The sequence below is a fragment of the Cariama cristata genome, unplaced genomic scaffold, assembly GCF_000690535.1.
Source record: "Cariama cristata isolate BGI_N322 unplaced genomic scaffold, ASM69053v1 scaffold3390, whole genome shotgun sequence".
NCBI classification, from domain to species: Eukaryota; Metazoa; Chordata; class Aves; order Cariamiformes; family Cariamidae; genus Cariama; species Cariama cristata.
In genome coordinates this window covers 107,191-174,320 of record NW_009596204.1, presented here as the reverse complement: position 1 = coordinate 174,320, position 67,130 = coordinate 107,191, and the positions used below count along the sequence as shown (strand labels likewise).

General features: G+C 37.0%; 1 protein-coding gene across 1 annotated transcript; it reads left to right on the top strand.

Moving 5' to 3' along the window:
- Positions 1-12,273: 12,273 nt before the first annotated feature.
- On the top strand, positions 12,274-40,620 carry CALCRL (calcitonin receptor-like). The gene is made up of 12 exons (XM_009704961.1): positions 12,274-12,367; positions 13,393-13,537; positions 15,030-15,140; positions 16,090-16,202; positions 19,334-19,425; positions 24,356-24,482; positions 25,949-26,102; positions 27,323-27,383; positions 27,506-27,572; positions 33,642-33,860; positions 34,220-34,261; positions 40,350-40,620. The coding sequence occupies exons 1-12, from the start codon at positions 12,317-12,319 to the stop codon at positions 40,569-40,571; spliced, it is 1,404 nt and encodes a 467-aa protein (XP_009703263.1). The 5' UTR covers positions 12,274-12,316; the 3' UTR covers positions 40,572-40,620.
- The last annotated feature ends 26,510 nt before the right edge of the window (positions 40,621-67,130 follow it).

The window sequence follows — 67,130 nt, the reverse complement described above, 5'->3', positions numbered from 1 at the left end:
AACTGGTCTGTAGAATTACAAACTCAATTGAATATGTTGTAACTTAATTTTGGTAGATGCTATCGTTATCAAATCTTACCACCAAATTCTATGTATTTTGTTTCTGCCAGGAATTTTTTAATGGAGTGTGAAATCAGTATGAGAATTCTGTGGGTTTTTTTTTTATCCAGGACAATAAATGCAGGATGTGAGTGTGCAGAAAATATGGACACCTATATTAAAGCCACCTAATATTTTCCATGTTTGCAGTGGAAATTCTCAGTTGCTTGCAATTTTGACAAGCTTTAACTGAGATTTTCCATTACATGTTTCTGCTTTTATATTAGTATTATTTTACATTTGGAGGGAAGATAATGTGCTTAAATGTGTAAATGACATATAAATAACATGTATACATAATTTATGACCAGAATATCTGTGCTTGATTCTCATGCCTCTGCTGTAGCTGTAGTGCTTGTAATGGTTTATTACATTTGGTATGTAATATTTCATCTTCATGAAGTACCTTGTCCAAATGGGACTTGAGTTTATCAAGGCAGTGATTTTTGTGTCCAATTTATGTAATATTTTTTATGTTCATAGTTAATATTTTTTTTTGGTTTTCATTCAGGTAAGTCAGGGTGGAATACTGCAAAAGGATATGGAAAAGTCTGTTTGTAATTAAAGGAACACTAATTGGACTTTAGGGACTGTGTGTAAGACACACTAGTCTTTCCCACGGCCACACCCTGAGCATATGATCTTTAACTGAATTCATGGAAACATTCGCACTGCTTCCTACAGATTGCAGCTGGCACTGTCTGTAAAACCTCTGCTTCACAAAGAGCAGAGGATTTTATGTGATAATGTGCAATGATACGTTTCATTCTGCTGCAGTGTTACTATACAGCTATGTGAAACAGTTGGAATGCATTGTAAAAAGACTGTAATATGCAATGTGGTTATGCAATAACATTGAAATGCTAGTAATAGTCATCCTTGCAGTTTTCATTCAGAGGATGTGAAATAGTGCAGTGCTTGACCATCAAATATGTGTGTGGCTTACAGATTGCATGCCAGCTAAATTGTTAGATGACCCACCAACTGCTTTTGCTATTTCAAACTTTTAAAATCTTTCCCAGCAATGCAAGCTCTGTCAGTAGAATTTTTCAATGGCACAGAATCACTTTTCTATTAACAGCATGAAATATAAGGCCAGTTAGATGTAGGCCCATCCAGTTTTCAGCAGCTGTTAAGCTCTGATATTTCAAAAAAAGAACTAAGACTTTGCAAGAGAAAATTGATGGACAAATCTGAAATTTTGAAAAGGATTAGTTCCTTACTTTCAGGTAAGGACTGATGTATACAATTTCAGGTGGAAGAAATTTTACCTAAGTGGTATTTCAGAGAAGACAAACAAATGTGTTATTTCAGTTAGTGCTGAAGATTTCTGTTTAGATATTCTCCATATTCAGACTAAAAGATTGTCCTCCTGTAAAAGAGAAATTATTCTTTTAAAAGTAAGTGCACAATGTCAAACATAACTGATAAAGGTCACCACATAAATGTGTGCTACTTGGCAGAATATGGCTTTAGCTGTCCAAACAGTCATCAGTGCCTTTTTGTGTGTTACATGCAATCCCCCAAAAGTTTGAGACTCTCGTGTTTACACTGATGCCAGTTGTTTTGTGTTCTCCATGTGCACTTTCAAATCAGAATGAGGAATGCATAGGAAAAATACTGTGAGAGGTTAGTGTAGTCGCTTGGTAGTAGTTTGTTTCGTGTTCAAAGGATCTTACTTCTCATTTAGTTAAACTGGTTAGTTAATTGCTATGATCCTGTAATTAATTTTTAAACCTACAGCAACGCTAGCAAAACAAGTGTTTCTTCACTCCTGGATGCTTCAGTCTGTGTCAGAGTTGTGCTTATGTCAGTACTCCTGTGGGTGTGGTAGGGTGTGGATGAAGCTGAAGAGCATTCCCATTTAGAAGACTGAAACATTGATGGTGATGTTTTCCTCAATTTGTCAACACTAATGTTAACTCAGGTTAATGGTAAATGATGTTAACGTTAAATATCACTGGCTGTAGGATTATCTTGGTACATGTCTTCACTTGAAGAAGATGTAGGTAGAGGATAGAAAAACCTTTTATCACTCTGCCTACTCTATGGCTACCTTAAGAGGATTTCTGCAGCTAGTCTGTGAGGAGAAGGAGAGCTATGTATAAAAAGGAAATATCTGGTTATAAATGTAAAGACAAAAGCTTTGACATTGTCGCGTTCTTAATCTGTCCTTTGAGTATGTGCATCCATTCTTTTGTGTCATTAGAAGTCATTCACAAGCCTTTGTTCTTCTTCAGTGTACTGAGTATAGGCCATTGGAAGTCAAGACCTGTGTTTGTGTGGATCTCAAGAAGATGTGCATATAGCGGTATGCAGCTATAGACTTTAAAAAAAATTATAGAAGGTGATTTCTTTCCATACTGTTGAGATTAACTTTAATTACTTCTGGGTTTTAACTTTGAGTCTCACAAACTCCTTTATGTCTAGCATACTCTGTGTGAGCCCAATTTAAAACATTTGCTGCTGAAATGCCATTGCAGGAATATAACAGATGAAAAAACATAGGAAAGATGGGAAATATCTGTAGCTAATTAAAAGCAAAGGAGACAAGCTTCAGACCGCCAGGATTCAAAAGGCTGGATTTGGCTGCTGCTTGTTCTTGGCTTTTGCTACAGGATGGATTAGTAGTTTTGATAATTTAGCACAGTATAACGTGTATTGTCTAATATTCAAAGAGTGAAATATTCCAGATCTTGCACTTTTGACTTTTGGCATGTGAAATTTTAAATTTAAGAGGAAATGTTTCTGAACTGTGGTGACTTAGGTTGACCTGGTAAAGGCTTTGAAGTAGCCGGTGGTTTATTTTGTTTTGCATAAGTATACTGAACTGATTTTTTCTAAAGCTGCCCTAAATTTACCTGAACTTTTTTGGAATAGTAAATGCATCAGAAATATCCCATGAGAGAAAATGTTGATATTTGGCACGAACTTCCCATCTTGAAATTTCATTCTCAGCAAGATCAAAATTATTGACAGTGAAAAGAAAACTTCTTTGGGGATATTTTAGTTCTTTACATTATGTTTTTTAAAAAAAAGTGAAGAAAGAAATCCAACACAAAATCAGAAGATCGTAGTGCTTCTGACCTTTCCATGGAGAGTTTATCTTTATCTGGTTCACCAGTTCACCAAGCCATTGACTACTGGTAAACCCAAAGTTAGGACACCTGTTCTGATGCAGTGGCTGCAGCAGCACTGTGTTTATGCTGGCATAGCAGTTCTCTTTCCTGACCACCTGCTCCCTTCCCATCCTGCTCTGAGTTGCTGGTGTAGCATGGTCCACCTAAAAATTAGTAATTTCATAAAAAATCATATTTTAATACTTTAGAAAAACTTATTTATGACTGAATGAGAGCATGTTTGTGTGTATCTGTGTGTAAATATTCACATTTCTAGATGTGAGTCTAGAAGAAACTGATGTAAAACTTGTGAATTTCATAGAATATGCTGAACTGCGTTGGGGCCAGTGAGAAAAAGCTTGGGTGGTGAGTTCTGAAAAAACCAAAAGTCCTGATGCGTTTTGGTTAACCCATTCTCCCATTCCTATTGCCTTGTTCTGACCTTGAGAAAAGTCTTTGAACTGTGGAAATACTGTTCTTGTAAAATTAGCATATGTCAGTGAAGAAATAACAAAAATCTTTTAAAACTCAGCCAGTTGAGAAAATAACTTCATGCTGTAAACATTTTCCCAAAGAAACCTTTGGATCTCTTTTGGGTCATTACTTGATAAACAGCATCAAAGAGAGTCACTCAAATACAAACACTGAGAGGGATACACAGACCAGCAGTTCACTCTCCGCAGCCTTTAAGCAGTGGTGTCTGGGAAAAAAAAACTTCAGACATCTGAGCAAAAATTTTTGTACAAATGTTAAAGTCTATTTGATGAATTCATGAATTCATATTGCTGTTGTTTTAATTCAAAGCAGTAATAGTTTTGCTTGAAGGTGAAGAAATCTTCTTTGGAGGAATATAGCATATTTTTCACATATATCATAGAATCATAGAATGTCTCAAGTTAAAAGGGACCTGTAAGCATCATCAAGTCCAGCTCCCTGCTCCTCACAGGACTACCTAAAACTAAATCACATGACTAAAAGCATCATCCATATATAGTTGTATCTTGATAACTATACTCCTCTGTTGTTTGGTGGGTTTTTTTTTGGTAGGTTACACTTTCATTATTAGTATCAGGAGATGCATGCTGAGGAAAGCATGATGGAAACCTTTTTTTGTTTTCTCTAAATTGGAGCATGTGGTTAGGGTCCTCTGTTCTCTCCTTTAGAGTCATAGCAAAGTAGTTGATGTCCGCTTTCAGTCAAGGGCTGCCACCACACCCTTCAGTGTTTCCTGAAGACTTCTGCTAAAATCTTTAAGACATTTGCTGTTTTTGATATGTATCTGGAGTGTAATAATAGAATTTGGGCTCAGGCAGGACAATTCAATAGCTGCAGTGGCATACTTGCGATGCTTTGCTGTACTGTGTAATTGGGTTTCGGGTCACATCAGTAACACATCTCTCTAAATTTTGGGGTTTGACCCATGAAGTTTTGCTGCATATATCTGTGGATATCTTGTAGCTATGGTGATGGATTTTAGACATCAAGGTACAGTTTGGATTAGGGCTATGGGGTGAAAAGCGTTAAGCTTGTAAAGTAAGCATAACAAGTGCTTACAGAATGGTAGTCAAATAGCACTCGCTGAAAAATCTGGAGGCATTAATAACTATTAACTGTTGGAATTCTCAATTGCATCTCTAAGAATAAGTTGTGTCAGTCTGTGGGTAAAGATTTGCTTTACCAGAATCTCAGTTGCCTTCATTTAACAACTAGTTCCTCAAGAGGGGAAGCATTTTGGGTGTTAGTATCAGTATATAAGACAGTGTAAAAACTACCGTCATTTAAAAAATGTAAGTAATGGGGGAAATACTATCCTGAGGTTTTTGTATTTTGATAAAATGTTTAAGGAAGTGTGTTACTGAGTAACTGATTTCTGCAGTAAAGGTTGTTTTATACTAGCTGCCAGCTCTTGTTCTCTCATTTCAGGTTAGAAATAAGAAAGTTATACTGTATTGCGCTATCAGACTCTGATAGATGTTTCTATGTAGAGGATACAATAATTAGTGCTTTAGGCAGAAAATACTATAACCAAGAAAACATTGTGAAATTATTTTGGAAGTGCTGACTATTGTGTCTCTCTCTTATCCTAAATAATTTTACTTTGCTTTGGTATTTTTAATTTTCATAAGATGCATTTATTTGTCACAGTTGGATATCCTGCCAAATTGTAACCATAAACCTAACTGAGTCCTTACCTATCTTCGACATGCAGTTGCAGCATTTCCTACTGCTAGCTTCTTATGTTCTTAAGTCAATAGAAAGTTCATCATATTTTAGAAGAAGGGGTAGAGCCTTCATAATTTATGTGAAAAGCGTTGAAAGCACAGAGGCCAAGAGAAGACCTGCCTATGTAAAAGCAAGGAGGAAATGCCCTTGCCTTTTTTTTTTTTTAATCAGTGGAAATCCTGTTTTAAAGTGCCAAAATTGGTGTCATGAACAAAGAGACAAAAATGTCTTAGCTCTGCAGTCTGCTGTGTGGAGAGGAGTAACATTGCCCAAGAGCAGAAATTGCAGAATATTCCAGGGGAAGAACCTTGCAGAGCCTTCTTCCTCCAAACTCTCATTTGGAGGGTTTTGTTGTGGCATTTCGCTTCTGGGTGTTGGTTGGTTGGTTGGTTTGGTTTTTAACTGGACCTCCATAGCCCATGTTTCTTCTCAGGATAATTTACAATGTCATTCAAACTTGTGAACAGAACAGAAAAAGAAGTGTTACGAAATAGTCAGGGTTCACCTCTCCCCGGAAAAACTAACACAACCATCACTCTATGATAAGTTCTTATGAATTTAGGTATTGTTAGAACTGGCCAAGAGTGTTGTCAATGACTGCTAGTAATTTCTGTTGGGTGCAGGAGACAAAACTTAGCTGAACAGTAGCCAAAAGTTATTAATGGGAAAAAGTACACAGGAGTAATTTAATCTGTGTAATCTTATCTACAGATGGTTCTGCGATCTCTGCAAGGCCTCTGGCAAGCAACTAGAGTGATGTAAAAACAAAAACAAAAAATCTGCATGCTCATAGAGACAATAAAGGATGTGAAACATCTTTGTGAACTAGGCCCAGTTTTCTACTTGCAATAACCCTGAGACCTTGAGACATGCATAGCATGTGTCCCAAGAAGTAAACAGTGAATCCTTTCTCATATGGAGCTGAACTACCACCTAATGCATGATGAAGTTGTTATAAAATAATAGAACTGTAAAATTGAGATATACCTCTCTGTTTCTTCTTTATTTATTTTAATTCTCAAGAAGACAGTAAATGTCATTGTGCCACAACTGCTTCCTAGGAAAAACTCCTGGAAAGAAAGGTAGGAGGAGGAATGTTTCAGCGCAGCGTTTTTTTAATAAAGTCTCTGTGACCAATGCTGCGGGTTCAGAGAATGAGATGTCTAAAGAAACTTGGCTGGTTTATAAACTTGGGGTTCATTTCCTATGGTACTTTTCCTGGTGGTTATACGAATATTGCAAATCTTTTCCTAATTACTGATTCACTTGTGGAGGCCTTCATGCACCCTGTAAGCCTCTTTGTTCTGCAGGGCAAGAAGGGGTCTTGGTTTATCCCCCTGTAAGCCACTGCATTTCTTAGACAAACTCTTCGCAGTGTTTTGTCTTTATGCTGCTGCTTCCGATCAGTTGGTGGTACACACAATGATCTATCATAGTTCTCCTAATGAGTTCAGAATAGTATTAGGAGCATTTTTTTTGGTTTTGTTGTTCTGTTTTTCCTGACATGTGCACCGTTTGATTTGAAGAGAGGAAGTCACACTGGAGGTTTGAAAGAATAACTGTAGTGAGGATAGGAATGCCTTCTTATGGCAGTTCTGTTAGCATCACAATTGAGTGGTGTCAGTGTTTTAAACCAGTATAGTAAGTCAAATTTTGTTTATTGTAAAATGCAGTGATGTACAGATCTGACACATTTGGGTGATATACCAGTTCCTTCAAGCGAAGGAGGTAGGGCTTGGTTTTTTTCCAATGTGTCACTAACTGAATGAAGAGAATAGTGCAATGAAATCTGTTGGAAGCTGTGAAGAGCTTATGTTTCTGTACTGTAAAAATTGTCTCAGGGAGGATCAAACTCTTTTGATCTCCTGTCTCACCTGTTGTAGGAATCTGTAACTGCTGATGTCTGGGTCTTAATTCAGAGTGGCAGTGAGTAGGGAATTCTAGTGTCATGAAACTGTGCTACCCAAGAGTTCATTAGATTTGTTCCATAACTTTTTTTTGAACCTTCTTAACTCTGTAATTATTAGAAGGATGGAGTAATTCCCACACATACAGCTGTGAGATGTTATGTGATACTATCAGAGCAGTTCGGTCCAAATCCTGGCAGAAGTTGTTCCCTCAGAAATGAGGGCATTTTACCTGATCAGGAAGATTTCCGAATTGCTCTGCAGTGCTTTCTAAGATAAGCAGGGAGATTTTGTAGTCCACTTTCAGGACTAAATGAATCTGATGTCTATTAACATTTGACTGGTACTGTCCACTTGCAAAGCCCTTTTAGCTGGAAGAGAATCTGCCCCTTTGTGGGCAGAGTATTTCCCAGAAAGTTTATGTGAGTGGTGATGTAAGTGAAGGCTCTATCTACAATTCCATTTGAGACTACTGGGTTTTTTTCTAATAATGTACTACAACAATTCAAATTAGGGACGCTTGGAAAGGGATGGGCATTTTCCAGCTTGTTGTTTTTGTCTGTGTCTTGGACTGAAACAACCAAACATTGCCTGGAGTTTTAAACATTTTGAGTTGTCTGCCTCCCTTTAAAAAGAACCAGAAATAACAAAATAGCATGTATAGCTATTTCTGAGAGAGATTGCAACAAAACAAAATCAGAGAGTGCTAGAAAAACAGCGGGGGCGGGTGGAGGAGTGGTCAAGAAAATGGCCATTCTGAACCCCATTTTCAGTCAGAGAGGAAGGCTGTACATCTGTATTTGCATATGTTCAACTTTAGTGTTGCAAGACTATAACACACTGCAAGATATGTCATTTATACTGAATGTGTTTTGGGGCTTGGGTTGTTTTTTTTTTCCCTTTTCCTGGGCAAATCAAAGATTATCAATTAGTGAAAAATGTTTCTGCATGTATATGAATGTACGAACAAAGACATAAGTAGACTCTCCCTCCAGTCCCGCTCCTACAGAATTGCATTCTGACTTAAAGTCAGACTTAATGGCAACTGCTTAAGGTAGAAGCTGACTGTGTTTTTTCTTTTGTACTAAATGTGGTCAGGTGATTGAATTTCAAAAAACGCTTTTTCTTGCTGACTTCTTTTTTTAACCCTTTTGCTGTATCATTGAAATGGGAAGTGTCTGGAGCTCAGCAAGGATGACATTTATTCTTGGGAGGATGGGAAAAGGTTAAAAGTAGAAACAGCTGATGAGGCAGGATGGCTCTGTAGAGAAAGCAGGAGGAAGAGAAACGTGAACATCTGTTAAAGCTATACCGGTGACTATTTTGGCTAAGTTCAGCTTGCAGTTCCTTTTCAATTCCTCCTTTGGTAGATGTCACTGCTATCAGTGACAAACACAATACAGGCCTTTGGAGTATCATTAATTTGGGTAACAGAGAATGTAACAAAGAGGGAAAAATAGGCAGTTGCTTTTTTTTTTTTTTTTTAACTTATCCCAGTCTTCAGTACAACATGTACTAAAAATAAAAATAAGATCTTGAAGATCTGATTTGCTATTGCAATTCCCCATTCTCTTCCCACTGATGTTCCCTTTTACTGGGAAAATACTTAAGCCAGAGGACTGCTAGTAGTGGTAGTGTTGTGTCCACTGACTTACAGTTTCATTCAATACCTATCATGTAAATCACCATCCTGCTGGCTTTTGTTCGAATCCCCACTGTCACAGAGTGGAGTCAGGGGATTCTGTCTAAGCTTCCATCTTTTCCCTCAAGTTAACGTTCAATACACTCAAATTAATCTCGGTTCAATACAGTTGTCCTCTCTTCCCCACAGTAGAATTGTCAAAGATGTTTAATAGCTGAAGAAAAACTTGAGAAGCGTTATTATTTAAAGGAATCTAAGAATGGCTCTCTTGTTTTTGATTTCTTTTCCTTGTGCATCTAACACCTCCCAGCTCTGAGAAGGAGAGAATCTTCTGAGAATTATATTTGATTTTCACCTCAACAGATGATTAATAAAAGAAGCCTGACTTTCTAAGCAGTACTGGCTTGCTACCTCAATCAATGGGCTACACTGCTGTTCATTGTTATGAAAGTTTTTAATCTTCTTGTGAAATTTCTTGTCCAAACTAACTTGAATAAATGCTGAATGAATGAATTCATGTAGTGATGAAGAAATGCTTTCCTGAAGTCCAAATAGGCATCTAGAATGACCTTCATCCTGCATTTTGTAATTAAGTCCAAAAGTAGTGATATTTAGAAAAAGGATTTTTTTTCTCTCTATGTAAGTTTTTTGCAGTTAGTGACTGTGAGAAATGACTGGAAAGCATAGAATGAATTATAGACTTTACTTAATCTTTTATTTCCTGGGAAGAATTAATAATTTAGCAGTGGATGCTGGAATAGTTGATAGGAAATGTGTACAAAACCACTGGATATGAAAGGATTTAAACCATTAAAGGAACTGAGCTAAGGGGTGACATTTGACATTGTGAAATAGAAATAATCACGGATTGTGAAACAACGCAGATAAATTCTGCCTTTGTTTATAAAATATTATATCTTTTAGATAAATAAAAATCAGCAAGGCTAAGTGAGGGCACTATCTGAATATGCATTTTAAATTTGCCATCCAACATTTGTTTGAGCATAAGGATTTTTGGAACTATTACAGAGAAAATTATTTTGAACTCATAGATATGTACATGGGAAAGCATACACTAAATTATGGTTGCTATGTTCTATTTGATTGGTCTCTTTGCTTGTCCTGTGCACATCATTTATGGGTTTTAACCCCGTGCAGATGTACTTTGGAGAGAGAAGATTACTCAATTACTTTATAATCAAGTAGTTAATTCCAATGTCCTTAGAAGGCCAGTGGTATTTTTCGCTTCCTAGGTAAACAGACACAACTATAAATGAATGAAGTTGTGATAGATTTGATTTAATCTCCCTTGCCCCCAATTATCATGCAGTATTGAAATCATATTGTGTCTTTACTAATTTAGATATCTCCATTTGTATATGAATTTCAGTCAATCTTTAGTTCACTACACATCAATAATTGCATTTTTTTCTTTCATTAATATACAGTGGTTTTTACAATTATCTATTCACTGTAGTTCTCATCTTACGTAGATTTTCCACAGAAGTATTAGCTCAAACTGAAAATATTTTTTGTGTATGCTAATTGGTCTTCCTGTCAGTGTTTTAAGAGCCTTTAGAACAGCATATTTGAATTTCAGTGTCTCGCTGAATTACCTGTGCAATTTCCAGCAATCAGTGTTAGAGGATTGCATGGCAGTGGTAAAAATAGAGGGAAGATTACTGATACAATTTTAGTCTGCGTTAAACAGCACAACAGTAACTGATTTTACAACTCATTTCTTGTATTTGCATCAAGCTGTACAATAAACAGCAGTGATCTCATATTTTGTAGTCAGCTATATACTACAAAATGTGGTTTATTGTATTATAGTTGTGTTAAGAGGACCCAGTCTTGGTGTAAAAGCAAAAAAGAGGTAAATATAGAATGCTTGCTCTTTGTGACTAAGATTGCTGGGCTTTTTTAAAGGATGGGCTTTTTGTAAAATTACCTCTGCTGACCAATGGACTGTTAGTTGTTTGTCATCCACCAGTCTCTCATAGGACACAACTGCTGGATAAGAAAAACTCCCAAAGACAAGAGTAGCTGTGGTCCAAGGGACAATGTGGCTCAGGTCAGGAGACAGGTTTGCATGTAGGTACTTGAATCCCAGCAGCCCTCTTGGTTCGGTAGCAGCAGGATCTTTGAGCTAGGCATATGATGCAGCTTTGGCGTACGCGAGTTTTATATCTTAAGTAGCAGCGTATTATTTGTAGTGAATTAATCTGTGCAAGGGAGCTAAACTCACTCAGATGTGGTCCCCTTTATTTTGGCTGATAATAGCTTCATTAATGCTAGTACAGCGAGATACATAGATTTTGAAAGGTGGTTGAGTTGTAATAACTTAATCTAAATGTGGAGATGTCATTTGCAACCATGCCAGTGGAAGAGAAGCTCTTATCTCAATTCTAGGCTCAGCTTTGTGATCTTCTTGGGATACTTCAGGACACAGTGAAATATTGCATGAGAAATCTCTTAAATGTTTCCCTTTCTTTTGAGGGAGTTGTCACAGCAGGGTTATGCTTAGTGGGTGATGGTCTAGGTGTTTAATAAATAATTTTGTATATTTCATGTTTAAGTGCATTTTACAGTTCAAGAATCAATTCCAAGAATAGTCCACACTGTAAGACGGTTATAACTGGTTGGGGTAGTTCTGTTTTGTTCAAACTACAGATACAGTAATTAGTTTATAGCTACTGCAGATAGAGAAACTATTTACAGCTCACAATTGATTCTTGCATTACCATTGTCATCCTCACATAGTTGTAACTTCAAGTGGCTACTTACTAGATCAGTTCTTCCAGAAATGGTAAGATCAAAAATCAGCTGGTATGAAGAGAACAGGAAATAATTTTGTGTGTGTTTGTGGAAGTCTGTCTGCTTTAGAGGAAACTGAACTACGGTTTGCTATGGTTGCCCAAAGGCAGAGATGTGAAGGACTCAACTCGTACCTCAGGGCTAATCGCTACGTATCTGTTAGAGTTGATATCAGCAACCTGGCTGAAACAAACCCTCTGGAGAATGCTGTTAGTTCAGGCGATGGAGGCAGCAGTGCAGGAAAAACCCTGCTGCTGGAATTTACTGCTGGTGAATTGATGCATTTTTTTTCACATCATACTGTACATCTCCATGTATATCGCATGACATCACTATGCGTGAATAAAAATTGAGAGGACCTCTATTGATTTGTTTTAACTAAGAAAGAAAATATGAATTCTTCTCTTGGTTTTGGCTTTCATGAATTACTAAATGTCTTTCTACTTGTTTTCGATTTCAGTTCGAGTTCATTCAACTACGATATAAAGTTCACTGCATTGGATATAAAAATGACCAAAAACTGGATCACATTTTTGCTGTTCTTCTTATCAGTTACTATGGTGAGTCTTATGAATTTTTTTAATCAGTTGCAGATTTAACAGGTGTGTACATAATACCATAGAAATTGTTAATACCGAAATGCAAAACCAACTTATCTTGTGTCCAAATGTAGTTTCTGCACAGCACGATCTTTATCTACCTTCTATTGTCGTTTTAAATCCTGTGGTAAAGGAACAGAAATGGTATTTACTTCTGCTGTTATATGCTTTGCTAGCAGAGAACTCTGCAGTAACAGTTGACAAGTAACATACAAGCAGTATTATGCAGACCCCAGCAAGACTGGAAGAGGCATCTAACTCAGATTCAGAGGACATCCTCAGAACTTTTAATCTGACCCCTTGTATGACAGTGGTACAGTATTTTAATCTGCAGCTTTGTTTTTTCATGAAGTTTAGTAACTTCCCATAAAATACTTAACTACTTTCAAAAATGTACTTAAAAGGTTCAGGTTTTGATCAAGATCCACTTTAAGTGTGTGGGGGGGTTATTATTAATACCTATAAAAGTGGGTGTCATGTCTTTTGAGTACCTTTTTGTGTTCTAAGGGTTGACTTTGTGGTTCACAAGACTGTAGAGAAACCAAATAGCTCTAAAGAAGCCAAAAGCCTCAGTAGACACAGTATATGGAAAGTTTCTTTTCGTAAAGGATCATTCTGGGCCTGATTCAAATGCCTTTTAGACTCATGCAACTTAGATATATTTTACTGGATTTTGCAAAAGCTGTTTATGTGCTTCTGACTGACTGCGTGCTTTCTAGGCATTTTTTTCATTAGTATTTACAAATCTTGCAGATTGTTACTGCCCCATGGTCATTCAGGAGATATTTGTCAAGATTCAGTAGTAAGAAGAATTGCTGAATTAACCAGAAAAACACAAAATCATATTGTCAGTATTAAGATTTGAAGATCATTTTCCTTCAGTAAAACACTATTTAAAATATAGTATTTAAAAGATTGACATTTAAGAAGTTTATATTGGCATTTGTACATGACTTGCTAAAGAAAAAATATCTTTTTACTCTTAGTTTTTTGCCACTGCTATACCATCTGAAGGGCATCAGAATATGACGGAGGACTTCACTCAACTGAGTGTTACAAGGAATAAAATTATGACAGCGCAGTATGAATGCTACCAGAAAATTATGCAAGATCCTATTCATAGGAAAGAAGGTACAGATTATTTTCTCATAAGGTTTTGCAAAGGCAAATGGTCAACGGATATAATTACAGTAATTCAGGATCCTTTAGTTATAATAATTTCTTGTCTTGGTAGCAATTGTTTTTCAGGCTGTAACTGTATTTGTACAATTTTTAAGAAACATCACTTTGGGATTCCTGAAGATAAAGTAATATGTTATATTACCTACCCATAGCATCACTTCTTATATAACACAAAACTTTTATTTCTGATAAGAATAGAAAATGTTAATTTAGCTAGAGATCCAGATTTTAAAATCATAACTGATTCATCTTACTACTTTATTTTGTTTCTTGCTTTTATAGTACCTCTGTCTCCCTGGTCACATCTGCCTTTAAAAGTTGAAAGTGTCTTGATGCACTTAATTTCCCTGCTCTGAGGATTGTGTTAGTGTCATTAATGCTTTTTCTGATAATTCGTTCAGAGCTAACCTCAGTAACTTTACCTGTTGCTGTATTGACTGTTTCTGACTTTACAACTTCTGGAAATATTGAATGGCTTTTGAGGCAAGAGTAGGTAACTGCATTTTTTTACAATGAGTTTTTTCCTCTTCTGAAATGATTCTTTGGAGGAACTGAATGTCTGGATGTTAGAAATGGACATGGGTATGACAGTGTAAGCTTATGTCCAGCCTGCGGCATCACAGCTTCAGAAGGATCTGGACAAATTGGAAAATCTTCAGATGAGAAGAGGAGGGATTACATGATGTTTGAAAAACGCAGCCTTTGAGATGGGGGGTCATTATTAAGTCTTAAAAAGAGAACTTGAAGGAAGATAGTAAAAACATCTTCAAATTTGTAGAAAGGTTCAGTCTTTTGGGAAAGGATTTATTTGCAAAACCCTAGCTCGTTCTCCAGGGAGGTTTATTTTAGATGTTAAAATTTGTGTGATCGCAATGAGTCATAGACACAGGCTCTTGAGGGATACTGTGAATTCCCTATCCCTGGAGCATTTCACCCTGGAGAAGTGACTGCTGCAGGCTCAGCTCTGCCTGAGGCAGAGGAACTGTGACTGCCTCCCAGCCAGGCTTTCTGATGGCTTCTAGGATGTCAATGTGTTTACAATGAGCTAGTAAACACATGTATGGGCTTCATATACATCCGAAATATAAATGAATTCAGTAAAATGGTCTTTGAGAGTTTAAGGCTCTTTGTTAACGTGCATTATTTCGTCTGAATTGATTTAGGTTTTTTTGCCTAGATTGAGATCTGAGCTTTGTAAATTGTAGATGTAGACCATTTCGAGGTGAATGATGATGGGTTTTAAAATGTGTTTGAAGAAATGTGCATGTAAGTAACTATATTAAGTGGAGTTTTAATTAACTACTGCTAAATCTTATGTTTCTCTTTTTTTCTCATTGCTGCAAGTGAGAAACTTACCTTATGCAGTCCTACATCTTACTTATGAAAGACTATTATGAAAGAAGGGTTGTTATTTTATTACCAGGTCTCTACTCGTTTGCAGGTCCTTACTGTAACAGGACATGGGATGGTTGGTTGTGCTGGAGTGATGTTGCTGCCGGAACTGTGTCAGTACAGCGTTGCCCTGACTACTTTCAGGATTTTAACCCATCAGGTAAGTGTGCATGGACTTCTACATCAACATATTTCTTAATAAAATGGGGGTTTGGGTGCTTGATGCCTCCTGTCTACCCCAGTTGTCACTAACGTTCCAGAATTTCAGTAACTCCAAACATATTATTTGCATTTTCCCTTTATCACATAGAAAACTGACAAGTTACTTATGTTCTGTTCTTAAATGTGTCCTTTAGGGATTCTGTAGGCTAGGAAATAGAAATTGAATTTAGATCACAGTTTTTCCTCTTGGAGATGAGGTTTTCTCTCTGACAGATAAGCAGAAATACGACTTATTCTTTTACCTCAATTTAGCAGTTGAAGTCGACAAGAGTTTCTCCCACAAGTGAATCTTTTCCTGTTTCTGTAGGCTTAACGTTGCATCTGTGAGCATGTGCAAAATGTCGTAGACTTCCACTCTTGCCTCTTTCTGCTGCATTTGGTATTTCCCAGGATCCTTTCATGCCTCTTTCTATCTGGCGATAGAAATAATTATACGGTCCCAGAAATTTTCCAGTTTGGTTCTTGAGTAGTTTCTCTATTGATGTTTTCCTGCCTGTCCAATCCTAATTTACAGTGGTAGGATGTCAGACTTCAGTTTAGATCTTGGATGTCAAACAAGCCATTTAAATATTCTTGTCACTTCATCTGGTAGTTCTCTAACAGTTAGTTTGATATATTTTGATACTTACTGGATTGGAGGAGGGAAATCTGTTTGTTTTCTTAAGAAAAACACATAATCAGTTGCGCTTGCCAAGCAAAAGCAACAGCCTCTAGTTTCTGAGAATTCATAGTAGCAAGCAATGTGTCTCTATTCATATTAATAAAGCTGTCATTTGTTTGCCAATCTTTCTTCATTAAATACTAAGCATCAAGAAGTAGAACTTCAGTGCTGACTGTGATCTTCTTTTTTTCTTTTTTGTTTTTCTTTCCATCTACTTTGACTGTAGAAAAAGTTACGAAGATCTGCGATCCAAGTGGGAATTGGTTTAGACACCCAGAAAGCAACAGGACGTGGACAAACTATACCCAGTGTAATATCTATACGCACGAAAAAGTGAAGGTAGGAAAGGAATGAATACATGTTACCAGTGTCAAGAAACTGATCTGAAAAATTTCACAGGTTTCAAAACTTGAATGGCAGCAGAGTTGATGCAACATCAAAATGCAAAAAGAAGAAAGCATGTTGAATATAAAGAATGAGTTGTGCCAAACAGTCTCAAAAAAACGCAACTCACCTGCTTCGTCTTTTACAGCTGATTTCTACTGCTTGAATAATATGTTCATATTTTTGCTTATGGGTATTTTAAATGTGTAGGTATTAGTACTTGTTTAGGTTATCCACAGTCATCTACTAGTATCTAAGGCAAAGTTTAAGCCTTATAAGAGCAGAACTTTACGTTTTGCTCTATAATTTTGAAGTAGGGTCCAAGTTCAGCAGAACTGCAGGAGGTTTGCATGTCTCTGGAAGAAGTGCTAAGTGCATGGGTTTGTCCAATTAACTTGTAGTGACAGTTCTTTCAGCAGGTACACAACGAAATTTTTGCTTGGGATTAATACATCTTTAAGGCAGCTTTAAGTAGAGTTCAGATGTTTTGGGTTTGTGTCATTTTTTTTTCCCCAATGTGAAAACCAGAGCTAATTTTTTTTTTTTTTTTTTTTTTTTTTTTTACAGAAGTGTAGGCAAGTTGAGGCCAAAGGGAAGTAAATGATGAAAAGTGTTAGATAGGATTTGTTTTTTCTTGTGATCCTTTTCCTTTGTATATCTTGTGTCCTGGCTCCCAAGTGCCATTTCAAATTTCTGGGATATTAAACTGCTCACATGAATGGAAAACCTGTACTTCGAGTTTAAGTGAAATTTTGCAAGCATCCAAAATTGTCTCAGACCAGGCAGAAAAATGCTTTGAGAGTTGTTTTCTATATATCAAAGGTAGACTCTCTGTACACACATACCCATGTGGGTATATGTATAGATGCTATTTTTAAAGACTTCAAGGTTTACCTTGAAGATGCCCACCTATTGTCAGATTTAGAAAAATAAAGAACAAAATAAAAAAAAAAAAATCTGGTAAAACTCCAAATGCTCTTTCTGAGATATTCTATGTGAGGATATAATGGGCAAGATTGCTTATTTTGCACCCCCTTCAACTGTATGTCCACTAATATTCTTTATGTTTGTGAAACATTCAGTCATGGGAAGAAGAAGTATTTTGAAACTATAAATACCCAAGAACTAGGAATGTATAATGCAGGTCAGGATAGACTGTAAAATAATTTGGACCTTATGGAAAAGAGCTCAATAATAGCAGATTATGTCAAGAATACCAACATCTAGTAGAGATCCTAACTGCCTGCATCATTGCTGTCAAGAATGCTTTAGCATATTTACCTAGAAACCGAATTGAGAAAAGGTGGTAATAGATGATAATAAGGCACTTTTGTATTGATTTTTCTCAAACCATGAGACATTGAATATGCTAATGGCAGTTTAATTCTGTGAGCAGAGACGCTACAATTCATTGATCCTTGCTAATATTTGTCTGGAAACTGGGAGAATATTATTCACACAGGAGTAGATCCATGCAGGTCCTTCTTTATGAGTAATGAGCTAGTTTCCCTCAGGTTGTTTTGCCAGCATATTGTAACTCTGTCACATCAGAAGCTATTGTTTAAATGGAATAACAGCACCAAAGAAAGCTTTACTGCTTGCTACGGTTCTGTGTGTTGTTATATTAGACAACATTATCTTTTCACTTTGCTCAGAAGGCAGGGTAGATAATGCACAATAAATGTGCCTGTTGTTCTCTGTTCAGTTCTTATTCTTATTGCCCTCATCAGCAGTCCCTACTGTACCACGGTTTTGTGCCAGCTCTAAATTGTGTGGAAATCTTGCCAATCCTTAACACGCACCTTTGCCTAAATTGGTCACGGAATGAGATGGTGATAGGGGATATGATACGGACCTGTCATAGAAAGACTGTCAGTATATATACATAGCCAAGCTTTAGCATTTCAGGGATAATCCTTGTTCTTTTTCACTTCCAAACTTTTATGAAAGTTTCGCTTAAATGTATTGTGTTGCCTTTTTTTTTTTTTTTAAAAGTTATCTCATTTTTTAAAATAATGATAACTTGAAAAATTCTAGCATGTACAAAGAGGTGCCCTTGTCTAATCTTACAACTTTTTTAAAACTTTACCTGGAATCTTTTTATATTATTTCAAAAGTCAATATGTGTAGCAAGCTGCAGCTAGTCTATCTTAAATTGGAATAGTAAGTTCGGAGGATGCATACAGTTTGGAGTATATGAGCATTTGTATGTATGCTCTCATTCTTCCTACAAAATCCAGACAGTTATGTTTTGTTGTGATAGTATGAGGTTCAACCTGAAAGTCTTCATTTCCTTATGTTCAAAACTATAATCTTACATTTAATGCAACAAGAGAAATTTTGAGGTAGATTTCATGACTGAAAGAAGGGATTTGTTACTAGTGGAATTTAATATATCTATTAATTCAAAGAATTAATGATAACATGTTGTATATATTGCAAAAATGTTAACTTACTAGTTCCCCATTGTTACCTTTTTTATCTACCCAGCTTTTCACAGTTCTATAATTTGACTGTAGGCTTATTTACAAGACTGTTTAGTCTTCCCTGTTTTTGAGTCATTGCTAAGTTTTTTCATGCACTTCCTTAAGCGCAGAATGAAAACTGAATTTCCAATATCATAATCATGGCTTGCTTTGAAGAAAGTATCTTTAAATGATAAGAAAAAAACCTTCTATGAGGAAAAAATACATAAATTCATATAGGAAGCATATGTTTCACTTAAGAGCTGTGTTAATATATGAATCAAGCCTCAGAAAAGAATGCACCCAATGCAGTAGCATAAATAGCCAGATTTATGTAAATACTCAGAAAAAACATAGCAGTATATATTAGAAACCTAACTTTTTTAACTGCTAAGAAGTAAGTTCTGGTGATGATTTCAACAAATCTCTTGCATGTTCTACAGAAAGATATTTTAGTAAGATGTTGATTTGCAGAATTCTAGATTTGACTCATCATTATCTGCAATGTTTTTATTTTCTTAATCCTATTATAGTCATTTTATATGCAGAAGAAGTGTATACGCTTTATCAACAATAGTTCTGTATGCATCACAGGTGCTTGGTTTTGTCCTTCTATTGCAGACTGCTCTGAATTTGTATTACTTGGCCATCATCGGACATGGTCTTTCAATTGCATCACTTCTGATTTCTCTTGGCATATTCTTTTATTTTAAGTAAGTATGTTTAAAATCCGTTCCCAAATATCAGTGGTCACATCAATCCTAGTTTCAATATTTTGAAACACTAGCCATCACAATGAAATTAAGTGGAGCAAGAAGGTGAAGAAAGTCAATATATTGCTTTGGCATTGAATATTACATAATAATAAAATTTTAGATTTCTTTTCTAGAAACTGAAATCCCAAATCTTCAAACTAAAAACTGTAGAATATATTGAAAATAAGAAATGGGAAAATGTCTGATTGTTTTGTTTTTTTTAGTAATAAGTTGCAGTGTGGATATGCCAAGCATCAACCAAACTAAAAAGCAAATGGAAACCAAAATACCGATGACATATGATAGGTACAGTAACATTCCAAAGTAGATAGCCACAAAATAAGATAAACTGTAAAAAGTCTAAGAGCTACAGTAGGAATGGGAATAATAAAAATAATCCAGTTTTTTTTACCCACTGTATTATGACATTTATGTCATATCCACTGACTAACAGTTACTATGTTATCTTCTTGAAAGAAAGTTTGAGCAGTGTATCACTGCTGTCACAACAGCTTGTAATGTAATGCACAAGTCTTTTAAAATTAGTCATCTTATTACTTCACATTTTGTGAACTTACTTTTATTTCCCATGAAAGACTTTTGGGTTTTGGGGTTTGGTGGGTCTTTGGGGTTTTTTGGGGTTTTTTGAATTTTTTTGTTTGGTTGGTTGGTTTTGGTTGTTTTGGGGTTTTTGTTTTTCTTTTTCTTTTTAAGAAGTTGATGAGGCTTAGTAGAAAGTTGAAACCAGGAGTGTTGCCACATGAACAGAGCTGCACTGCACAGTGTAGGTTTTCCTTGTTAACTGGCACTCGTTTAATCATTTCTGCGTTGTTTTTCATTGGATAATACAGATCTACTGTACTGTCTTACCTGTTTCTTACCACTGTACCCTGCTATCTCACTCTGTTTTATTTTTTCCTAGTATTTGAATGTGAATAGCACATATACCAGCAACTGTGGGGCTAGCTCAGATTTTGCTTTTCTCATGCTCTGGACTTTGATTAGGTAGGGGTAGTAGATCTCTGATTAAAAAAAAAAAAATATCCTTTTTAGTCACATCTGGCTGAATATAGTGTGTCTAATTTAGATATGCATTGTTTCCCCAGAATCTGGGATAGTATTTCCACAAATCCCCAGCAAACAAGAGTGTTTCAACTTCATAGCCTCTCTTTATAAAATCCAATATTCAAGATGACTTTTCAGTTTTTTCTGACTTCTTTTCATGAGGACAAACCAAAACATTTGAGTTTTTTAATCAATTTATTTGCATATGACCTGTTCAAACAATGCTTACCATCTCCAAATTCACTTTCCCTCTGCAAAATCAACATGTGAAATGTCTCTGAGTCCTTATAAGAAGCTTGGTTTTGCATAAAAAAGGGCTATGCTGTTGCTATAAATGTCACAAAAAGTTTAACAGACTAAATATCTAATGTGACTGGAAAAATGTTTTGACAGTCTTCTCAGGAGAAAACAAAAAGATTTGGAATACGATACAATTTTTTCTGCACTGTAATATGAAAACCAAGTCAATTTCATCTCAGCTTGTGGCACTTAATGCAAGAGCAGGTGATCTGCTTTGCTACCATGATAACTATGTCATGTTTGTTTAGCCCCCCCAGGGATGTATCCTCCCTCTGGTAGAAGGTTCATCTCTCCTCAGAGAACTGCATGGAATTAATTCAGACCCACAAACCACATTTTGTAGATTGTGGTTATGTTGGGATATAAAAGGAAATTACAAAATTTAAAGGAAGCTAAAGAAAGTCCTCTAGGAGCTGTTCTCTTGGGTTGTACAGTTCCTCTAAAGTATTTTTAGTACCAGAGGGGTATTTAAGGATCTAGATTAATACCAGGATGTATTATGTATCGGCTGAAGCTTGTATAATTATTCTTAGCTTTAACAGGTGGATTATTTTTTTTTTTTTTCTATTGTGTGGAGGTGCCTTTGAATTTGTCATGTTTCCAAACAATCTATTCTGTTAGTCGATTGATAGTTTCCAGATGACATTTACTGGATTGCTCTCCATTAGAATATCTTTAGGTTTTACTAGAAAGATGGTACTGTTCTCCATAGGAAAAATTGCAGTGTTTTTTCAAATATCTTCAGCTTTTCAAGTATCAATTATTTGGGTTTTGAATGAAATCCTTTTAAGATTAAAATGGATTTTTGCCTCTTTTTCATTTGGAATTCTGTATTTTCTTCAGAAAATTGTCTCATTGGAAATACTTGTCCAATTTGTGACTTGTGTTGCCCAAGTGGATTGGAGTTCTTGATTTAATAGCATAAAATGGACTATAAACTTGAACTCCAATCTTCTTCTCTGAAAATTCATCTATGACACTTAAAAGTAACTTCTTGCAGTTTCTCATTCTGTTACATACTCTAGATCATACATATGTTTATTATAAACCTTCTGTTAAAATAGTTGTATGGTTTTCATAAAGAAAAACAAGGCAAGAGAAAACTTAAGAAAGCAGTGAATTAAGAGAAAGGGGAGCTTTAATTTGAAACATGTCCCCCCAACCCAAACAAAACCCAAACCAACCAAACCAAAAAACCCCACCTGAAATAAAGGAGTTGTTGATCAAGCATCACATCAAATCACATGACAGCACTCTCAGAGGATAGCAACGCTAAGCTTAAAGAGTGGGCAAATAACCAAACAATAGATTGATAGAGAGATGTTCCTGAGTCACTTTAATTTTGGCTGAACGAATAATTGCCCTTAGGTGCATATATGGATCTCACGATTTAATTTTGCGGTATTTGAATACCTTAAAAAACTGGATCTCAAACACATCTGGGGGCTTTTGAAAATGTTACCTTTCTTCTTTTGGAGAAATATTGGAGAAATTAATTTTTTCACTAATGCCCAAGACATACAGAAGTCAAAATAGGAAGGGAAATAAGTGATTTAGCAGGAAGTCTGGTTTTATTTCACTGCACATGGCTTAATCCAGGGGTAGGTCATTCAAATGTTCTTAGATCACAATTATGAGATTTAAGTGATTAAAGGATATTATGTCATTAAGAAAAACAGTCAGAAAAAGGAGTATAGGAAGGGTAACAGAAGGGGGAGGGTGGGGAGGCTTAGGAAAAAATCCTTTTATTACCAAAAGCAATCTTAATTTTTAAATGTCATCAGTCTTGCTTTCTTTTTTCTTGTCCGGTGATCTTTTCAATCCTTTTATGCATGGGTGGAGGTGGGTGTGGATGGGTGTGTTTGAATATTCAACAGGAACAGCTGCTGGATGACCCTGAGAGATGGCCCCATTAGCTGTACGTGCTTTTCCTTGCCTGTGCATTGAATCTTAACAATAAGCAGACAGAATTCCAGAGTTTTTCAGGACTTGTTTACACAAAACCCTTAGCTGGAATCTTGTGTTGCCTCTCTCTTTTCATACATAAACCGTATAGGGGAAAAAAAAACCCCAACAACCACACATATAAAAAATTTCAAAAAACATAAAAACCTGCATATTATAATAACTAAAGTTTCTGTGTTTTGGGCATTAAAATGAAAGACCAAAAAAAAAAATGTTAAAAAGCCTAATGGAATATAGTTTATCACTTAATTCATATCCAAACCTGTGTTCCCTATTTTGGACATTTTTTCTTTTCTGTTTTCTTCAGGGAAATAGCACTTGGCAACCTGAGGTTCATGTAGGGTAGTTCGTTGTACTGCACGGCAGTACTGGTCTCTAGAGTGGTTTCCTTCCCCCATATTTAGTGACGTGAGGCTTAGAATGTCTCAGGGCTCCAAGGCCTGGCTTGCAGAAACTCTGCCTGATTCATGGTATTGCACTGTGCAGATCTGAACCTGTTCACTTACTCCATGTGTCTGTGGGGTGCTTCATACGCTTTTCTTTTGGTAATTGTAAAGAAAGCAACCAAGAAGAACAATCTCCTCTATAGCTGGTCTTTTTTGACTGTCTCTTTTGTTCAGTGGGGTCATTTTATATCTTGTTTCATCTGTCACATTCTTAACAGTTTTCAATTTACTCATCCAGTTTTTGTGTCTGTTCCATACATGCATTTCTCTGTTAAAATATAAGGTTCTTCTCCCTCCTGTGCCCCCAAATTAAAAAGGAATTGGAATGGCACTAAGTTAGACCTGCTTTCTCTAGAATGGCAGATAAAGAGAAATTTGCTGTGACTATGTTCAGCTTCTAGTATTGTTTAATATTATTGAACCTCTGTTTAAAAAAAAAAAAGCCCTTCCAAAGATATTTTTCTCTTTAATTTTATTGCAAGATCAAAAGCAAACCTTGAAAATTAACCCAACTAAATGCAGGTATATATTGCATTTTTTAAATTGTATCCTATATACTATTTATAACTTAGTTATATACAAAAGTCAAGATAAGATTTGCGTTATTTTACTTATTTGGGTATTTCTCTAACTATAGGATTAAGGAAGAAAAATTACAAGAATGTGAGTAAAAAAGAATTATCCTCAAAATGTCTTAACAGGTTTGGGTAAATGGAAAAGTAGGGTAAGACACCTTCTTCAAGCTCTGGTATGATTGTTAATTGGGAAATTCTTCAGGCACTGACAAAAAAAAAAAAAAAAAAAAAAAAGTATAAGTTTTCTGAAATGTGTTATACTATTGCTATTCAAATGTTTTCTAGACAGCCACTACAAAGCAGGTCCTTCACTGTAAACATGCTGGAACTGGAAGTACTTGCTTTGCCTCCTGTTGGCGTTTAAGGGAAGGTGTTACCTTTCACATTATTCTATTAAATTTGGACTCGAGCTGAAGAAAGGGTTGATGTAAGTCTTAATAAAATAAAGAGCTTGAGTATTTCAACATTTCAGAGCTGTCCCCAAGTACACAATGTTGTCCCCTCGTGTATTCATTTGTTCTTGTTTCTCTTTTCTAGGAGCTTGAGTTGCCAAAGGATTACCCTGCATAAAAATCTATTTTTCTCTTTTGTTTGCAACTCTGTTGTAACAATAATTTCACTCACGGCAGTTGCCAACAATCAGGAGCTAGTTGCAACTAATCCAGTAAGTGAAAGTATATTTGGCAGTCGTGTTGATTTGTATGTGAAAAACTTCAGGAACGCAGAAGAGATGAGACGTGAACAGTTGATAAAATGTATCTAGTGAGGTTAAAATGTATCTACTGAGGGTAAACTGTTCAGTAACAATGTATCCATGTTACATAGTACAACATGTCTAACAATGATTGGTCATTTAACATTTGAGGTTTTGAAATTGCTGAACTGCTTGTCTGAATTTCTACAAATTACTTTTACTCTGAAACAACTGCAAAAAAGTAGCCTATTCTAGGTGATGCCAGGAAAGTTATTACAGTTGAATTCACCAAGGAAGGGCAGTGAAAAAAGCTTTGCGATATATTTTGGATCAGTCAGCTACTTTCCTACAGCTTTATCTTTGCCATCTTCAGTTGAAATGAGATTAATTAATTCTTTTTTGTGAAAGGAGATAAAGCTGACCCTTATATTCCAAAAGTAAAAAATAAAAAAGCTGTCCATTTGGGTCTGACGTTTCTCTCTCTTGTTTCCTGATAATACTGGGGTAAGTGTGAATCAGTAGCCTCTCCCAAAAGGCTAGGAGTTATAGCAACAGAAGAATCTGAAAAAGAAGTACATAAACAAACAAATCCCTAACTATGGCTTTATTCCTATTTAGACCTGGAAGATAAATTTAAATTCTGTGAAAGTTAGGGCAAAACTCCAGAAGCTGAATCAAATAAAAAGATAAATTGTTTCTCCTGTAAAAGCTCATCAACATGTTTGAAAACAGGCTTGAGAGAGCTGCTAATGTTAAACATATTTTAGTGTTCACAATAAGTTGTATTATAACATTTCAATTGAAGAATATCTTTTGAATTAAGCTAAATACAAATACATGCCAACAAGAGAGCTTCCTTCCAGAACCTACCATGCAAGTTCTCAACTGGCCCTAACCGTAGTTATGACTAGGTTAAAATTGGAAGTATTGTAGGCATTTTAAAAACGTAAATCGTTCTCTGGAGTAGTTATATGTTATGAATGTTGAATCTGAGAGGGGATTACCCTCATCAAAGTACATTTTCTTGTGTGGTTACGATCAGGTAATTTAAGGATTCCTGTTGACTGGAATGGTCAAATGTGGCAATGTTTGCAATTAGGGAAAATATCATTACAGCTTTCCACTATCATGCTTGAGGTTCTCGAGGTCCTCAGGTTTGAACAATAAAAACATAGACTCAGTTACCAACTTTTTTGTCGTCATAAAGAATGGAATTGTAATTCCAAGAAAATAGTATTTAAAAAAACCAAAACAAAACAAAAAAACACCAACCAAACAAAAAAAACCCAAACAAACAATAAGCCACAGAGTAATTGTAGTGAAAACCAGAATAAACATTAACATTGTCTCAAGCAGTGTTTTTTTCCATTTTGCAAATAAAACTCTGAGATTTCTGCAACTTAAAAATTTATATTGTACTCTGCCTTTTTCTGCAGGTTAGTTGCAAAGTGTCACAGTTCATCTACCTGTACCTAATGGGTTGCAACTACTTTTGGATGCTGTGTGAAGGCATTTACCTGCATACTCTCATTGTGGTGGCTGTTTTTGCTGAGAAACAACACTTGATGTGGTATTACCTTCTCGGCTGGGGTATGCAATTTCACCTTCTGTATTTTGAGGCCAATGCAATCTCTTCCTCCTTTTCGTGAGAATTTGAACATCTGCACCTTTGCTTCTTTGAGCTGGTAGCTTTGTACAACGATGACACACCCCTTTTCTTTGTCTGTACTGTTTTAACAGCCTCAGAAATATTAACGTAGGAAGTTGCATGTACCTCTATCTTTACTGAAAGAGAGATTGTACATTTCTGGAGTCAGGAAGCGACTCCTCCTTTGTATAGAGAAAATAGTCTCCTATTATAAAAAAGACATTAAGAAGTAATTATTCATTGTTCCTCATCTCAAAGATGTTTATTCAGGAATGAATGTTTGTTTTCAGAGAAGTCTCGCCATGTCTAGGGTGGAAGGTCAGATCTGAGTTAGAGATGGTCAAGGATTTATTTTTCCAGCAGTTCCATTTGACCTGTATTGTTCACTAAGCAAACACAGAATAGCTGTAGCTGAAGATCTCAAGTAATATCAGTATCAAAACTAACAAGCCACACCTGGTCATTTCAAATAATGCACGACAGCATATTCACAAAGTGCAAATGAGGGCTTTCTGCTCCGCTTCAGTGTGTTGGCACACTCAGCTATAACATGATTTGGTACCTGGGTCGCTAGCTGTCCCACTACAGACACAGCTGACATGTGGTTAAAAGATCATAGGTGCTCAGCAGTTTCTGCATCAAGGACGTCAGATAACTAATTTGCTTATTCTTTCTAAATTTTGATTTTGGCCTGATTTCCAGAGTCTGATTTCAAATTTGTTTTGCAGGTGACCTTGTTTTCTGAATACCCAGCAAGTACCACTGAGGACACGATCAACATCGTTAATCATAGCATTAAAGCTATGGTTGTATATACAATTACCTCTTTAATATTACCTACCTATTTAGCATTATTGCAACCTGCAGTCTGAAAAAGTCTGTGTTAATGAAGATTGATTGTTGCATTCTAAAAAGTTATAATTTGATTTGTCTTTTTTTTCTGTGTGTTGGTATGCATTTCCTGGCAAGACAGTGGGAATAAAGTTTCATACACCACTTAGAAAGAAATCTGAGAAAATAGAAATGGAATTGGTCTCTGTTACTTTGTTTGCTCTGCAGGTATATAGCTTGGATGAGGTGAAAATACGGAAGATTCCTGCAAGAGTTGCAAGTTTACTTAGTTATTAGGCAGGTTTACGTATTGTGGTTTTTTTCTTCACAGGTTTTCCACTGATCCCTGCCTGCATACATGCCGTTGCTAGAAGTTTATATTACAATGACAAGTAAGTAGCACCTCAACTTGCTTTGCAAAACTGTTTTATTTAAGTGAAAGGAAAAAAAAAAAAAAGGAAAAAAGGATAATAAAATGCCGAATGTTTTTTCTTTTCCTATTTGTTTTCTCTAGTTGTTGGATCAGCTCTGATACTCACCTGCTGTACATCATCCATGGCCCTATTTGTGCTGCTCTGTTGGTATGCATTTTTCAGATGATAATTTGGTTTTCTAGTTTGTTTTCTGGCTGTTCTTCATGGGCTTATAAAGTTGCTAAGAGCCTAAAACTAATGTCTACAGGTCACTGTCAGTTGCAGGACTGTCAGTTAACCCAGTAGGTGCCTTAGACACACAAGGTATACAAGTCTTGGCCTTATTAAGGAGCTGTACCCCTGGTCCTTTGAGAACCTCAGGTTTTGCGGTGTTGATTCTCATTCCACTTAAATGCTAGTGAAAAGGAAGGACTAAATATTACCTGGAGTACTGGAGGGCCATGTTCAAATCCTTCCTTTAGCTGAGAATGCTTTCTCACTGCCCAGGGCATTTACCAGGTTGACCCTGTTACGAGCATCATTGTGTCACTGTGTTAATGTGGCCAAACAGGTACCGGACTGGGCCTCACTGAGCTTCAGAAAGGGGGCTCTTGAGTGTCAGGACTGACTGTGGGTGGGATTATGGGATGGAGAGAAACTAGAGCAGGCCCTTGGGAAAGAACCAGTGGAAAGAGTTCTGCAAGTATCTGTGACTGCCCCTGTTCTGATACTAATATAGCAGTGCTCGCTTTGGCCACCGGGCTATTGCAACTCCTTTGCTTCATTAGTTCTCGTCAAATCTTAGAGTGCAGTGCTCTGTTGTACACTGTAAGATAAGTGTAAGCCAGCTCTATTACGTGAATGTTTGCTACAAAAAAAAATTAAATTCTAGCTAAGTAACTGAAGACACCACTGTATAAAAATCATTGTTGTACTTTGGTATACTAGGACTGAATTTAACCTATGAAATTCGGTCCATAGATTATTGCTAAATAGAAATAGGTGCATAATAAAAGAAAATACTAATATGTACCTACTTACATAACTATCTACATAATTAATATCTATGAATGCATAATGCAGAGAATGCTGCAGTGTGGAGGCATTCTATATTTGAGTGGAATTGGCTGCTGACTATATATTACAGTCATCTCTTGTTGTAACAGAAGCTTCAAGCTGATCTTGCAAAAGTATTGTATACATGTCTGCTGACTTTTCTTACGACTTTTCGGTTCATGCAAGGAAATTAATTGAGAATGAAAACATTAAGTAACTTATTGGAAATAATTTGAGTTTCTGATCTACATGAATCACAGAATAGTCGGGGTTGGAAGGGACCTCTGGAGATCACCCAGTCCACCCCCCCTGTCAAAGCAGGGTCACCTACAACAAGTTGCACAGGATGGCGTCCAGGCGGGTTTTGAATATCTCCAGAGAAGGAGGCTCCACAGCCTCTCTGGGCAGCCTGTACCAGCGCTCTGCCACCCTCAAAACTTCCTCTAATCTTAAATTGTCAATGAATATTTGCAGAGCATGTTCTGTACATAGAGAACTCTTTCTGAAGACCATTGCGTAAATCCTGTGATTCTTGTGACTCATTTTCATTCACAGTGAAATTAGCTGGTGAACTTATATTTTGAAGATTGTGTTGATACCGTGACACACCTGAGGTCCTCTGCATGGGAAGCCAGACACAATCCCCATTAAATTGTTGAGATCCATGGCCCTTGGGATGTGAATTATTACTGATAATCTCTTGTCCTGTTAGTCAGGTCTGCCATATATGTTCATGTAAAGACGTTTAAACTAGTGCTCTAATTTGTAAATTTAAAACTAATTCTAAATCCTTTCTATTTTTCTTCTCTCTAATTTACACAGAAGGTGAAATCCTATTTTCACAGAAAGGGATAGGGTTGGGTTGGGTTTTTTTGCTCACTTCAGTGGTGCTGTATTTCACCCCAAAAAGTACGCTATTCTGCATTGCCTTGTGGGTTGTTACTTCCTTTGTCTCTTCACAGATATGTCACTTAAGTAAAGCTTTTTAGAGCTGAAATATAATTTGTATTAGTCAGAGTTTGCTTAAACAACAACAGAAAAATTTATGTAAAAGTCATGAGACTATACCATCTACCACGAAGTGAACACATTTTAGGATCTAAGATAATTTTCTCCTTCCCAGCAGTGGCCTTCACAAAGTCACTGGAAACAGTGGTAAGACTCCTACCGGTTTGGAACGTACTGGATCAGTCCCAAACTGTCAATTCGTCTTTCCATTCAAGGCATCACTAAGAATGTTCTGTGATTTTACTGGAGGCATAGTAAAGGCTTCTGTGGGGTTGGTTTGGGCAGAAGCTTTGTCCATTCTCTTTGCAATTTACAATTATGTATACCTTTGATGTTCCTATATTTATCATCAGCTGACTGAAGGTGTTTCTCTTGCATTTTTCTTTGCCTCAGTACAATCCGTAAATTTATTTGGAAACTATGTAGGAATAACAAAGATTAAACACAACTACACATCTTGCCAGTGATGTGAAAGTACCTTAAAGGGGTTGTTTTGCTTTCTGGTAATAAAAAATGAAATATGTAAATTCAGAAAAGACAAGCCAGAGATAAAGGCATTAGATGAGATACATCTGCATAGGCTTTGTGAACAGAACCCTCATTTGCTTAAGCAGCTTGCTTGCCAGATACAATTTCCACACTTTACTAAGCATGACCTGCTTTAGTAGACATTTAAGCAACAATATTAAACTGCAAATTAGATAACAAGGGAGAAGACACTGTTTCTATTTGCAAGAGCAAAATCTCAAAGAACATGAAGAGGACTGTCAAGTGGGTGCCAGGGAGAATTGGCAGAAGCCAGTGGGAGTTTAACTCTTGTACATCACTGAAAATCCTACAATTACATGAAGTTAACAATAATGCTGCTTTTATGGTCCCTGTTATTACGTAACTGTGGTCAGATCCCTGCCAAAGAAACTGGAAATGGGAGCAGGCATAGGTTGCATTTTGGTTGGAATTGGCTTCAGTTGACCGTTTAATTACAACTGTTTGCCTAAGCAACCACAATTAAAGAAATAATGTGGGAATGAAACAGTAGACGGTGATGTTAGTTTTTACACTGGATGAATATTAATCAAAATGAAGGGGATGAGTGTGAAAAAACAGTGAGTTTGAACTTCAGTGAAAGCAGCAGGGATTTCAGTGTATGTTTCAGATGTGCCAGTGCACTAGTGATTTAGTTTGTGTTGGTGCCACTAAAAGAGTAGATTTTGATTTAGGTATGTCATTATTTATATAAATAATACTACAGGGATATTTATTTTGCCCTATAATAATGTTATGTATTGGTGTCTTAGACTGACAGCCTTTTACAGATGCAAATTCTTTTAGCAGAAGAAGCAAGTGTTCTCAGTGAACGTGTACTAGAAGGAAGTTCAGGGGCTCCTAGCTTTGTTGCTGACCTATTTAATGACTTTAAGCTGGACTCAGTATAAGGTTTAAGAGTTTAGAAGCCGAATGCTTAGCATTCGTATACCTAGCCTTGGAAATGTCCACAGACCAGGTATAAAACATCTTCAGGAGCACATACAGGTGTTCTACCCAAGCAAGCCAGGCTCAAGCAGGCTAAGATCCGAAGGTGCATAACTATATTAAAAGCTGAGCAATGGCTGCCACCTAGTATCTAAGAATATCTGAGTGTTGTGAGTTGAGAATGGTCTATTTATATCATCCTAAGGACGAATTTAAACAGAATTTGAACCTACATGCTCATAAGGATTACCATACTTCTTCACACAAAGTCAACATGCAGAGAAGTAGAAATATCAGAGGGCTTGAGGAGAGTTTAATACAAGAACTGCAGCACCTACTGACTTAAAAGCTCAGCTAAGTTCACAGCCACTCTTAGGCAGAACCTAAATTCTACAAGTTCCCAGTATAGGCACCAACATTTCTTTTTATCTAGGATTGCCTTCTCTGCCTTTGTTTCCATTTTGTCCATTTGCCTGGTTCGATTTTCAGGTCACTGTGGACCTGGCAGTATTTTACTCTGTGTTCATACTGCAGCTAGCACAACAGGACTCCTTTGGGGTTTTCCAAACCATCACAGTCAATTTGATGATAGTATATACGTGAGTAGTTCCACTGGCCTACTTTTGCTTAAATGTAAAAATCTACTCACTACCTTGCTAAAATCAAGACTGTTCTCATCACTTTAATTAAGAATTCAGTTCATCCTGGTCTCACTATATTTTGTGACAGAAGAGATAGTCATCAAAAGTTGGTGCTGCATGCTTTTACTGATACATACTGTTCTCAACTCTGTCCTCTGCTTTGCCTCATTCATCTTTTCTGTTTATCCTAATATCTATTTGCAAATTCTTTGTACGCTTATTTTTGTGCTTTTTAGGTTTTGGTGGGTAAGTGGAACAATTGGAAAGAATCTGTGCACTTCAACATGTTGTAAATTAAATAGTTTGCTGGGTGGCATTTTACTCCTGGCTGCTGCGACTTACATTGTCAGTTAGCATTCAAGGGCAGTGTTATAGGAATCGACCATGCTACCAAAACACGAGAGGGCTGGAAACTCTGTGTTTGAGACATGTTGATGTTCAAGTAATAGATTTGAGAAGGATTAAATTTAGAAATGGAGGAAGGACTTATTGTCTACGTGTACTATAGGAAGTTGGATGAGGATCGTGGGCAGCATAAAATCTAAATAAACACCTTGAGAAAGAATCAGAAGACCTTGGTTTCTTAAACAAAGCTTAAAGGTAGCTGGAGACTTCCAGGACAAATTCATGCAATAGTTTCCTATGTAAAACAATTTCCTGTTAAAATGATTTAAATAGCATGTAAGTAGAATATAAATAACTTCACATATCTGTCAAGGGCTGTGTTGCTATAACAATACACAGCTGTTTATTCTGAAAAACTTAACTGACATGAAAGAATCCTGCCAGGGCTGTGGAGGACATGACGACACACATGGATCTGAAATGGATTGATTCCCTGTTTGCACTTGTCCTACAGCAAGAAAGAGGCCTCCTCCTAGACCAGGAATTCCTAGTCCTTTTGGAAGGGAGAAGTCATCTGTCCATCTGTCTGCTGGCTCCTTCCCTCGCCCCTGCTTTGTCTCTAGATAGTTGTTGGGAAGGACAGACGGTTATCTGGAAGAGAGAAGGGACCAGGCTTAAAGTCTCTCCAGTCCCTAGTGGGTCCCCGAAGCAGCATTGTCTTCCCTCTGCACCCTGGGGCAAGGAGATGGGACTGGCTGAGCTCTGAAGCTCTCTTCTAGCTGTAGGTTCTGTAAGGGAGTGCCATTATTGCACGATAGACAAAATCAGAGTGTAATCAAACCAAACGTTGCTGTTGCTCTGGTTACTCACACCCTAAGGCTGGTGTGTGTGTGTATATACACGCACATGGACATACATGCGTGAGTATTTGTTTTGTGGTTGCTTATGACAAGTACTCACGTGTTGAAAGATACAATCTGCATGGTTGTGATTTCAGTGTGGGATTTTCTTTTTGTCAAACAGAATGAACAGATGTACACCACTCTTAAAAAAAGCCTTAATAGCTATGCAAATAATCAGGTTCAGAGTGCATGAGAATGTAAAGCACCATCTCAGCACTTGCCTCGTTTGCAGTTCTGATGAATGATTCAAAAATCCAACCCTTGGCCACTGTGAGAATGTTAAATCTGCTGTTTGTCTACAGGAGTATGCAGTTCCTCGTAGCAGCTTTTTGTCTGCAAATTTTATTTCTCTTTTTTTTTTATTATTTCTTTTACAAATCTGATTTTTTTCTTCTTTATAGATATGTCAAATTCATGTTTGAAAAATAAAAAAGTAGCTTCCTAAAGAACAGTATTTAAATACAAAGAGGGAAGTGTCATCCTTTCTTGACCAACCCAAAAAGATCATTTTTAAACCCCTAAGCATTCACTTGTGTTCTGTTACTGCAATAGCAGAGCAAAAGGCATGTGGGTTGTTAACACTGGGAGACCGAAGGTCTAATGAGTTAGAGGAATGGATGTGGATCAGATGTTAGAGCCACATCTCAGATACTTAAAGGTGTTTTCAGAGAGTTTTAACTCATGTTTATTGTACAATCACAACGCTACCCACCAAGTGCGAGTTTTCTTGAGTCGTCTGGGGTTTAGTATCACAAAACAGTGCATGGGATTATTTTTCAGACTGCCTTCAGTGTCATTTCCCTTTCCAACAGGTGAATCTTTACTTCCTGCGGAATATCGTTCGTGTTCTCATAACCAAGCTGAAAGACACCCACAAGGCAGAATCCAACCTGTACATGAAAGCAGTGAGAGCCACCCTGATTCTTGTTCCGCTGCTTGGCATTGAATTTGTCCTGTTCCCATGGCGACCAGAAGGCCGGATCGCTGAGGAAGTGTATGACTATGTGATGCATATCCTTATGCATTACCAGGTAGGAAGCATTAAACAGCTTTTGCTCCCTTGAGCTAGATAGCTGTTGGCATGTGAAGCAAATAAGAGAAACGATCATGGTGTTTTCATTTTTAAAGACCTTAATGCAATTTTGTTATAAATGATTGTAACTTTCTCATTATGCTGAATTTTCATTTCTTAAAGGAAAGAAACATCATGGTAGCTAGCTGGCCTAATACTTTTTAGTGGTGTTATTTTTAGAAATATTTCACCAAGTTTAGATTTGTGCTGCATTTTCTTTGCTATCTATATCTGAATTTTATCAGGAACCTCTAATTATCTCAAACCTGGAAAAACCGACATGCATGTGAAATAAAGCAGAATCTTTTTATTTTACAGGGTCTACTGGTGGCTACAATTTTCTGCTTCTTTAATGGAGAGGTACAGTAACAGTTTTTAATATATTTATATTAATTTTCCTATTGTACATAGTTTTGTTTCAGCAGTTAAAGAGATGGTAGTTCTTAAATAACTTAAAAATGTTTCTAAATCTAAATTTGTCAGGTAAAAAAAAAAAATTCAAAAAAATAATCTGACTGCCAAGAGCTTAGGAAAGACTGCACCATCATTTGTGGCATCAAATTCTTTAGGACTGACTCTTTTGTGCTGAGCAATATACATGTCTTTTGATTATATAAGGTAATGAAGACACTTGTTGCTTTGATATAAATTCTCAATAAATATCATATAAAAGTAAAATGTAATTCAATATCCAGAAGGTACATTTGTCTATGTTAGGAGCTGTATAGCATCTGTTATCCTGAGGAATCACTGTGTTTGGTCTTTCTTAGGAATAGAGCATATTGTGCATCTGTTGCTGTGCTGGGTACTGTTGTGTTATGATAGCTCTTTGGGAAAATTTTAGGCTGAAAAATATCATTCCAAAAATCAAACCTTAATAGCTTACTGTGCTGAGGTCAGAAACTTGTGTTGAATAAGAAGTGCACTTTTAAGAAACCATTATCTGTCAATTCCAGGAACAAACTTCTTTGTTCTTAAGTTAGATGATGTCACTATTTCAGTAACACAGCTTTGCTGTTGTCTTGAACAGCTCAAGGTCCAGTAATTCTGGAGTGCACACAAGGACTTTCATCTAGAGACTCCGACCTCCAAGCTGTACTTGAGAGTATGCCTACAGGGCCAGAGATCAAAGTTGTAGAAAGGCTAAGAAATAGATATGTTAAATTATTAATATGACTTTTGCTTGCAAACACCTCCCCAGCCCCTCCTCAACAAATGAACAAACGCACCCCACCGAAAAACTACCTAGTACTTTTCAAACATTTTTGACAGAGGAACACTTACAACCCTAAACTTATTCCTACACATCTTTGTTCTACATTTGGTGCAGTTGCAGTATATGGCTGTAAGCAGATGTGTGTGAGTACAGATGTTTTCATGCAACTGAACTCTTAACTTCTTTCTTCAGAAGTTATAAAATTGTGTCAGTGTGCTGATGTAATGTTACTGGACAGTCATATTTACTTCCAGGTAAATATTTGGCTAATACTAGAATTGATTCATGCAGATCATCCTTCTTTCTCTTCTGAAGTCTGAAGCTGACTGAATTGCAAAGAAAATTCTATGGGTTTTCAATGTTTATTTTTATTCCCCTCAGAAATGTGTGTCTCAATTATTTTCTTTTTTCTTCTTCTTCTTTTGGTGGTGTGGTTTTTTTGTTTTCCTTTTTTTTGCCAAGAAGGCAGAAAAGATGAAGAGAGATTTTCTCCCAGTTTAGTGGGGATGGGGTAGTGGTTTGGATCTGGTTTTAATATAAAATAGATCCAGGTTGAAGTCCCTGCTTACATACTTGATTCAAAGCAGAACACATCATCAAGCATTCTGGATCTGATTTGATCACTTGCGCATATTCAGCATTGATATTTCGCACACTCCTTCCCTTCTAAATTTTATACTTTAGAATGCCTTCTAGAAACAGATTTTGGAAAAAATTAAACAGAGAATTTGTTATGCTCCAGTGCAAAATGGGGGGGGGAACCCTTTTGAAATCTCTGCAGTTTCTATGAAACATTGTCCACTTTTCAGTTCTGCTTTTTAATCCTTGTGGGTCCTCTGGGGCTACTTTATTACTTAAACAAGTCGAAACCCTAATTTTAAAATCTGATATAATCAGTAAGAATTGTATCTGTTAATATTCCATTGTTACAAACTCATATTTTGTACACACTTTCTTTTGCTGTATAAGAAAAGAAAACCTGAGTCACCCCTCTAATTTGGTATCCTAAATTCACCATGAGCTGATCAGTGGTAAAAGACGAGCTCTTCCACAGCTCCTACAAACGGTAACAGTTTAATCACTCTTGAACATCTGCCAGCGGGATAACGTTAAAAGGGGGATGTAACCATTTTAACATTTCTTAATTGGGGCATTTAATTTTTAGACCCTATACCTGGACATTGTCAGTTAAACATACATGTCTGTATTTGCTCTTTACAGAGTGGAAATTTATGCTTTTTTAACCTGTTTTAGATTCAGTGCTTCAATGACAACTATTCAATTTTATTTTTTTTCATTACACCTGGTTCAAGGGATTTATTGCTTTATAAACAACTGTATCAGTAAGGAAATCCATGGGGAGAATGACAGCGCAGTTAGGAAAAAAATATCTGCACAGAAAAAAACCCCCCCGTATTTCCTCTGTCTACTAAAAGATTCTGCTCCTGGCATGCGAGCCTGCAGGCACACGTGTGCTTTGCTGCCATTACAGTCTCGCCGTCGTACCGGTGCCTGAACAAAGCCTGCAACCGCGGCTTAGCTGTCGTGTACAGGATGCTTCTTTACTATCACCTGTCATAGCACACCTGTCACTAGAGACTGTACAGAACAACAGGAGTCAGAGCATGGTGTTAATGCTTGCCTGCAGCAAGTTCATGGTTTAAGGGTGAATACTGATATTAGAATTGACACTGACCATGGGGCAAAGAGTTTCCAGTGGGAAATTAGCAATTAAAAAAGCTACAAGCGCTAATTTCTTTCTGTCTGAATCTGCTACTGTATCTTTTAATGTTTTCTATACCAAATATCAGGAGCCAAGCCCTGTTCAAGTGGTGGCTTGCAGGCCAGCTCTGGCAAAAAAGGGAGTAAAAGTGGTCTCCTAGCAGAGAGCTCTAGTGGAAAGGAACTGAGAGATGTAAATAAAATAGCTGGTATCTCCTGCTGACTGTAGCCAAGGAACATCTCCAGGCTTCCTGAGCAGCGCAGCCAGGGGTGGTCTGTCAGACCTGGTTCTAACATGCACTGCAGCTGTTTGTCCCAAACCTCATACAGACAGGAGCGTACGCGCAAACCCTTCGTCTTTGTCTTCTGTGGCAGGGCTTCCCTAAGGACACTCGCATTCCGCTTATGTCCCAGCATCCCACAGAGCGAGATGCTTCTCGACTGTTGCCTCGTGTTTTCCATTTCCAGTTGGACTAGAGCAGCCTTGGGGGTGACACAGGCTGCAGTCAGAGGAGAAGCTTGTCCCAGATTGCTGCTAAATAAAAGATTCCTATTGAGCTATTAATAGCAGGTGATAATAGTGATGAAGGTTTGTGGAGTTTGGGGTTTTTTCTTTCCTTCCACTGGTCTATAGAAATGTTGCAGTAAAGGTTACGGTCTCAGGTCTGCAGGATTATACAATCCCTTTATCAATAGGTGAGGTCGTATTGTGGGTTTGTTTTTTTTTTTTTCTCCTTGTTGGCTACTGAGCTGTTCAATTTGTGCTATGTTGAACACCAAGCTACTGGTACGGTCAAGAGCTGATTGGAAGGAGCCCTTCATGAAAACTCATCAAAAAGCCATTACTAACTAATAAGGTGAGAAAACAAGAACCTTCCAGCTGGAGCTGTCATCTCTGTTAATGACTGAGAAATACTATTATATTTATTTTGTTACGCTCTTTCATTAAATGCGTGGCTTAATACTCTTCCTTGTAACAAAGCACTACCCCTCCTAGGCAGAATTAACCCTTCTGTGCGAGTGCTCAAAGCTGAGGAGAGAGCAATAACAGTTCTGTTTTCACTTCATGGGTAGACACGCATATTGTTAAACAGAGTATAATTACTGGTGAAAATTAGTTGTCTCATTGATTTTTCCCATCTCCTTCTATAAATGCTTGATTGGATGGTTTAGAGAAGACTGAAAGACAGTAACAATAAGTGAAGGGGCGTGACACCCTACAAGACCAGACGTGTAGTGGGACAGAGGTGAAATACTGCTGCAGCCATAATGGGGAGGCTTTGGGAGGAACGCCAGGACCACGCGGCTGAGTTAGAAAAGCACCGACAGAGCCTGACGGGCACGGGGCGGGTGCAGAGGGAACGGCGTTTGCCCGTAGAGGAAACACTATTATAGCAAGCTGTCGCTGGCCAGAGAGCAAGTCAAACTGACTGTTGGTGGTCAAGGCACCTGCCTTGCAGGGCTAGTGATGGCTCTCTTGAGCTCTGGGCACTGATATCCTGTAGGACTGCTTTACAAACACTGACCATTGAAAATAAGACAAACAAGCAAGCGTTACTGAAGCAACCACGAGGAAGCGTGGGAGGGGACCTGAGTGTGAGGTTTTTTTGCAACTTGGTAAGTCTGGTTTATTTCCCAGTTCTGCCAACAGACTTCTTTGACCTTGGATAAGCCATTTAGGTGCAGTTGCTGACGTTTTCCCATCTCAAGGCATCTTGTCTGAAGTGAAAATCGCTCAATATGTAACTTTTTTTTGCATGTGTGTCTACAATACAGTACTGATCTTATTGAGGTAATTGACTATAGAAAAGAGAACAAATGGGACACAGCTTAGTGATATGCACAGATTGACTGATACGCTTTAAAAAATACCTTCCAAGCTTCCTTCTTGGAAAAGATGGAATTTTGAACACGCTTCTTGTCTTCGCTTTATGAGGGATTACAGGGAATGGATTTCACCGTGTGAAGATTTAAGACCATATATTGCTATGCAATACAAATTAATTAATCAAAAACTTCCTGTGATGAAACAAGAACTCTCCATTTAAGCTCAGAAGAAATACAGAATTTTGGTATGAATAATGGTAAGATCAGATACTCAGAAGTATTAAGACACTTGATTTCTCTTGTGTTTAGATGTTTTGAGGGGACTGGACTGATTTTATGAACAGTAAAAGAGCATCTCCTTTGCCCTATAGTACTAATTTCTTATGTTACTCAGTTGATACTTCCCTTAGCCTTTTATGTTTTCCTTGTAAGGATTTTGAGAAATGTGAAGTTCTCTTTTAAACAGAGGATTCTGATACCAGGCTGCAGGAAGTCTAAAAATTACATTCCTTTTCTTCTATTGATTTTTGTTTTTCATAATTAAAGATAGAGTAAAATTAGACAAAAGAAGTTTTTTGTGGTAGGGAAATGTAACGCAAACACAAAAGAAACCCTGGAGACACATGGAAAATCCTAAAACTATTTGCTTACAGTATCAACATTTAACTTGGGGAATTGCTGTTCCCTGTTTAGTCCTTTTGTTTGTAACAACGTGAAATGTGGGTTATGTTTGTGATTGAGGCCTGTGATTTGGGGGGTACTGCTGGACAAACATGAGTGTCAGCGTCCCCCCAGCATTTCCTGAAAGTCAGTGCTTTGCCAATGTGTGAACGCTTTGCGTACAAAGTTTGGCTGATGAGGAAATCAAATATTCATGGTCTGTGGGCAGGGTTTTTAATACTAAAAAAAAAAAAAAATTTTGACAAAGCACCAACAATAGCTATTACCATTCTCAGCATTCCTCACTTGGCATCTTCACTGAAAGACTAATTCCATGTGAATTTCATGAATGTGATGCTTCATCAATCCAATAGGCACAGGTGTTTAACCATATTGTAGGAGAGGAAGGCTATGATAAACATAACATCCTTTCAGTGGAGACATGTAAACCAGCTGGGGCCTTCAGCTATTTTACCAGCTTTATTTTTAACCCTGGTAGAAATACAGAGGTCAGGAAATTGTCCTTCTATTCATTTGATTAAGATATGGTCAGAAATGAAGAAATGCTTGCTTGTGCTAGAACCATAGCAAATGTAAATTGTGGTTTGTTGAGAGCGTAAGAATTTACAGCTGCTGAGGATGTGGCCCTTTGCATATCAGGGTAAATAGAAATGACCTTTTTTTTTTTTTCTCACCAGTAAATATCTTGTCTGTCCGCACTGGAATTCAGCCCACAGGGAAAAAACCATAAAATTGTGTTACTGCTGCTCCTCCTGCAATCTGTGCTTTTCCAGAGCAACTAGTACAATACAAATGTAAAATGTAATTATTTCACACCAAATTTGCCTGAAATTGTAAATCTGTGACAGAGGACATGTAGGTATCCCCATTTTCCAGGACTACTGAGCCTTACTACCTCGTTTGCTTAGACACAGTTATTACGGCACTCATGGATCAAAGAATGAAGTCCAATGGTGCCTTTCCACAGGTTTTACATGCATTTCTTTGTGTTTTCTGGCATAGGTCCAAGCTGTTTTAAGGCGACACTGGAATCAGTACAAAATCCAATTTGAGCACAGCTTCAGCCACTCGGACGCCACGCGCACCGCTTCCTACACCGTATCGTCCATCAGCGACGTGCAAGGCTACAGCTACAATCATGACTGCACCAGTGAACATTTAAATGGGAAGGGCTACCATGACATGGAGAGCGTAGTTTTAAAAACGGAGAAGCTGTATGGTTGACTGCCAAGGGCTCGGCCTACGCCAGCACGCTTACCCTTGTGAACTCCAAGTTTGATTTAATGACTTCACGGCCAGAAGATTTTACCTAACTTGGGATATCTTATTCTCCTGAATGATGCAAACTAAACCAACAAGTCTTTTTTTCATATGTATGTATATATACACGTATATACATATGTTTGTGTTTCTGTGTATCTATATAGTATGGACATCTGTACATATATATATCTATCTATATATGTATGTGCATTTATATAAGGATACAAACTTTGCCTGTTCAGTTTCTACTGTGTAGACAAAGTTGGCAATGTTTTGTACAAAGGGAATCAATGAAGGATTTCTTATTTTCTCGGAAATTTGTATTAGATGGTGTTGTGTTGAAGCCACTTCATTTGCCTATAGAATCTTAGAGTGTAAATACCATACTGTATTGTCTTAATTCCACCTAAACCAGGACAAAGGAAAACAGTTAAAGTAGGTGCAATAGTAACAACAGATTGTCCAGGTTAATTTTGTGCCTAGTATTTGGCTGTCAAAAAAGCCCAGCAGGTGGTCCGAGACAACAGACTCAAAGATATGATGCTTTGGGTTGGCCAGTTTGTTTCTTCCACTATTTTAAATCAAGCATAGAGTGAGCAGTACTTCCTTCTGTACTGCAGTGTAGTATTTTACAGCAAGTTTTGAGCAATTTTATTTAAACTCTTTTTGCACGTACAGGAGTGTCTCCTTCTCTTCAAGTTTATGGAAGTTTCTTATTGACTTTAACACAGACAAGACCAATGAGGCCTTACTGCCTGAAAGAAAAGCGGTAACCTGAACAACTGTAAATACTTCCAGACACTAATATGTAATTGAAGCTGGTGGAACTTCACGGAGTGCTTAAGGAATTTACTTAACGGGAAAATAGTATATACAGAATTTGTTGTAGTCATGTTGTTGTTTTATTTTTAAGTATTTCCCTGGCCATATGCTTGATAATTTATTCCTTCATTCTTGGGGAAAAGTTTTGATTAATTTTGTGGCTTTTATTTTGTCAAAGAAGAACATGTAAGACTAAATGCAGTGCAAATGACATACTATCTTTAAAAGCCAGTGTTACGAGATTCAGACTAATCAAGCAGACTAATGTTGGTAATTGTCATTATTTGGAAAAGCTGATATAAAGTTCATCTTACAAAGGTTCAAAACATTATGGATTGAGAATTTTAATGTTATTTTGGAGTGTTTGATGCTGAATCTCAATTACTTAGCTTAGAATAGTACTTTATAAGTTCTTTGGTTCTACTGGTGAATAAAGGTCTCGTTGAAAAAGAGGAGTTTGTCAGGACAGTCTTGAGAAAATATGGTTTTGTAGCAATCTATGATTTTTGTAAGTCTTTATGCTTTATAGAAATAGTTTTCTTAAGTGAAATGACAAAAATGCTCAAGAATGAGGGCATGCTACGAGGTGAGTTTAGAAAAAATTTTACTAAAAATTACATAAGTAGAAAAAAAGCTTTATTGGTTTATTTTGCCGATAATTCTACTTCAGGTGAGGAAAAACCCAAAACGAAGTAGAAGAAAAGTAGATGCTGGAGTTGATAGACTCTTATGCTAATTAATGTATATCTGGTGCATGCATGTAAGCCAGTCAAAAAAAAGACAGACAGTTCTTTCCGAGACCATTTCAGTTTTAAATACTTAATTTTGTATATGAACAACTTGATTTTAGCATTTAAACATTTTTGTCAGTAGCCTTTCTGTAAGATTCATTAACATCTAGTTCATTTGCTGTCACAGTGTTTATTGGTTTGTGACTTCATAAGGCTTCAAATGTTTTGTATTTACAAGGAAAACATTAGGAGGATGTGGTAAGTTCACACCACTTGCACCTTTCCATATTTTTTTACAGTTCTTATGTTGGGAGTTTGAATTTAGAAAGTATTTTAGTAGTGATTTAGTTTCATAATATAGAATCTCAGCTAGGATGCACAAATCAAGATTTCTGTTCTTCTGTGAGGCTGTCTGGTTGATTGATGGGAATGATTTGAAAATCCATTGGATTCTGTACTTGAGAATAGTGTGAAATCTGGCAATCAGTTGTCACAGTCTCTTAAATTGTAAGAATACAGTAATGGCATCTGCTACAACATGACTAGAGGTTTCTTACAACTCCGCTTGCTGATTTGTGTAGTGCAATGTTCTGAAACCAGCAGGGGTGCAGAAAATCCCTGCTGCGGTATAGCAGCTTTACACTTGGGGACCAGATCATCGACTGGTATAAATCTGTCTTGAGTTCCGTTTTCAGAATCAAGGGGTACCTGCTGAGAATCGAAGCCCAGGCAGGTATCTGTCCATTTACAAGTGCTGTGAAGTCCTTCATGGCCTATTATCAGGCAATTATTTCGATGGTACCTGGTGTGGTGTTGTAATTAAAACATCTGTGATGGTTTAGAGTGTGATACAACGTTATATTTTGAATTAAGCTTCCTCTGAGCTAGGCAGTTCAAATTTAATAGCCTATAAATTTTTATCTCTTAATGCAAAGTGTTAGTTGCTAATTGCTCACTGTCTTCTGTTAGAGAAACTTGTAAAGGTAATTTAGGAGGGAAAATTGGTTTTCCACAGAAATCATCCTATTTCTAGGTGGACAATCACAGCATGCTTCTAGGGACACATCTATCTGCACTTTGGAAAAGAAATGCACATCCAGCTGGATGGGCAAGAAAATGTTTGTGGCTGTGGAGGGGTACATGGCACAGGAGAGCTACCTTTCCTCCTCCTCATGAGGTTAACTAACCTATTTCCTATTCCCTGTCTTCCTACCTCACCTTTTTCAGCTCCTACACAACCGAGAGAAGGGTCTGCTCCTTAAAATGTTTTTCTGTCACAATAAATTAAACTCAAATCCTTATGCTGATTTCTCATGGCTTATTTTCTACTTTACAGAATGTTGTCATCTTTATCTGAATTCTCTGGGATGGAAGTAAACTCTGTTTTGGAGGGGCTGCAAGCAGTTATCGGTTATTATTTGCTCTTTGACTTTTTTGTTGTTTAGTGAGGATTTATTGTATCAGCCTACAGGGGCTACAGAAATACTTGTCTTATTTGGTATCTGTAATACCGGCATGTTAGTATTCTACGAGAGGGGAATGTCCGTTTTTTAATGCTACTGTCTTCAATTAATAAAACGCTCCATTGCAGGGCCCCCTCAGTCATTTCTTTGCTTGTTTGTTTAACAGTAGCATTTATGCTATGGATTTTTTCATTCTGACGATCTACTAGAGTATTTGGCTGTAGAAATGCTGCAACACCTACTCTTTTTCATGTAATGAAACATTTGGGCTGGAAACCAGGCAACATTCAAGTATTGTACTATGTAAATAAGATTAATAGAAGCTATAGCACGGTATTTATTGCTTACACTAAAAATGAAATGGAAAAAATGTGAAGTTATTTTTCAGTTGTGCTTTATTTTCACTGTGTTCGTATGAATCATCATGCATTTTAATTGCTGAAGGAAGTATTAAGTTTGTGGTCAATAAAATGTTACTACATTTATCCAGATTTCTTGTGCTGTAATACAGAAATAACAAAGCTCATCTAAACTAGGCTTTCACAGGCGTCTTAACGGTATGTTAATTAAATATTAACCCAGGGAGGAAGTCATTACATAGAGTTACTAACAACTATTCAGTTTTTAAGTGTTTGTTTATTTAATAATTACATTTTTAATGCATAATAGAGCATTGCATAGCTGACAATATAAGATGGCTGCACTTAAAACTATTTACTCAAAAACTTCATCTTCCAATTTCTTGTCTGCCGAATCTGCCTTTTAATAAAACATTATTAATACTTACTTATGTTAAGAAGCCAAATTTTCTGTTCCATCATGAGCTGGCAGCAGAGTAGCAACTAAAGTAAACGTATCAATCTTCATTCCAGCAGTCTAGGTGGAGTTCCTCTCAACATGGTGTTCAACCGAAGAGACTTACGTGTGCAGAAGTTGTTTTGTTCTGTAAGACCTACAAGAAGCAAAGCAATAGAAAAAATGAGTGAGATTCCCACTCCACTGCCCCTAGATTTGACGCTGTCTGCACAAAAGCGATGAATGACAGGTATGTTTTAAATCTGTAGAACTGAATCTATTCTTTGAATACTGAAGCCTATTGACTTTAGAGAGATGCCTACCAGCAGGTAATTGCTAAACTTTTGAATGGTATCATCAGCTGATGATCAAACCACTCTACTACAGCCAGGGGCAATGCCAAAATACACGAGCACGTAGTGTACAACTTCAGTTGCGTTCGCCCAGCTGGCACTCCAGCAGCCTGCACCACCCACAGCAACGTATGGGTGGAGCAGCTCTAGCAGGGAAGGAAACATTATAATTGAAGGTACATTGAGCCAACTTGCGTTGCCCTACACAGTTGCAGGTCTAAGTTTCATAAGCTAACAGGTGAAGTGTGCTTCTGCCTGCAGTGACAACACATGAAATTTAGGCATCTGTTTTCAAGTGCAATCTGCAGGAACTCTGTTTATCTTGCTCAGTCATCCAAAACGGGGAAGGTGTTCTTTTTGTACACCTTAGAGCAAATCCCATGAAATTTAGAGCTGGACTGCTTACCTGCTTCCAGACTGAAACATACTATTTCAATTTTTTTTAAAATTAACTCATTTGAGTGAGTTTCTACCATAGCCGCTACAAATCTGGCAAAACAACTTCAGAATAACCCATAACCTGTCTGCATTGTTTTTCATCTCAGACTGCCGCTCCTAGACTTTATGTCTGGGTAAACTGTGAAGGTATGGATCACAGTTCAAGAAATGCCAGCAAACTCCCCTCCTTCAGCAGACTTTTAATAAAAGGCCTACAGGAAATCATCTAGAATTGTTAAAAGTCTTTCTTAGGTAAAGAAACAAACATGGTTCTTTGCTATTAGCTAGCTTATAGCCGTGAAAAGCAGTTCAATGCTACACTTTTAGGCTGAATTTCCTCATTTCAAAGATTTGGTTTACAAACAAGCACATATGATGATTCTATTTAGTTTTCTTGTGCTACAAGATTAAAAGCTAAGACAGCACAAAAAAAATTCAACTGAGGACAAAAAATCCCCAGACTAAGACTTGGTAATTTGTTTGCTATTGCAATTAAATGCCTTGCTATAATAAAGAGTTGCCATGACCTTGCACCCTTAAATTCTTTCCAAATGGGTGGTAATATAACCCAGAACAGACAGAAATACAGCTAGAAATCCTACCTTAATCGATAACTAAAGTTTGGTTCTGTTGAGCTGTGATATAATAGTTATAAATGGAATAAGCTATGACTGACTAGTTCACTTATTTTCATATACTTCTAAGTTGCATAAATCACTTTAGAATGTATTATATACTTAAACAGCAAATAAGTGCAGGTAAGTAGACTGCACTTTTTTTTTTTAACTCTAAAGCCTTTCAAATTCTTTACACATAGTAGTAAAAATTCATACCTTATTGTCCATATGAAAAAGCTGAAAGACTGGTTAAGTAAGTGGTGTAACCCTCAATAATGTTGGGGACGTAGCCTGTGTCCAGTTGATGGATTAAAGTTGAGCTTAGGACACAGAATGATGGAGAACCTCAGCTTTTTGGCAGCTCTGAGGGGAAAAAAAAAAACCCAAACACACCAAATCAACCAACAAGCTACTTTTTTCCTGTATTTACTTCTTGGGGCAAATGAAAATATTAGCTTGAATAAGTACTCAAACAGTAGAACAAATAAGTGGGTTATTACCCTTTTTAAAAAAAACAGTTAAAGACTACAGAGCTTAAAGGATTTATGGAGTCCTGGTTTTAGGAAACAAAGAAAATAGAAAAGAGAATATATTTTCATTGCACACAGAGCTGTAACCACTCTAGAAGACAGCAGAGCGAGGGCACGTCACAATTTAGAAGGGAAGATATGTACAAGACATAGAATGGTGACTGACTTTAAAAAAATGCTCGAAATAATGTGGAAATTGAATTAAGGAAGGTTGTACTGGACTCAATTGTTTAGCCTAACTCTGTTCGTTGATTTCTTGGCAAGCTAAAGTACAGCATTTTTAAACTGCACTAAAAAATAAAAACCAAAGAATGAAAACTGTGCTTCAACTGAGACAGAATCCTTTTGGGGTTGGATGTCAGGAAAGGATGAGTGGTAGCGGTTGAGTGGATAAGGAAGAGGAAGAAATCGTTGTCCTGGGGCTTTAAAACAACTTCACTCTGAAATCTCATATCAACTAAGGTATATAAGCAATCCTCAGCTAAAGAAATAGACTCAAGAAAAAAAAGAAAATAAGACTGCCTAATTAAGCCAAGCAGTATTTGAACATACAGGGATCTTCATACTGAGTCTTAATACTACTGTGTATACGATACCCATACTTAAAGTGTGCTAATGTCCAAGCACCAAATGCACAATCTCCCATTTCTGACTTTTGAGCAGAAACCTGTAAATTTTGTCAGTCTCTAGTTACTAGGGCCAAATGTCAGTCAGTGGAAATTGTTACAGACTCTACTAATACTAATTTATGTCTGTTACTCCAGCTAAGTGTATGGTTGACAGTTTTCTACCAATACCTGCTTCTTGGTTATACAGATTCTCTGTATCTGCATATACAGAGGTCAAACTGTTACATTTAACAATTATTTTATACTTTTATATAAGTAACTATAGAGAAAAAGAAGTAAAGCCAATCCCCCAAATCCAAATGTTACCATCTACTGCTGAACAGAAGGACAAAATGTTGTAGAAAAGCAGCACAAATGATATCCACAGTAGCATTTGCAATTGGAGTATATGCATCTAAAAGTATGTAAACACAGTATTTTTCTCCTGAAAGAAAAATAAAACATAGCTTCCTAACCTCCGTAGGTAAGAGTAAACTGTGATTCTTATAATTTATACATAATTTTTATACATATAGGAAATGCTCTTACAGCACAAGTAGCCTTTTAATATTTAGGCACGACAACGAATACACTAGAAAATAAAGAAGAAGAAAAAAAAAAAAAAAAACAAAAAACACCCAATCACTTTCATGTCATCTATTGCCACAGAATACCATTCCAGCTATCTGATCCTAAAAAAAATAAAAAACTCACTTTGAACTAGTGGACCAAATACAAGCCAAAGTGAATAATTCCCTTTGTTAACTCTAAGTCTGTAAACTGATCTACTGCACATGGAGATAAATTAACAACATTAAAGTAACAGAATTAAAATTAAAACCCTAGTGAACACGAGTAAGCTTCTTTGTAGCCAGTGTTGGACTACAGTGTGGGCTCTCTGTTCATTGAGAGTTGCTATTAACCTTGTGAGAAAGGACAAGCTGAACCGAAAGGCAAAACTCTGCACCATATCACGTTTTGTTTGGCACAACGGTTTGTGTTCAAACCCGTTCTTGAAACTAGAATAGGCAAATGGAGGATGGGGAAAGCAGGTGGATGTGCCGACAGACGCATTCCAGGGCCTACAGGCATGCGGCTGCTGAAGGCTGCTATGAAGATTATGTAGAGCTAAAACGCCAGCTATTATACCAGGCCAGAAGCAACACGTATAGAGTTTAGGAACCCTTTAAGGAACAGCAGGATAATTCTTACTTACATTGAAATTGCAATAACCCACAAAATGCATTTAACTCATAAGCAAACACGGGTCTGGACAAGAAAAACCCAATTAACCTTTTCCAATTCTCACAGAAAAGCCTGAGTAAGGTCTATTTTTGCATATGCTACTCCTATAAATAATCATCAACGAACAAAGCAAAAGTTTTTTCCCTGTCACTTCATCCTTACACACTGTGAACATTCTCTTTTTCAGGGACTCGTCTCTAAACTGTAACAAGAGCCTGACTGGAAGGTCAGAGTTGACAGCTCCCTGTTTATAATTAGAATTATTATCTATCATCTCACAGCTGTATATTTTTAATAACTTTTTAAAACTTACTGCCTAAATGAAGAATTTAGAATCATGCTTCATTTGAGACAAATGACATATAGGATTCCTTTTTAAATTAAGCTCAGTTTTATCACTACCCAAAATAAAAATGTGCACACTAAATTGTAAAGGTATTTGCAACTATAATTCCTAATGATTATATTTCAAATTTTTCTTCTTCCCCTAAACAAAACTTGCCACTTTCTATGTGAAAACTGTTACAAAGAGAAAATGTCTTCTGATTTGTGCTAATTCACATAAAACTTAATATGCTGGTTTATGTGAATTTAACAGGATATCAATACAGAAAAATCAAAGCCTCTAAAGCCTGTTGTCTGAAGAAGTATTTACCCATTATTGTTAATTCCTGATTTAAGACGATAAAACTTTTCTGGAAATCCAGGTTGCACAATCAGTGACAAACCAAAAAAAAAATGCCACAAAGGAAAAAGAGGTGAATACAGGTGCTGGGGTCCCTGGTGCTGTCTGGTTAAAGCAAGTTTTAACGGTAACTGCAGACACCTGGGATGCAGGCAATCAAAACCTCATTTTTCACTCCGCAGGAGCCAGAGTTGCCCAAGAATGCAAGCCGCCTGCTGCTTAGCATAACGCAACGCTGTCCCCTTCTCTTTGACCTAGAAGGGCGTACTCCTGTCTGTAGAGAAATGGTTTGAAGTTGCCAGTGGGCCTAGGGTCGGAGTTTGGGAACGAATCCTAAAGTTCTACAGCAAATATATACATAAGGACTGCACAAATTATGAAAGTAGAAACTCAGCTTGAATACAAGTATGTATTTGCTTATTCCTTACCTTGATATTTGCAAATGAAATCTGTCAAAGGTGTGCCTGTAGCAGAGAAAGTGCTTCCGGAGGTCCTCCGTGCCTTGGATAGGGAGCATCGTTAAACTGGTGGTGTCTTTGACACAGTGCGGTAAAGGCCATGATCAGCAGGCCGGTGCATTCTGCAGAAGGGGAGTCACAGATTGTTGCTCCGTGTTCTGACAGTCTGTGGTACATGCAATAGCTTTGAATATAAATATATAAGAAAACAAATATTGAATTAGTAGGGAACAACAATCTTTTAATGTTACAGAAAGTATATTGCACTGAACAGAAATACCTATCAAAGAGTTTTGTCATTTTAAACACCATGATAAACATGATGATAAAAACATTGCTGGGCATATTGGATTTGAAGTAAAGGAAAAAAAAAAGTAGAATGAACTATTTTGTGCCTATTTTTATAAATGTGCTACAGAAGGGTTTAAGAACAGAGTATTTTTACCTTTCATACCACATACTTGTAGACTTAGTCAAATGATAATGACTTTGTCCCCTAAGGTTCACTCGATGTAAGACCTTAGACATTAGTGAAGAGCTAGGAACATAAATACTTGATCACATCTTACTTAGCTATTCTTGAATGAGCCAAATATGTGCGTTTAACAGGGAGCTCAAAAGCACATTTGGCTAGGTTTCCTGGAAGGATCTGTGGCCGTGTATTCCACAGAATAGTGTCCTCAGCCCAGTTTGATCCTGTTACTCACAAGGGACTCCTGTCTTGTGATTCCAAAGGACTCCAGGAGCTGTTTTCAAGCACTGGCTCCTACCGTCACAGTTTGTGCAGATGAGGACAGTCGGAGTTTCCTTGTTCAAGGGTCTCTTTCAATATTCTGTGGGCAGATAGTCACCATGGATAATTCAGAACCTGCGGCAGGAACAAAATTCACAGCAAGAGATCTCAGACTTAGAGGACTTGAAAAATCATACTCAAGTTGTATTACTATTCTGTGCTTTGTAATACAGTACAGTGACACTGCCTTGGTTTTGCTACTTGCAACTCTCTTTCTTACAAAAAGCATCTAAGTTGAACATAATTGTGTTACACTTTATCCAGATGATGCAATGGACTACTAGAATTTAGAAAGTTAGAACAGCAATTCCTTCAAAATCTTCATAGCAAATAACCTGTGGTAAAACTAATTCAATTTCAGATAATTTCAAGGTTTGGACTCCGACCCAAACAGTTCTTTCCAGCCTAAGTCTGTATTTGCCAAGAGGTATAGAAAACATTTCCCTTTCTTTTTGACAGTGCAAAATGACAGTAGCTATTTTTCATTTTCATTTAAAGCTAATCATATTTTTTTTTCTTATTATTTTTCCCCACAGGCACTTGTTTATGTCAGGAGTGCCGTAAATAGCCTGCTTTAGCCGTAATTAAAAAGCTGATTAGACTGATCTGTAATTGAAATACAAGGAATTCTTAATGAAGAAAGTTGAGTAAAGAAGCTTTCACAGAAATAAGAAAACTGTTGAAAGAAAAACGGAACCATGTTAGCACTAGAATTCTGGAAATGTGTTTTTGCTGCAGACAATGACAGCACTACATAAGTTACATTATTTCATTATATAACAGAATAAGTTTTTATTTAAAAGTCACATAACATGGGGATTTTTTTAGAAATAATAGCATTTAAAGTGGTAAAATACACTTTTTATGTAACGTTCTAGCAAAATATTTTGGGTTTTACACCTCACTCTCTTTCCCACCACCTCAGACCTCAGTACTTCACTAGCATTGACATGATTTTTTTTTTTTTTATTCGTCCAAATAAAATCCTCCCCTCATTTCTTGGTATTCACCAAAGACCAGGATGTGGTGGGTATCCACATCCCTGCAAGATACTTTCCCTTCCACCCGCTATCTATCGCCAAAGGCCTCGGGAACTGGCGGTAATACTGCTGCAGCCTAGCACCTTTTTCCCAACCCCGCCAGTGGCGCTGGGCCCACAGGAGCAGCGCAGATTGCCCATCGCCAACACTCACTGACTTTCCGTTTCATTGGGGTACGCTTGGCACAGGAATGAAGGAAGCGAAGCCTCAAGGAGTCTTGAACTCACACACGTTTCCTCAGTAAAGTTGTTCTGGCACTGGGGAATAACTGGCATTGCGCCTTCCTGCAGGGAAGAACGCAGTGAGCTGGTTTTCTGGCTGTACTCTCCTCGATATGCTGTGGAATCTCTGGCCTTCTCCTCAATCACTCCTTGTTTATGCCTTTTTAATGCTGTTGAAACAACTGAAGAGAGAAGAAATCCCCATTAGTTTCTACATGCAGCAGCAGCTGCAAGTTGAAAGCCAGACAAATCTAAGAATTCATCATATTTCTAATCCAGCAGAAGAATAAAAGAAATAAAGCATAGAATTACTAAACATACATAGACAGCATGAACACCCTGCAAGCCAGTGGCAATGTTATAGAGTGCTGTTACAAAAAAAAGAGATAATTTGTACAGCTCTGGACTGCTGGGCACTTAAGAACTCAAAAAAGAGTCTGTCTTCTGTCATTGCAAAAGAATCATACTTTAGAATACAGACAAGTTGCATACCCTTCTATTTACAGACCACCTCCACTTGCTTTCCAGGCACACACATGCTGATGAGAGGACAAGTTACAAGGGAGCATGAGGCTTCTTCCATTAGCATCAGTGGGCATGGCCCACATGCTTCAGAGAAAGGAGAGGGTCACAGCTTTACAGTCTTCTCTTTTTCCTTCCTTCCCTCCCCTGGCCCCTTCTTTTATTCCCGACATAGTATCGTCTGGTTTTAACCACAGTGATTCTACATGATGAACTCCTTAGCCATCCAGTCTGGTTCCCCACAATGGGTGCCAAGATAAAGAAATTTCTGTTAAGGCAATATTTATTCTTGAAGGTATTTATTGTAGAGTTTAAATACTATCCTCTCCTGTTTCTAGACTACGTAAGAATGTTCCCGTACACTTAAGTAAAGCAGTTTAAATAAGATGTCTAGACCAACCTAACTATCTAGAAGTGAGCACAGTCTTTCTAAAGGTTGAAAATACTTTCTTTTTTTAATAATGTCTCCTCTGGTTGCAGCTGAAAACAGCAACATATGAATAGAATGAGAATGACTAGTCTAGCAATGGCTCACACTGAACTGTAACTGACTAAATTGTACAGAACTAGCACGGGTTTGGACTAAATACATGTGGATGTACATCATTAAAAATAAATAAATCAGTCAAGTTTGCCCTGCTTGCTTCCACCTCACCCTTGAATTAGTATTGCTGTCACATCCACAGATCAGCAGTGTCTACGTGGTCTACCCATGGAACAGCTCTTTTGGCAAGTTCTGGTCACCAACTTCCTAACTACCGCTATGAGCCCATAGATTTTAACTAATGTGCTCAATTGCTGACCCTGCAAGCCTCTGTGTTCGTCCTAACTTTCCTATAGGTTCTGCACTATCTTTGTTTGAAGTCCTATACATTTCTTTCAAAGCATTTATTTCAAGTAGCCTCTGAAAGTTTATTACCACCCACATGCAGGAAAACCATTAGGTTTTAAAACTGACGATACGGGTGTGTCCTCTAATCACAGGCATGATAGCTGGCTGTGCATACTGACAGACGGGCTGAGCGTTTATTAAGACAGATACACTTAAAAAATCATAGCTTTCTTCAAATTGCAAATAACTGACATTTACTGGAGAATGTGCATTACCACAAAGGGAGAGAGTATGCTCTGAAGTACATTAAAATACACAATGAAAAATTAAATTAATAGTGCTTGCAGAATACTTGTAACACCCAAGTTATTACCTTTTCCAGGCCTATTGTATTGTTTTTCCAGGCCCACAATGAACTGAAAGATGTGATGTATTAAGATCACACTATGTACATCTGCCTTCAGGGTGCAGCTGGAAAGAACAGAGGGGTCCCTGGCAAAAAATGGGTTCAACTGTTGCTAAAACTAGAGGGTTTTGATCACTGCTGCCTCATTGCAATCATCTTTGGAAGACTGTAGTGAATTTCCTCTTCTGGACCCAGTGTGACTTTAAACAGTCCAGGTAAAGCACTGCTGCTTGATAATTACAGGTCCAAGATTACACTTCATTGTGTAAGACTGATGTTTAAATTTAAAGAATGCTCCTGGCAGATATTACTGTATCATCAGTCATCTTCATACTCTATTTTTCAAACAACGCAGCTCAAGGGATATACTAAAGACGCATGAAATATGATCCAGTATGTTCTTCTGAATGCAGAGAAAGACCAAACAGACTTTTTCTGATGTACAGTATTGCCTTTCAGTATAAATAGCTGTTTAAAAATTGAGAACATGCTATCCCCTCAGCAACAAATAAACAGTGTGAGCAGCATGTTCTCATCTCAGTGACGACAGAAAGCACAATTCAGCAAAAAAGTTCCTGCTTCTCCTCACTTGCTTTGAACTTGTCATTTTATTTTTGCAAGCTTTTCTTCATCATCTGCGAATACTTAGCATGGTCATGTGCTAAGGAATTACAATATTATATCCCCTCCAACTATGTCTCGTTAAAATTAGTCCACTTTGCTTTGAGAATCAAAGTCAACTCACGTGCAGATTAATTTAACTGCCTCTGAAGTCTGCAATCACAAGAAGATGTGAGCCTCAGACCTACTGAAGCCTGCAGTGGGAGCACAGCAGAGGTGCACCTGTCCTGCCAGAGCTCCAGGAAGCTGTAGGCAGGACCTGACTTCTCAGACCTAAATACTTAGGACAAGATCCATTTTTAGCTGTCAGTTCAGTGAAGGTCTGTGACCACCCACTCGTCTTGATGACGAACGAGTTCAGGCATCCTTTTTAGTTGACACTGTCTGGTGCTGAGTTATTCTCTTACTCTTTCCTGTAAGTCACAGAGGAACATCTGCAAGAGAAGAGCTCCTTGAGACTTCTACCTCTCATGTGAATTTGAACAGGGTCAAACATATTCTGGTCCTCTTTTGTTTAAATGTTTAATTTATTTAGCTTTCTTGCCTCCTTTGAGTCTATCTTTGCTCTGTTCTAAGAGCTAAGATGTTCTTTTCAACATGTCTTTCTTTTAAAAAAGGTTCTTTTAAAAATCCGCTACAGTACCCATCAGCAAGTGCTTCATACACCAGCGGTTTACTGCAATAGCTATTCCAGACCAGTTATTCCGGAACTCCTCTTGTGGACACTATTCCTCCAAAATAAATGAGAGTTGTGAGTTTTTATTCTCAACTTGCTTTATTGGTGTTGGAACAAAACATTTTAACCACAAATAATTTTTCTGGAATATCTACTCTGGCAAATTTCCAAGCACAGTCATCCCATCAGTAGCTAATGGGGAAGCAAAACATAAGGCTCTGCAAGACTCCAGGGCATATTTTGGATCCATAAATCAGCATCCCCTATATTAAGTCCTCAAAGAATCTTTGTTTAATAATTTTGTGCTAAAAATTATTGTTCTTGTACAGTTGCCACATGATTCCCTATCTGGTATGGCCCAACATCCAGAAAATAGTCATGATAGTAAAAACATACTGTACTAACTTATCATTCTTCTGGACAAAAAAAAAGTGAAGCTATCTGGATCTGCTGAAAGACACAGCGAAAAAAAAATGTTGCAGAAAGCTTATATTTAAGCCTTCGAGAACTGTGTCACTAAAAATCTGTGTGTGGGTGTATGTGTAATTTACAAATGCACAAAAGCACACAAATTGCAACCAGCGCTTGCAAGAGCATTAAAGAACACCATATACTCAAGCCAATTCCCCAGTAACTTTGGCTTTATTCCTGTGTAACTCTTCTGAACTCAATATACTTCAGTGTATCTGACATCAGAATCTTCACCCAAGAGGCAGCCTACTTGGAGTCAAAGAAACAAACCCATTCTTTTCTCAATTTAGGTCATACTCATTCGAAGCAATTTTCTATAACAGCAACTGAATGCATTAATCAACAAGCTTTCAATCAGCAAAAAGCTCTAGCAATCAAACCCATTGAATTTTTGAAGACTGTCTTACCTGTGCAAGCTTCAGGTATGTGATGCTTTGTCATCTGCCAGGCTACATCCAAACGGGAGAAATACGTCATATAAGAAGTCTGACAGAAATATGCCAGACCTGCACTCTTTGGCAGAAATCAGTGCTCTTCATGTGGAACAGGATGCAGAACTGCTGCTGTTCATTTTGCTGCTGGGGTCTCCATCAGAGGTGGTTTGTAGGTACATGAAAGGTCAGGTTCTAAACTGAATGGCAATAAAACAAATGTTACAGACTAGACTCCATTTCCATCACTCCAGAAGAAATATAGTAACAAAACTCCCCTCTAAGAAGTTAATGCATTTAATATTTTTTCCATTTAATACTGCAGTTATTTACTGCATGACGGTTTCCAAATATTGAGGAAATAGTGAAGGAAAGAATTGTTTTAGAACAAATTGAAGTTACTCACTAAAAAATTATTCTGCTGGGAGAGAAGGTCATTATTTTTAAGAGGCTATGATAAGATAGGGAACACAAAATCAAAACATGTAACAGCCATCAAAAAATAAATAAAAGCACAAAATGCAAAATTCTGAAATGTTAAAGTTTACCATATTCCCTTCTCTCTGGTCTTTTGTCATTATAGCAAACATACCTTGGGTTTATTTTTCCCTGACATTTTCCTTTTGAAATGGTATTACACATTGACAACTCAGTAGATCAAAGCTATTCTCATCACAGATGCTTTAATTGCTGGTGCAGATCCCCATTTTTAAATCCCTGATTGCAGTGTAAGTCTATCTTATAAATAACATAGTCCTGTCTACCATGCTCGAAATACGAACTCCTACTTTCTCACCAGCTATTTTCTTCAGGTTCTAGAGCCATCTTTCAAAGGTTCTGAACACATTTGTTTTTCTTAACTCCCTTCAAACACACTGTTTAAGCTTTGTGATGAGTCTGTAACCGGGTTGTTGAATGAACTCTAAAGAATGAGCCTCAGTAGTCTATGTCACTGCCCGCAGCTCCAGCCCCAGCTGCCCTCGCAAAGTTGACTGTCCTCCCACAACATGGCCTCTCAGCAGCAGGACCTCATTATCAGTGTTTCCGTACTACTCCATTTACACACTGGATACAACAAGGCAGATTTACTGTGTCAGTTAACCCCTTCTGCTGGGCATCCTGTCCCAGTTCAGCTGAAAAGCAGCTAGTGCCTACTTCATAGTTTTTCTCATGTATTTTAGCATTATGCACTACACAGACTTGCAATTAAGCAGGTTATTTAAATGTATCTAGTTTCTAGTACTAAGGAAGATACATACCTCCTCAACGGTTTTAAATAAACACTTCCCCCGTTTATACAGTAGTCTTCATCTGGTAACAGTTAACATATATAATGGTATGCATGTAATGCCTTTCAAGAGATAACAGCAAACTGTCTTAACATCTTTAATAACATTTTGGAGCTTCTCACTTTGAGCAATAGTTTGAGATTTTCACAAGAAATCTTGAATATAGCATTCATATTTTAGGCAAAATAAGACAACTATGGGTTTGCTTCATGTTTTCCGATGTCACTCAAAGCAGACAGATGCTTTGGGCTTTGTCTTTTTAGCCAATGCACTCAAACCCTTAAACAATTTCAGGTTTATATTCAATTTGCAAATCATGCTTTTGTATCTAAAACTCTCATCTGCCTACTCTTGGAAAGCAGAAGAATTTGCCAGGATAATTTTTGCAACAGAAATTTTTCCATTTCAGACAGTTTCAAACAACGTGCCCCTTCCATGACTCCAGAGTTTTTTCACCCCCGGCCAAACCCAATTAGACTACAAATATTTTTCTTTATCTGATCACAAAAGCACTAAGATTTGTTAGTGTCTGTGATGCACAAGCTGCAAAACTCCAGTTTTGCTTATAGCAGGATTGTGCCAGTACTCTTCTTGGAAAGGTCTCCAAACAGCTGAAGTTTACACTTCTTGTCCCCATAACATAACTGCTCAGACTAGCCACTAGGACCTCGGTCCAGCTCTCATCCCATTGCAAAGCAGCAGTGTCAGATTGCCAATTCATGCAGCTACGGCAGGCAAAAACGTCTCCATAAAGACCCCTTTCCAAAGGAATCGATACACTCCGCCAGCTGAGGCAGGCAGCACACTTACTCTGACCTGCTTCTAAATCTCTGTGCATTCACCTCTTTCCCAAGATTACTATATCCAGTGTCATAAATTACATTATGGTTTAGCGATAGGCTGATTTTCCTGTTTCTTTCCAATGTTGTTCTGAGCCTTTGCGAGGATCTTCCACTTCCTCTTCTAGGTTTCTAGCTAAATCTCTACATTATTACACTTGCCTTGAGTTCAGCAACATATCTGAAGCACTGAGAAATTGTCGAATTGTAGCCTGCTGGAACGGAGAGTCTGAAAGGCCACAAGCTTGTATTCTGCCTGTTTCTTTAAATTAGTACAGAAAAGTACTAACTGTTTGAAAAATATCGGACATAGCTATCTTTCAAATTATATTTTTTTTTTGAAGAAGTGAAAATATTCCCTTCCTTCCTTAATTATTTTTGAGTCTGTTCATACAACACAGCCCTTTGGAAAAAAGTGCCTACTATTGTTTCTCTATATTCCTCCCACGAATGATAAATGACCAACTGTGGACACAGAAGCGCTAGGCTCTGCTTACAGCTTTCTCCATGTTGCCTGCAGAACAAATCTTACTGGTCCATTGCTGACCACGCATGAAAAGCAGATTGGAGGGGCTATGTTTTCTTAGTCACAAAACCCCCCAGATGGTCCCTATACTTTAAATTGATATTTAAAAAAATTACTTCTTTCCAACTTTGACGATAGCTGATGAGCTTATCTGTTGCACTATTCATAGGGGCTAGGTAGTTGTATGTTGAAGTCATGCATAATACTTAAAGTGGAGTGAAGATGACTTGCCTACCAAAATGAAAACACATATGAATTTGACACTGTTTTTTTTCAACCCATAGTATGGATAATTATTTTTTGTGAATTTATATGTGTGAAGTAAAGAAAGTAAATCTGGCCAAAAAAAAAAATTACCCATAGACATCAGAAGCTTCCTCCAAAGCTAGATTTCCTCTTAAGAAAGATACTTCTGCTGCCTGTCATGTATTTTTCTGAATTTACTCTTGTGTGGCTGGTTTTGTTCTCACTGACAGCGAGAAAGTGTGAGCTTTGAACAGTGATTGTGAATTGCTCTGAACGTTCTTCAACTTTTATTATTATTTTAATTCCTTAAAATGTGTTAACAACCATCTTTAGAGGACACGTGGTAATTTCAGCACTTCAAATTTGACAAAAAGCAACAGCAGCCCTGGGGGCAATAAGGTCCCCAAGCTTGAGATTTTCTGATTGCTTGTCTCAAGACGACCAGGAACAAAGGGTACAATGCCCAGGGGCTGGGGGAATTTCATCCAGATAGATGACTGAGCTACTTCACCTGGAAATAGTATCACTACCTACAATGGAATGATGTATTTTAGGTGCTCTTAGAATTTTTCATTCTCCCTCCTGCCTCCTCCATGACAGATAAACCTTTGAGGGTGAATCATGCTGCATATAACATAATGAATTATTGGAGACAAGAAGCTGCAAACAAATGTTTTTCTTACATTAAGTTATTATGCATTTTGTTGGAAGAATTAGAAAAAGGAGTGTTTGATAGCTGAGTTACTGTGCTTCCTTACTGAAGTCACTTCCTGATAAGCAGCCAAACTAATTTTCTAAAATAAATGAGAGCACTTGAATAACCCAGTCATCTTGGCTGGTCACAACTGATACAGTATCATTCTGGTTAGGACAACTTATGTTCTTACCTTACTCCTAAACAATACGTACAAACCAACTAAAAACACTATGAATTTATTGTAGTATTCAGATTTCTACATTCAAAGAGGTAAAATCATTTACCGCAAACCACTGTCAAAGATATTAACACTACCTTCAACCTTAAACTTTCTTTTTATTTTCCTCCTCAAAGTGAAGTCCTGCTCAGGTTTGGCAGGTAATAAATGGTATTTTCATAAAATATGTTTAAAATACATGTACATATAAGAAACCACAACTTCCATCTGAAACTCACAACAAAATAAGCATAAGACTATTTCCACAGAATTTAAAATGCAAGTTAAACTATGATATCTATAGAATATAAGGCTAAGTAGTACAGAATATGTTTGTAGGACTTTTTAATATACCTGAAATCAAACAGAACATGCAAACCCCAAACAGCTCAAAAAGCTTTTTGGAAGTTCTATTAAAGCCATTCCTGATGTTTTATTGGAAGTAGTTCCCATTCTCAATAAACTTCTTTCATGTTCTGCCATTATGTCAATGAACCTTTGTAGTCATGCTTTGTCTTGTACAAGAAACCAAGCTGGAGGAAGAAGCTTTCTTTTTTTCACTTTCATAGTAACTACTTTTTCAATGTTATGACCTTAATTCAGAACATTTGGTTGCATTTTAAAAATGCTCATTGAATTTAGAGCAACAAGCTTGAATATCTTCTCAAAAGTTCTGCTGACTGGGAAGCATTCTCTTTCCACATATTAGTGCTTAGCTACACAAATAGGATTGATAGTCAATCTAACGCTTAAAAGCTACCAGTCCTTTATGGGAACACTCTTAAATTAGTTTAAAAACTCCTGTGTTACTGGAGATGATAGACTCTCTATTGAAATTAATAAGATTTACAAATGTTCTTTACCAAATCTACCACCCTTTTGGCCCTTTCCTCCTGAAGGCGGGCATAACAGCCTTTCTAGGCACACCTCAGTCACTTTAGTGCAAAATTGAAGTCTGGTTACACAGCTTAAACTACTTTAATCTTACCTTTGTTGAACAAGTGACCAGACTTCGTAATGAAGTGCTTAAACGGAGTATCCACATGAGCAGAATGCTCCACAGAGGGGTTGTAACAACAGCAATAACTTTCCAAGCAAATGCATGTTTGAGATAGTACATCACCATATTATTACTCAGTGTATTTCATTGTTGCATTCTAACACGCTGGAAATCCTCGCTGTGTAAATGCAGGCTTTATTAGTGACAATACAAATATTACAGGAGCCTGCCCACAGCATCAAGCACCGTGACTAGATGGCAGTGAAGACAACTACAGGTCACCGAAGCCCTCAACTGATTATAACTCAGGCAAATGGAAAAGATCAGTTTTTATACAAATTATTTCCTAGTAAGCAAGTGTTTCCCTGAACTAATAAAGTAATACACCATGGAGGAGTTGGTTCACTAGCATCAAAAGTTTTAGGCAGAAAATTATTTTTAAAGCTAAAATATTCATGCTATTTAGTATAGTGGACCTGATACCAAACTGTGCATGGTAACACACACAGACACTGAGTTTGATACTGGAAACTGAACTATGAAAGAGATGACAGTATCCAGAGTAAAATTTGTTAAGCTTATCCTAAGATAGCACTTACTTTTGATGACTACACCAGCAAACGGTTGTGTTTCCAGCTTCATCGTGGGCTGTATACTGAACCTGACAAGTTCTGTACTGGAAGCAGGAGGCATTGGATGTAGGAGCATCACCATGGTTGGCACTAATTTCAGGTTGTTCCCAGCTGACTTCTACAGTATGTGTCTCGGGAGTTATGGTGATAGTCTGTGGACAACTTGTAATGATTGGAGGAATAGTACTAGTGGAGTTTGAGAGAGATATGATAAGCATGTTAGGGTGCTGCAAAATAATAAAGTATATTTCAGAAAGTATAATGTAATGAACAAAACCACTGATAGATTTCACGTACGAATCTCTGTAGAAAATATTTCCTACCTAACCAGATTCAAAAGTGGTAATGATTTCACTGTGCATGAAACAGTGTGGCATTGTCAGTTGTGAAACAGGACGTAAAAAAAACTAACACTGAATGCCAACAACTTGCATTAACTGCATCCAAGACATATTAGGAAGTTTAAAACATTGAAAATGAAAATATTCTGCAACTAAGTTCACTCTTTAAAGTAGAGGAGCACTTAACATTACTGCACAGCAAAGTGATCATCCTTAAATACATCACCTTCTCACCTAAATTTTAGACCACACTAAGACACCTTCACAAACCCTATGAACGCAATTGATTTAGAGTTAACAGTACAAGATTCAAAGAGGTAAAAAGTGCAAACTCTTAACTTCAATTTTTAAATTATTTTTCAGTTCAGTTGAAAGTACAGGGTGTAAATTTCTGTTTATAGAATGTAATTTAATCTACGATGTCATTAATAGTCTAGCACACCACTCTCTCACTCGGTTTACTGTGGCTAAGAAAAAAGAATCAACCCAACAACTATACAAACCTCCAATGGTAATTTTCAAAATAACACCTACCTGCTGTATCTGAATTACTCTGAGACTGTTTCTAGGGATTTATTATACACATATGCCTGAATGAAACAATAATTGCAAGGTAGTAGTCTGCAGTAAGTAGTAACTACTGAGCATTTCTTCTACTTTCTCCTCCCTCCTTTCCTTTACCCCCTTGCTTCCTAAGGCAAAAGTTCACAAACACAGGACTGTCCCATCTGTTTGCAAGATGACTGTTACCACTTAGACTCTTAGCAACTTCAGTTCACAAATATTTGGCTGCAGTAAGAGATGATGTGCTTTTTATTGTTAGGGTTTTGTTTTCCAGGCAGAATGAACTCTCACATAAAACATTAACTCCACCTTAATAGTGACGATCGGTGCTTAAATGAGTAGATTATTATTTACTATCACCATTTACACTTTTATTCTGTAATATTCAAAACTCCATAAAAGATCAGGACTATATGTTGCAGGAATCTGGAGAGACACTACCTTTATACTGGAGAGTTTACAGTTTTATCACAAAACAAACAAGCAAACAAAAAAACCCAAACACCAGTACCACCACCACCCCCCCAAAAAAACCCCACCAAACAAAACCAAGCAACAAACAAAACCAAAAAAAAAAAAAAGAAATCAGGAAAGAGAACATTCTAGCCGATAATAAGGTAATTAATTTTTGTTACTGTGTTCAAGTTAGTAGTAATTAATTGATAATTTGCCTTAGGGGAAAAGCCTGTAGGTAAGTTAGCCAAATATATTGACAAACAGCATCAGTTGAGAGCTTAGAAGGAAAGAAGTGAGGAGGAGGATACCGTCTGGCTGATGGGCATAGTAAATGATCTTACTGGCAGTGTTCTGCACAAATTGAACTCAGGTGGCTAGGGTAGCCAGAGTAATCTGTCCATAGGTTTGTGTAGCCAGTGCCTCCCAAAGCCCATGAAACCAAGAGTGACAAGTACACAGTAACAGCACTGTGTTTCAGTGAGGTACTTTAACTAGAGAGTCAGAAAAGGCTAATCTCAGTTAGAATGGTACACACTCAATTATCGAATTTCAAGATGAAACATGTTAATATAAGGATATTTAAGAACATATATTGTTCATTTCTTCCCTATTCGGTGGGAACATAATTTGGTGCAGAAATTATCACAGTGTTTATAAACACCAGAATATGAATCACAGCAAAATATCTTCTTTGGTATACAACATCAGTGCAAAAATAGGTTGCTTTGGAATGTTCAGGAAAGTGTCTTCAAAAGCTTTGGATCAAATTTACTCATCAGCTAATCTTACCAACTGATGTGTTGCAAAAGGCCAGAGTTTGTGCCTTTACATCCACCCCATTATATTTGTGTGTTGATTCCAAAGGATTTGATTATAAATATATGTAGTGCTCAATATGTCATAAGAGATCCAAAACAGGCATGGAATATTTCTGTCAAAAATGACAAAGAACTGTACACATAGTTCTGAGCATCAGTTTCAAACCTGTCCCTTGTTGTAGCCTTACTGTGGACAGAAATACTGAACATTCACTGGCTCTTAGTGACTTTATGGGAAACTCACCAAGTTATCCAATGTAAAAATAGAGCTTTATGTGCCATATAGAAGTCTCAGCCCATTTTTTGACAAAAGGCAGTAGAGTTTGCTAAATGGACTTCTTAACAACTGAATTCCACATTTTTAAAGGTGAAGTACTTTAGGTGAATTTTTCCCAAGACGTATGTCTAATTGAACAAAAGTCAAAGTGACTTTTCATTTGTTGTCCTACTTAAATAGGAAAATATCATTTTATGTGATATATTTTCTGTCTTTGAAAATTTAACCTGAAATATTTTGATATGGTAATGTAATTCTGCTCTATCAGTCAATACCTGTATTTCAGACAGCATCAAACCCAAACTCTTCTGCCATTTATTCAGGGCATCCGATTGTTGTTTATCTAACAATTCCCAAGCCATTCTTCAGTATTCATTTAGAAATGCGCTTGATGTCAAATACTAAACCAACTGGAAGCCAGCTGTAGAGAAAAAGAGAAGTCAGGAAGACTGTGGAAAAAACATGATTTCTAAACTATCATTTCACTATTTGCTTTAAAAGCAGAGTTGTTACATTAATAATGTGTACTTCTCAAACTTTGCAATTCAACTTTAGGACTAATTTCTTTTTGTCAAAAGCATTTTTATTTTGTTCAAACTTTGCCTGTTTGCTGAGGAAGAAATTTGTAATGCCTTAAGATTTTTTTCCAGGAACTAGATACTTATATTTTTGGAAATTCAAAATTGTCCAAAGTATCACTCTCAGGAAAATGAGATTCTTTTCATTGATTCTCCTGAGTATTCTCCTGCTTTTATTAATTAATAAATTCCCTAGATCAAATAATTACTTTTTTTTCTGATAACAAACAAAGAATAATTTATAGACTTAGATGATAAATGATTCAATGAATAAAAAATAAGTACAAGAACAACAGAGGTACAGAAAAGAATTACAAGACCTCACAATCAGGGTAGTTGTTGAAAATGGCTTCAAATACTGGAAGGAAGAAAAGATGGGGTTTGTTTGGAACAACCCCCAATGGAAAACAAGAGATTGCAGTTAAAGGTGATCTCATGCTTTGATAGCGGAGACAGGAGTTGTGCTCTGAAATACACAAAAAAAAAAGGTACAATGAGTTATTTCTTGTATTGTTCTGTTTATGTTACCCATTGTCAGACATATTGATATACCAGAATGAGAAAACTGCTAACAACATCATCTCCAAAAATCGAAGAATTAATCATTGATTATGGTTTTAAATGATAAGCACAACAATTTAGTTTGAATCGTTCGTCCAAAAAATTGGGAATTCTATCAGGAAGAAAAATTATACCAGTTCAACTTCTATCATTTTTCACCTTTTACTAAATTAGTCATTTACATTCCTTTTTATTTTTCCATATTATGAGATTATTTCCAAAGCTTAAAATAACCTGGCAGCTCTACAAACATTTTTCTGTTTTCTTAACATTTCCTTGTTTACTTATTACTTGCATTAGGATTTTGAACTGTGGTTTCCCAGCAAATTAGTAAAAGCTTGCAATGTTCTTTAAAGGGAAGATAAGTGAGCTCCCTAGTCACATGCAGTGGAAGCTGAAGGGCTCAATTTTGGAACTCTTTACTGAGCACAACCCTAAAATGATTAATCCTACGGACTCCAGTAACAGAACTATTTCCTAAAGTGATTGCTCACTAGTGTCGAAAATATTATACAATCGGGTCCAAAATGCTAAAGATCAAAAAAAGTGAACTACTACTTGGATAACAGTAAAAGATGAAATCCAATCAAATTAAGGTACATCCATCTTATTATTTATATAGCTATCAAACATGCATATTTATGAAATATTGCAATACATGCATGAAATTTTTTTTTAAAAAACACAAATGTACTCAGTTACTTCAATTATTCTTTTTGCTTACTCTTTAATTTACAATTCATTTATGTTTTTAAGCCTTTTCTCTACAACCGTGATGTTTACAGCAACTGTTACAAAAGATTCATAATCTTTGGTAAAGCAACTCAGCTACATAAATGGTTCTCTCTGATGAAATCTCTGATCACAGATGACCCAACTTCTTTAGCAACAAACCACTGCTGCTTTCTGCTATAATCACAGAATCATTTAAATCTCACTCAAGGTATTTCCCATTTGTAAGAAATATACAGAGCTCTCAGAGTATTATCCCTGGAGTAGGTGTAAATTTTGCCTGTTGAAACTGTTCCACTTTGCAAAAATCATGAAAAGTTTCCATAAACGTATGAATATTTCTATTTCATAATGGAACAGAGAGCAGATCCTAGATCTCCAATAAATGTGTTGTAAGTTGCTCTTCCACACATAAGTAATAACTAAGTAAGTAAGTCTGCTCTTCAGTCAATACACTTCACCTCTCTGCTAAGTGTAAGGTGTTTTGAGAGTGACACGAGTTTATGATGCCATCTCTCAGAACAGCCAAAACTCACTGGTTGGGTTTTCACTTATTAAACTAAAACCAGGAGTGCCTGGAAGCCAGGGCTTAACTTATGGAAATCATCAAAAACTTTATAGCTGGTTCGGGTCAGTGTAGCTCCATTGCAGTTATCTGATTTACATCAGATTAAGAACTTAATAATAAAACCTGTGGATAAAAACACCAGTGTATTGCAATTCAATCTTTCTCAGTGTAAGATAGCATTTACGTTGCTGTTCTGATTCCTTCAGTTCTTTAGCTGTCCCATTGCATGTGTTCTGTATATCCCAGAAGACTTCTTCACATCATCTTTAAGAAAAGTTAAAATTTTAAGAATACTGCAAAACTCAGGAATTCATATGCTGCTGAAAACAAGAGAATTGTTAAAAAAAAAAAAGCAAGCAATTTAAAAAGTCAAAGGTGAATCCTCCTGCTCATGTTAGGTAGTAATATACACATAAGAGGTGACTATAACTTGGAACAACAGATATGAACCCTGAAGTTTTGATCACCACTGCCATAAATATAGTACTTAAAGAAATAAATACAGAATCCATGAGGTCTCTTATTACCAACTCCAAAAACTTGAAAGAACAATAGGAATATAGTTGAACTACTTTGATTTTTTTAATGGCATTGGAAGTAATTTGGGGGATCACACTCTCAGATGCTGTGAAAAGGCCTGGTTTTTTAAGAGGACTGAGGACATACCTCTATGATTCTTTGCAGCAGACACATTGATTGTTGGTGCTTGTGCTGTATTCAGCACAGCACACTCACAATTGGCTGAGGACTATGTGTGCAACCATAACGGAAATGTGAAATAATAATGAGGTTTCAGGTTGGATATGCTACAAAGGAGGCCCACAGGGTAACTAGTCAATTGTTAAAATTTCAACTTCAGTAAAAACACAGCTTTGGCATCTATGGGACCTGACTATGGTTAAAATGTCATTGAATTGCGAAGAGGAAAAAAAAAAACTACCTAACATTTCATCAATATTAGCAATCATCTCTGGAGAGATTTCAAACTTAGTGGGGACATTTGAAGTTCTTCTGGAGTTCAGCACACCCTTCCAGCTCCTTGGAAATGTCTAAAACATTCTGGCTATATTTCTAATGAAATCTCAGACTGAGACAGATATCTAAAAAAGAAAATAAATCCTCAAAATCAGTTTTATAAAGTTATAAGCAGCAGAAAAATGCAATTGTATAAGAAGAGCTATTGGGAAACTTTAATTTGATGAGTAGTTCTATCTACCCTTCCTATACTGCAAATTTATCTGTGTTTCTATATTGCAATGAAATCACATATGTACTATTTACAACAAATTAATTTTTATGATTTAACTAGAACCAAAAAAAGCTATAGTAGGAAGTCTGTTTTTAATAAAGGCAACAAATAAAGCAGCAAGACTGGATCCATAGGTTGAGTGAAAAAGGAAAAAAAATGCAAAGAAGATATA

What these genes read in the sequence shown, in the direction of transcription:
- CALCRL (XM_009704961.1), top strand. Translation starts at nt 12,317, where the DNA reads ATGACCAAAAACTGGATCACATTTTTGCTGTTCTTCTTATCAGTTACT. An exon ending in AGTTTATATTACAATGACAA is followed by an intron (nt 27,384 to 27,505) that starts GTAAGTAGCACC and finishes TGTTTTCTCTAG; the next exon opens with TTGTTGGATCAGCTCTGATA. An exon ending in ATATCCTTATGCATTACCAG is followed by an intron (nt 33,861 to 34,219) that starts GTAGGAAGCATT and finishes TTTATTTTACAG; the next exon opens with GGTCTACTGGTGGCTACAAT.